This window comes from Pipistrellus kuhlii, unplaced genomic scaffold (assembly GCF_014108245.1).
Source record: "Pipistrellus kuhlii isolate mPipKuh1 unplaced genomic scaffold, mPipKuh1.p scaffold_m20_p_3, whole genome shotgun sequence".
In the NCBI taxonomy this organism is placed as follows: Eukaryota; Metazoa; Chordata; class Mammalia; order Chiroptera; family Vespertilionidae; genus Pipistrellus; species Pipistrellus kuhlii.
The window spans coordinates 49,547,511-49,619,599 of record NW_023425529.1 but is presented as its reverse complement, the minus strand read 5'-3'; the positions used below and the strand labels follow the sequence as shown (position 1 = coordinate 49,619,599).

Below are 72,089 nucleotides of genomic sequence, written 5' to 3'. Positions count from 1 at the left end.
CATCAACAGTTCTCCAAAATCTGACATTTAGATTTAGATTTTTCCTCAATATTCATATGTGTTTTCTCAATGCCTAACAGATCATACTCAACAGAAGCTTGCTGAGTCCATGTAACAGGCATTGTACTAGGTGCTGGAGATAAGGCACTGAACAAGACAGGCACAATTCCTGTTCTCATAAAACTTCCATTTGATAGGGGGAAACAGGGTAAATACATTAATCCAGTTTCCACTAGTGTAAGATAAAACGGGGTAATGGAATAGAAAGCGATGGGGTGAGTACTTAGATTGGGTAAATAGGGAAGACTCCACTGAGGAGGAGAAATTTAAGCCTCATTCAGAAAAGAAGCTGCCATTAAGAGAGCAAGGGAGGAGCACACTATGAGAACTGCATGTACAAAAGGATTGAGAAAGAGCAAGTTTGGTTTGTGAACAGAACAAGCAGGAAGCCAGCCTGGTTAAAATCTAGGGCAAGGAGAGCCAAATGACATTGGATAGGAAGACTGAAGCCAAAATCATGCAAGATCTTGTAAGAAGGAAGTGCAGATTTCATTTAAATGTGGATGAGAAAATGCCTGGGAAAGAAAGTTACCATCTGTTCTGTTGGAGTTGAGGAAGGTGATCCCTCCTTTGATATGAGAGACATTGAAAAGTCCTTGTATACCAGTATATCATTTACTTCAAGCCAAGTGCTGAGATTTCTGATCAGACACAGCTCCAGGGTACCTCCTTAAGATCATGAATCAGAGGCAAGCAAGGCACTCTTTCTGTATTAATTTTTCATCCAAAATACTTTTGCTTTTTCTTTCCTTTTGAAAACATCACAAAATGTCATTGCAGTTAAGGTAGAGCCTACCCAAGGTTCACATACCCAACTGCCTATTCATCATCCCCACCGGAACGTCAGAGTCAACCGCAACACACTCACACCTGTCCGTCTCTGAAACCCAGCTCTTCTAGTGTCCCACCCAAGGAATGGCACCCTCACCTCTCCAGTTTTACAAGCCAGGTATTGAGGAATTATCCAACACCTTGTACTCCCTCAACCCTATATTCAATCTTCACCAGATGCTCCTAAGACTCTCTCAAGTCCATCTGCTTCTCTCCAACTCAACCACCTCTGAGACCTTTGATTCAAACCGCCATTAGACAGCAAACGAGTCTGAACTTCCTTCTCAGTCACCTTTGTTCTCCAAATGATCTTAAACATGCTTAAGTCTCTTTTTTTTCTTTATTAATTAAGATATTACATATGTGTTCTCATACCCTCATATCCCTCCCCCACCTCCCCCCTTTAGGCTTTTTAATGACTTCTAAACATGCTTAGGACAACCACTAAGCAAGTTTACAAGGTTCTGAACTGCCAGGCCTTTGTTGTTCAGAATCATCTGTGTATCTGTGCTCCAGCCAACCTGGCTCTTATTGATTCCTCAAATATGCCATGCTTTCTTTCATCTCTAGGTCTCTGCCCATGTTCATCCAGCCCACCCCTCCTTCACCTGGTTAATGCCTACTCGTTTTTCAGATCTCACCACAAACATCATTTTCTTCAGAAAGCTTTCTTGAGTTTCCTTGTTTATGACTTCATTATATTTAAACCTTTTCTTTATATCATTTATAGAAATTTATAAATGCATGTTAAATTGAATGATCACATTATTGGATTAGTTTTTTCTACCAGTCTATGAGCTCCATGGTTCACCGTTACCTTCAGCAGTTAATACAGAGCTGGCCCCTTTAATCTGCACCACACAGTTTGGCACAGAGATATGTGCCATGTTGAACTGCTTGCTAGTTATCTCATTTGCATTAGTCTTGTACCTCAAGCTGGACAGCTAGCACTTTGGGGCCAGGGATTGTGCTTTATGACTCAATTTGTCAACTGAGTGAATGAGTTGTAACATCCATATTACTCATTCCATTCATTCACAATGCATGGCACAAGCTAGGTGCTATGGTTAATGTAAAGTAGCAAAATGTGATCTTACATTCCAGAAGCTATAGAGATGAAAACAGACATGGAGTAACAGACAAGATATAAGAAGTGCATCAGTAATAGAAATTGCTAGAAAAGGAAGAGATTAACTCCCCAAAGAGAAGGGGGCAAGGTTAAGAAAGGTGATCTAAATTCCCAACTTTTATCTATACATTTCTTCAGTCCTACTCAACACTTCGCCTTTCCAAAATAAAAATCTAATTCTTTGATCTAGTAATCTGTATGTTGAACAAAAGTATAAAAAGGTAAAATGGGGGGAGGGGAAGTATGCATTTTTCTTTTCAAATTTAAGCAATATGTTCATTCTTCTCCTACCCAAAGGTGCTTGGAATGCCATCGGAAGACTTGGGCATAGGACCTCACCCTATGACCTCATTTAACCTTAATTATCTTCTGTAGGCTCTGACTCCAAATGCAGTTACATTGTGACTTGGGCTTCAACATATGAATTTTGGGGTAGGGGCACACAATTCAGTCCATAGCATTATAAGGTCTTGATTAAACCACTTTATTACTCTGGTCTTTATCCAAATTAAGATTTGGCAACTATAACTCAAAAGCCAAATCCAGCTGGCTTTTTATTTTTTGCATATAAAGTTTTATTGGAACACAACCATGCCCAATTATTACACATTGCTTATGGCTGCTTTTGTTCTACAAGGGCGGAGTCATGTGGTTGCAGCAGTGATCTAAGGACCTGCAAAGCCTAAAATATTTACTACCTGTCCCTTTACAGAAAAGTTTGCTGACTGCTTACCTAGAAGATCCCTTAAGATTCTTCTTGTTCTAATATTTTAAGATCCTATTCATGCCTTCAGCCTAAAATATCTTTTAGCTTAAGTCAGCAATTTTCAACCGTTTTCATCTGCTGGCATACATAAACTAATTACTAAAATTCTGTAGCACACCAAAAAATATATTTTTTGCAGATCTAACAAAAAAAAAATTGGTATCATTTTCATTCATTCACACCAGATGGCTACTGTTGTGCTGGCTGTTGCCACTTTTTTATTTGAGAATCTAAGGGGAAAGAGACCAATGTCCCTGAATAAGTAGTCAGATATTGCATGTTTTAAAAATTCTTGAGGCACACTGGTTGAAAATCACTGGGTTAAGTCTTCAAGTTCTGAAAAAGGCATTAGTGACTTAATGATTAGTTTAATAAGTATTAAATGCTTACACTGACAGAGGTGTTTTCATTAATCTCACATTGAAACTAACCTCTGCACTGCTGTTAAGTGAGCTTAACTAGACATGGAGCAAAGTCTTTCCATGTAGTAAATTCATTTTATATCTCCATAGCCAAATACATTCTCATTAATGGTTGTCTTAAGGGCTCTGTTGAGTGCCTAATGCAGCAAGAAAAAACATAGAGAGTTAGAATGTTCCAATCTCATTGGTTCCCCCTCTCTGCACTTGGATAGCCCCTTTAATCTGCCTCACACAGTTTGGCACAGAGATATGTGCCATGTTGAACTGCTTGCTAGTTATATCATTTGCATTCGTTTTGAACCCAAGCTGGACAGTTAGTACCTTGAGGCCAGCGATTGTGCTTTATGAATCAAAAAAGCATAGAACTAAAGAGCTAGAAGAGACATTAGCAGTTATTATTTAACCTTCTCAATTCACAGATGAATAAACTGAGACCTATACCAAACAAATAATTTATCTTACTTCCCTTGACCTGTCATGGTACACAGCAAGTGCTTGTTTCAGGATTTCTGTTTGTCAATTATTAGAAAAGTAAGTAAGGAGGGGGAAATTTTTTTTTCTGAGACCTGACTTGAAAGGCTTTTGGTGGAATGTTCTAGAAAACAATCTAAAATCTATTTGTTCATGCATCTCTAATACAGCATTTCTTAACATGTATTCTGTGGAGCACCAACTCCATGAGATGCTCCAAGTAAACATGGTCCTGGAGTTAAACAAGATTGGAAAAGGCCTCATACTGTGCAGCCCTCTTGGAGAACTGCATATCAGCATAGCAAGGCTCTGAGAAGCTCTGTAGCAAATGCACCTGATGAACACCAAGATGCACAAACATTTGACAACAAAACGTTTTTTCATAGATCATCCATCAGCACTTGAGAAAAAAAGAATAAAACGGTGTTTCTCAGATATCACTTTAGAAAAATGTCTGTCACCAGGCAAATTTCCTACATAAGAATATTTCCCAAAACAACTTTGCACATTTATCCATGTATTTCTGCTAATGTGTGCCACAAATCTGAGAGGAAAAGAGGCTACCTTTCTCTTTGTTAAACCTCCTTATATAAAGTTCCTATCCCTTCCTTTACAGTGAGTTACCTGCCTCCTAATGCACCATGTGCAAACTCTAGACTGCCCAGGAATCCATCCTTACTCAAGAGTGGCAGGTAGAGGGAAATGGAGATGGGTGGTCAGGAAACCAGGACTGCTATGATCAGCAGCAGTTGAAAACAGATGGATTTCCCTAGAGAATTCCTCCTTTCTGATTCTACTGTAACTTACAGAAGATAAAGAGTCATATAAGCAGCTGAAACCGGTTTGGCTCAGTGGTAGAGTGTCGGTCTGCGGACTGAAAGGTCCCAGGTTCGATTCCGGTCAAAGGCATGTACATTGGTTGCGGGCACATCCCCAGTAGGGGGTGTGTAGGAGGCAGCTGGTCGATGTTTCTCTCTCATCGACGTTTCTAGCTCTCTATCTTTCTCCCTTCCTCTCTGTAAAAAATCAATAAAATATATATATATATTTTTTAAAAAGTTATGTAAGCAACTTATTGTGTTATAATCCCTGGCATTTCTTTTAGATATAGTAAATCTTAGACCTAAATTCTAATTGAATGACTAACAAGTATGTGGAGCAATTGGAACACTTACACTGCTACTGGGATATAAAATGTACAAGCCCTTAAGAACACAGTTCAGCAATTTCTTAAAAAGTTAAACATATATGAGCCCTGTGATCCAGCCACTCTACCCCTATATATTTACCCAAGAGAAATGAAAGTATACAAACACTTGTACATGACTGTTCTTAGACTCTCTATTTGTAATAGCCAAAGGCTGAAACTACCCAAATGTCCTGCAGAAGGCTATCGGATAAACAAACTATGGTACATCCATACAGTGGAATACTGTTCAGCAATAAAGGGGAATGAGCTATTTGTAAACTCCATAACATAATTAATCTAAAAATAATTATATTAAATAAAAGAATCCAGAACCTCCCCCCCAAAAAAAATAAACACTGATTTCATTTATGTAAAATTCTAAATAATGCAAACTAATTATCTTGAGAGAAAGCAGATCAGTGATTTCTTGGGGTGGGAGGGCAGGGGGATAGTGGGGAAGAATTACAAAAGATTACAGGAAAATTTTAGGGGAAGTAAATGTGTTCATTATCCTGACTGCAGTGGTGGTTTCCTTGACATAATCATATGTGAAGACATCATACTGTATAGTTTTAAAGCATAAAGTTCATTACATATCAATTATACCTTAAAAAAAAAACTTCGTATAAATAAATAAATAAACAAACAAACTCTTCCATGATGTCCCTCTCTGTTTCCTGAATGCTGCAATCAAGTTCCACTATTTCTAATAAATGTATTTGGTAGAAATACAGCTCAGAAATATTATGGTGTATTTCAAAACTAATACTTATTATACAATGCACTGAGAAACAGAACCTGTGACTACTAACCAATGTCTAATGATCTTTCATTTGGTACAGGACAATTAACTAAATTCTACTAGAGACTTGCTGAGCTTACAACTTAATCTATTACTTTCTGGCACAAAACTGGAATGGTGCCCATATAGCCTAACATCCTATTTTACCTTTCTCTTCCACAAGATTGTTTTAGCTTCTCACAGTTCCTCTGGTTAAGAGAATGTTAATTTACCAAATGGGGAACCACCTCACACCGCAGGAACTCAGAGGCCATCTGAGACCAGATATAACATCACCATCTGTGTCTGAACCAGGCTTGCCAGTCCTGGCAACCCACACCTATTTTATGCATAAGAGGCAAATGGCCATATGGCAGAGAAAGTAGAGAAGTTTGTAGATTATCAGCCTTGAGACTAAAAAGATCCATGATGATAAAACTGCTGACATTTAACCTAAAATCTAAAACTTCATATCTTTTTGCAGGTCGGTGTTTTCCCTCCTTTCTCCCGAAGCATGTTAGGTTAAAGTTTCATTTACACATTTTGCTAGAGTTTGACTACTTAGCACTTCTCAAGAAAATCATTTGTGAAAACAATTGATGTGATTTGTTCAAGTTCAAATATCTACAAAATTCACTGCCTTCTTAATTAAGAAAGCAAATGCTGCAATTTTCAATTTATCAATGAGCTTCCAAATTCCAAAAATTCTACTTGGTCAGTCTCAGTTTGGAATTGAGAATTATTGTCCATGAAAACGATGCTCTTACTTATTGATTCACTCAGCATATTTTTTAAAGGGCTGCCTATACTATTGAAGTTCCTGTACACAAAGAGTTTTTATTTCAGTAGAGAAGTATAGATGTTAAAAAAATAAAGTAATATATATGTAATATAAATTGGTATTTGGTAAGTACCAATTTATATTACATATATAAATGTACTATGAGTATCATTTATTTTTTAATGTATTTTATTGATTTTTTTACAGAGAGGAAGAGAGAGGGATAGAGAGTTAGAAACATCGATCAGCTGCCTCCTGCACACCCACCACTGGGGATGTGCCTGCAACCAAAGTACATGCCCTTGACCGGAATCAAACCCAGGACCCTTCAGTCCGCAGGCCAATGCTCTATCCACTGAGCCAAACTGGTTTTGGCTATGAGTATCATTTAAGCAGTGTTTCTTAAAAGTTGGCCCATGAACCACCCACCTCCTTCCCCTGGCAATCACCACACTGTCCATGTTCATGAGTTCTCTCTCTTTTTGCTCAATCCCTCCTTTTGATTTAATATTATGCTAACTAAATATCTACCTCTTTATTCCAATTTACAAAAGATCCCCTTCATATCTGCGATGAGAGAAGAAACAGAAGCTGTCAGGAACAAAGAAAATCCTGTCTTGCCAGGTAACTATGTTAAGCACAAAGTTTGGCGAAGTCTCTAGAACAGAGTCTAAACATGGTCCCCTAATAAAAGTTGGGTGGATGAATAAAAAATAACACAAACTCCAGAGTAAAACATGGCTGACCTGAACAGCAATGACCATGGCGTTCATGATAGTCTCTCTGAGCCTTTTGTTTTCACTCTGTGTTAGACTGGTTGCATTAAGAGTTCCAGTTTTTCACACCACTCTGAATCCACACATTTTGGTAGTGTCTTCTCACATTGACTTTGGACTTGGCCATGTGATTTGCTTTGGCCAATAGGAAAGCAGAAAATTTGACTAAGCAGAAGCTTGAAAAAACACTTGCACATTAACTGCCACTGACATGAGAACAAGCCTGAGCTAGCCTGCTGGAGGCATGTGAGAAACACATGGAGGACAGGTGAACTGTCTCTGCCAAGCTCATCCTAGACCCACCAGCCACCAGCCTACCCATCGGTTGACCACACAGATGTGTGATGAACCCTCGTCAAAATCAGCGGAACCACGCAGCTGACCCTTTAACTCCTGAGATATAAAAATTAGTTACTGTGCTAAACCACAAGGTTTAGAAAGTATTCAGCAGCAATGGCTAACTGATACACTTCTAAACCCCAAATTTCCATCCGGTTGTGTGAAGCAGAGTCTATATGGCCAGGTGCAGAAGCTCTGCTGGGAGAACACCAGAATAAGTAAAACTTTCTCTCTCCTGTTTGCCCTTCACCTTTAGTTACATAGGGAGGAAGGAAAGGAAAGTTAAAGGCAACATGAGCTGCCAAAGTTAAAGGCAACAATATGCCAAGACTAACTGCATATTGCAAGAGGAACCATTTTCTTTGACTAAACACTTCCAAAGAAGTTTCAGCTCCTGAATGCTTTAAATAACATAAATAATGTATGTGTGTATATACACATATACACATAGAAATGCATTTATATCTATATGACTCTTAATGAATCATTGCAAGGGACATTTTGAATGTTAAAATGGTGTGAATTTCTACACTCTTTCTATCTGGATTTTCAGGCAGCAGATCCATCAATCTCTAAACCCTGACACCAGGCAGTTCATTGTTTTTCAAATTTATGACATTTTTCAGTCCATTGTTTTTAAACTGTCACCCTCAGTGGGTTGCTGGCACAACTCATTGCTACTCTAAGCTCCCACTGAATTCATCGCCCTAAGAGTGATGTGCTAGCAAAATTTTCAGTTGACTGATCTCCAGGATGGTAAATTCTCTCTGTGTGCTTCCTCTGCTGACATCATTAATACTGTCCTCCACCCTTATCCCAAACAGAAATAATTAAGATTGTGATCATCCATCCTAAACACAGATCATGAAAATGACGGAAATTGAAAACAGTGATTCTATCCAAATTCTTGGTAGGATGGAAGACTCTCACCCAGACATCCCGGCAGAAATGTCCCTAACATTGCAGCATCTATCTGGTCTCTTGAGAAACTATTCTGCATCTGATTCTCAGTTTTTAAAGGCTTATTTTCACCTGCTGAATTTTCTCATTTGTTTTCTGAAATGCATGACTCAATGCACTTTATTCTCATCCCAGGGAATGGCCTGATTTTCTCCCTGGCTCTAAAAGTAATTGCACGGGGTTCAGTGAACATGGAAGTCAGGTCCTTCTCTCTGTCCTTGGTTGGGCACTAGCATAGGGTGGAGTATGTGTCTGGATGCGGGGAAACAGAAAACTAGATCCAGCTCATTCTGTCCCTAGCCAGGAATGTGGCGTTGCGCAAGTCACCATCATGTGTGATCCTGAGATTCCTCATCTACTGAATGAGGAGGATTTGGATGTTTCTAAGGCTCTTTTTAGCACTGAAAGCTTATTAAATTATCCATAGATTTTGGTGATATTTTCTTTTACTGTAGAGAGTATAAATGCTCCTATACAGGGTTACATCCTGGTAAACCCATCATAAGTTGAAACTATCATGACTTGAAAATGTATTTAATACTAGACTGTAAAGTGAGTAAAATAAAGGTTGTTTACTCTTGTGATCACATGGCTGAATGAGAGCTGTGACTCGCTGCTACTGCCCAGCATCAGAAGAGATTATCATTCCACATAGCACTAGCCCAGGAAAAAATAAAAATTCGAAACTCCAAGTGCAGTTTCTACTAAATGAGTGTAGCTTTGGCACCAACATAAGATCAAAATATCATACGTTCAACCACCAAAAGTCCAGTACCATCTGTTCATGTCTTTTCAACATGCATGGTGTTTCCAATCAGTATGGTCTCTTATTTAAATTGTACACCTGAAAAAAAGTACACCTGTATACAATTTTTATAAATATATTTTTAGTTTCCCATTCCACCTTGACATTGGAAGGATTTGAAAAGTAATTAGGTCATTTGATCAATGAACAAACATTTATTGAGCACTTATTATGTCCCAGGCCTTAAGCTAGGTGCTTGATAAGATAGAATGAAAGTGATTACAATACTGTATAACTAATTATTTCTTTACAAAATCATTGAGTGGATAGTTGTACACTATAAGGTTCTCCCCCCTCCCAACTGGTGGGCGGAGTTATTACATTACTGGCATCTGTCACAGAGACATTCCCAAGACACTGAGCCACCAATCAGCGCATGCCAAAGTGTCCTGGAGCCCACCCCTTCCTGTTCTGCCCTGGGTCCAACCCTCTCCTGTTCCTCCCCTTAAAAAGACCCCCCAGACCAGCCACGTGCTGCTGATCCTCCATGTCTAGGCGGCAGCCTGGCTGGGTCCATCCCCCCTACAAACTCCTTCAATTCTGATTTCTCTACCTCCATAATGAGTCCCGCTCATTACTGGGGAATAAACTTTACTTACTTTAAAACTCCTTGGTGGTGGTCAGTTTCCTGCGCCTCAAACCTTACATACACATCTCAGCCTCAACCCAAAGTACACATCTAGCCTAAGAAAGTGTTTTATTTAACAGATAACTATATTATACAAGACTCAGTAAGAAGCTAAAATCTTTTGGCAAAAGACTGCATTGATAATACACATCCTCCAGTGTATTCTAAAGAGAGAATGTGAAAGTGATTGAGTTCTGATACCTATTTACATTAACAAAATTGCTGAGCTCAGTGTCTGGTATAGTAGGAAAGAGCTGTAATAATTTTTATGTTCCTATCCCTCCTTTCTCTTTCCACCTCCTTTCCCTAAGATTCATCTGATTCTCTCTCACTCCTCCTATCCACGCTGTACTCAAGGATACTCTAGTGAAGCAGTAGAATCACCAGGCATCTCCATCCTGACTATCAACTCTGTGAAAGAAACTGCCTTCTTTGGTTCTAATCCGACCACTTCCTACCCTCAGCTCAGTACAAGCTTATGCCAAAATGACCTGGAAACAAAGAAGGTGATAGAAAATATGGTATAATCAATAGGTTTCTGTATTTCAGAAACTCACAGAAGTCCTTGTATTAACCAAGAAGCCCAATAATTTACACAGGCAGAAAATTCTACACTGAATATACCAAAATCCATGATGAAAAAAAAATTTTAGAGACAGAAAAACCTTTGAAGAAAATGTACTTAGAATTTACCTTTCCTTTTTTTAAAAAAATAATAAATAAATAAAAGCTTTATTTCAGTATACCAAATGGCTCCAGTTGATGAGAGAAAGCTCTTCTTTTCTTTTCCTATTCATATGTTTTATATTTTTTATTTTATTTTTCAATTACATATTACATTCAATATTATTTTGTATTAGTTTCAGGTGTATAACATAGTGGCTAGGCAATCATGTATTTTACAAAGTGTTCCCCCTATATTTCAAGTACCCACCTGGCCCCATTTATAGTTATTACAACATTATTGACTATATTCCCTATAATGTATATTATAGGCTCTTTACTATATTATAACTAACAATTAGTGCATATATATATATATATATATATATATATATATGCATACATATATATGCATACATAAATATATAGCCAGATTATTATGTGTGTATATATATATGTGTGTGTGTGTGTATTATATACACATAATAATCTGGCTATATATTTATAAATAGATAGATAGATAGATAGATAGATAGTCTTTTATTATATAGGATATACACTAAGTGGCCAGATTATTATGCATTCAGAGATCATAATAATCTGGCCACTCAGTGTATATCCTATAAAATAAAAGCATAATATGCAAGTTGACTAAATGGTGGAATGACCAGCTGCTTTGACATGCACCAAGGGGCAGATGCTCAATGCAGGAGCTGCCCCCTGGTGGTCAGTAAGCCAGAAGCTGAGCTCAAGGCTGGTGAGTGCAGTGACAGTGGCAGGAGCCTCTCCTGCCTCCATTGCAGGTGGCAGTAATGAGTGAGGGATCCCAGACTGGGAGAGCCCTGGACTGCAAGAGGGCACAGGCCAGTCTGAGGGACCCTCCTCCTCAGCCTAGGGGATTGGCGCAAAACTAGCTCTTCGATATCCCCTGAGGTTTCATAGATTGCCAGAGGGCACAGGGGAAATTGACTAGCCAGAGAGGGAGCACAGGAGGGCTCCGGGGCATGTCCCACCCATCTCTCGAAGTCTCTTGAAGTCCTGATTGGCAGACCTCAGCAGCAAACTAACCTACTGGTCAGAGTGTCTGGCCCCCAGGTGGTCAGTGAACATCACAGTGAGGAGCTGAGCAGCCTTAGCATATCATTAGCATATTATGCTTTGATTGATTGAACAGATGACCAGACAACTGGACACTTAGTGTATTAAGCTTTTATTATATAGGATTTTTTTTTAATTATTTCAGGGAGGAAGGGAAAGGGAGAGAGCGGTAGAAACATCAATGATGAGAGAGAATAATTGATTGGGAAAATCTGATACTCAGAGAAACCAAGATGGCGGCATAGGGTAGACACCCGAATGCAGCCTACCACAACAAATTTGAATTTAGAACTGAAAAACAGGGGAGGCATTGCCCTGAAGCGCCAGACGGCTGGCTGAGAGGAGGCTCTGCCATCTGGGAAGGAGAGAGAAGGCACGCTGAACCTCAGGAACTGTGAAGGTACGGAGAACTGTGTGCGCGAAAAGGCGCTGGCTTAATCCCGCTGCGGAGAGGAAGGGCCGGACCGAGAGTGCTGCTGGCTTACTCCCTGCACGCAGAGAGGGCGGGCCGGGCTGAGTTCGCTACTGGCTTACTCCTGGCGTGGAGAGGGCGAACAGCTAACGTGGCTGGCTTTCTTGTCCGAGAGGAAAACAGAATCAGCCTATTGCTCTGATAAACGGCCCCAGACAGGGAGAGGCCAGACTGTCAGGCAGTGGGCAGAGATCTCTTGGAGGTGTGTGAAGCCAGAGGCCATTACTGCGGGACTTGGGGAGGAGCCGAAGGGAAAACAAAGTTTGTCTGCACCAACCCGAGACTCCACCCTACCTGTGGCTAAGCACAGAAGCTCTCCAAGAAGGGACTTGCAGGAATCCAAAGCTTGTCTGCACCTTTACCAAAGAGGTGCATGCGCGCCTGCAACCAATCTTCCAAAACTCTCCAAGAACAGGACTTTTCTAAGGTGAAACTGACAGGGAACCAAAGATTGTCTGCGCCACCCCAAGACCCCGCCCTATTCAAGCAGAGTACGGAAACCCTCCTAGCTGAGACACTGCTGATCCTCACAGGCAATTGGCTTGGAGATCAACGCTTCCCAGTGATACCAACAACAAGCAAGGCTTAACAACAAGACTGCACACACAGCCCACAAAGGGCTACACCAAGACTGTCCACCGCAGGTAACTGGGAAGGCTGTGCTACTGGGCTCTACCAGAACACCTAGCACACAAAGCTATTCCATCAAATCAGGGAAACAACTAAAATGCAGACAAGAAGAAGGACACAAAGAAAGGAGATGGAGGAAAAGAAAAGATGGGACATTGAGTTCAAAACTACAGTTATAAGGTTATTCAACAATATCCTAAAAAAGGCCGATAAAATAAATGAGACCTATGAGGATATGAAAAGGGAGCAACTAGAAATAATAAGGGATCAACAAGAAATGAAGAAAACATTGTCTGAAATAAAAAATATTATACAAAGTCCTAAAAACAGACTGGAAGATCGCAAGAATCAAGACAAAGATTTAGAACACAAAGAGCCAGAGGACACTCCTCTGCAGAAGGGAGAAGATAAGAGAATCCAGAAAGTTGAAGATAGTGTAAGAAACCTCTGGGACAATTTCAAGCGAACCAACATCAGAATTATGGGGATTCCAGAAGAGAGAGAGCAAGATACCGAAAAAATACTAGAAGAAATAGTGACAGAAAACTTCCCCCACCTGGGGAAAGAAATAGACTTACAAGTCCAGGAAGCCCGCAGAACCCCAAACAAAAGGAATCCAAGGAGGACCACACCAAGACATATCATAATTAAAATTCCAAGAGCAAAAGACAAAGAGAGAATATTAAAAGCAGCAAGAGAAAAGCAGGTAGTGACCTATAAAGGAGCACCCATAAGATTGTCAGCTGATTTCTCAACAGAAACCATGCAGGCCAGATGGGAATGGCAAGAAATATTCAAGGTGATGAATAACAAGAACCTACAGCCAAAAATAATCTACCCAGCAAAGCTATCACTCAGAATCAAAGGACAGATAAAGAGCTTCACAAATAAAAAAAAGCTAAAAGAGTTCATCACCACCAAACCAGAATTATATGAATTGCTGAAGGAGGTTATTTAGGAAGAGGAAGAAGATAAAGATAAAAATTATGATCAACAAATACATAGCTATCAACAAGTGAATCTAAAAACCAAGGGAATTTAAAAATCTGATGAACAATATTAACTGGTGAATATAATAGAATCAGAGGTATGGAAGGGGAGTGGACTGACAATTCTCAGGGAAAAGGGGAGTGGGGGTGCAGGAAGAGACTGAACAAAAACTGTGCACCTATGGATGAGGACAATGGGGGATGGGGAAAGGACAGAGGGTGGGGTGGGAACCTGGTGAAGGGGAGCAATTGAGGGGGGGAAGAGGATCACATTTGTAATAATCTGAACAATAAAGATTTATTTAAAAAATTAAAAAAAATTGATTGGCTACTTCCTGCATGCCCACACTGGGATTTGAGCCCACAACCCAGGTATGTGCCCTGACCAGGAATCGAACCGTGACCTCCTGGTTCATAGGTTGATGCTCAACTACTGAGCCATGCCAGTCAGGCTTAATTAGTACATCTTAATCCCTTCACCTTTTTCACCCAATCTTTCTCCCCTCCGGCAAACATCAGTCTATTCTCTGTATCTATGAGTCTACTTCTATTTTGTTTGTTCATTTATTTTGCTTTTTAGATCCATATATAGACATCATATGGTATTTTTCTTTCTCTATCTGACATTTCACTTAACATAGTACCCTCTAGGTCCATCCATGCTATCACATATGATAAGATTTCATTGTTTTTATTGCTGAGTAATATTTTACCACCACTTCTGATGGGCACTTGGTTTGCTTCCATAACTTAGCTATTGTAAATAATACTGCAATGAGCATAAGGGAACATATAGTCTTTCAAGTTAGTGTTTTGAATTTCTTCTGATATATACCCAGAAGTGAAATCATTAGATCATAAGCAGTTCCCAGTTTTACTTTTTTTTGTCCATTTTTAATTTTTTGAGGAACTTCCATATTGCTGAGAAAGCTCTCCTTTACAAAAGAATCTTAACTAATAAATGTAGTAGGAATTTCAGCACTAGAAAATCACCATTTTACAACCCCTAGTCACTAGGGCCTAGTGCACATGTGTCAAACACAAGGCCCGTGGGGCCAAATCCGTCCCACCAGGCCTTGCAATGTGGCCCGCACAGCGCTGTCATCACTGCACTCCGCTGCGTTTCCAACACAATGACAGTTTATGACTGTTCAGTAAACCATTCGGCCCGCGATTTAGGCTGGATTTTAGATTTTGGCCCCTTCTCTGATTGAGTTCGACACCCCTAGCCTAGTGGAATAATTATCCAGGCAACCATTAGGTGTTGTTAAAATCATTAAGTGAAGGGATAATGATAACTAATATTGATAGGCTACCAAGTAGCATCCCATTGATTATTTGCTGAGCTTAACAGAGGAAATGCAACTCTACAACAGTAGGATCAAATGATCATTCTTTGCATCCTTAAAACTAGAAGACAACATTTGCCTCCTGATATGGTGTAATATGAAGTACCCATATACACCTATGAAGTATTCTTGTTGAAAATGTTGAACCTGAACTTAATCTAGTATATAGCTATAACTTTCAGCTTATGATATGGTGTAATATGAAGTACCCATATACACCTATGAAGTATTCTTGTTGAAAATGTTGAACCTGAACTTAATCTAGTATATAGCTATAACTTTCAGCTTATGATAAACTTAATAAAATAAAACTGATTATTGATAGGGGAGAAACCAAGATGGCGGCATAGGGTAGACACCCAAATGCAGCCTACCACAACTAATTTTAATTTAGAACTGGAAAACAGGGGCGGCATTACCCTGAAGCACCGGACGGCTAGCTGAGAGGAGGCTCTGCCATCTGAGAAGGAGAGAGAAGGTGCATCGACCCTCAGAAACTGTGAAGGTACGAAGAACTATGTGCACAAAAAGGCGCTGGCTTACTCCCAGTGTGCAGAGAGGGCAGACCAGGCTGAGTTCGCTACTGGCTTACTCCTGGCACGGGGAGAAGGCAGACAGCTAACACGTGGCTGGCTTTCTTGTTCGAGAGGAAAACAGAATCACCCTATTGCTGTGATAGACAGCCCCAGTCAGGGAGAGGCCAGACTGTCAGGCAGTGGCCATTACTGCAGGACTTGGAGAGGAGCCAACGGGAAAACAAAGCTTGTCTGCACCACCCCGAGACTCCACCCCATCCAAGCTGAGCACAGAAGCTCTCCCAGAGGCTGGCTTTCTCTAAGGAGGGATTGGCCGAAATCCAAAGCTTGTCTGCACCTTTACCAAAGAGGTGCATGTGCCTGCAACCAATCTTGTGAGACTCACCACGAACAGGACTTTTCTAAGGCGAGACTGACAGGGAACCAAAGATTGTTCGTGCCACCCGAGACTCTGCCCCATCCAAGCAGAGTACAGAAGCCCACTTAGCTGAGACACTGCTGATCCTCACAGCCAATTGGCTACTGGGCTCTACCAGAATACCTGGTACTCAAAACTATTTCATCAAATCAGGGAAACAACTAAAATGCAGACACAAGGCAGGACACAAAGGAAGGAGATTGAGGAAAAGACAGACACTGAGTTCAAAACTACAGTTATAAGGCTTTTCAAGAATATCCTAAAAAAGGCCGATAAAATAAATGAGACCTATGAGGATATGAAAAGGGAGCAACTGGAAATAATAAGGGATCAACTAGAAATAAAGAATACATTGTCTGAAATAAAAATAATAATAATAATAATAATAATAATAATAATAATTTTACTATTATAACACATATATACATACATACACTTTTGGTTCTATTTCTCTGGAGAATCCTGACTGATACAGATCTAAAAGATGTTTAGGAGGAGTAGCACATGAAGTATATGTTTGGGAATGAGAGAAGTGGAGGAAAAGAGGTGAAATTGGAGAATTAAAGAGAAATTCATTTACTGAACAACTTATCCCAAAGAAAATGAGAATCCATGATTATTTTTAAGCATAGTCAGATTTGCATTTGAGAAAGAACATGTTGGCTGTTGTGAGGGGTAGATTGGATGGGGCAAGACAGGTCAAGCAGATGGGGTAGGAGGTTGTTACATTATCCCAGCCAATAGTTTATCTCCATAGCACCCACATGGAGGCATTTTGAAGTGCCTCATAGCCTTTATCCCTCTCACCTTGAAGCATAGATATCTGTGCACATTTTCTCTCTTCTTCTAGAACGAGCTCCTTAAGGATGGGAACTAAGTCTCTTTTTTCTTTGCTTCACATAGCCTCATAATATTAGCAAGCACTTAATACTTAAGATGTGCCAATCGCTGAGACCGGTTTGGCTCAATGGATAGAGCGTCGGCTTGGGGACTGAAGGGACCCGGGTTCGATTCCGGTCAAGGGCATGTACCTTGGTTGCGGGCATATCCCCAGTAGGGGGTGTGCAAGAGGCAGCTGATCGATGACTCTCATCGATGTTTCTAGCTTTCTATCTCTCTCCCTTCCTCTCTGTACAAAATCAATAAAAATATTTAAAAAAAAAAAAGATGTGCCAATCACGCTATACATAATGTCTGATCCTCACAATAACAAAAGAAGATAGCTATTATCCCCATTTAGAATGAGGACATATTTAGGATTTTCCCAGGCTCACACAGCTGGTAAATGGTGGAGTTTGGATTCCCACTCAAGTTTGCTCCACCCCAGATGTCATGCTCTTCCCACTGTCCCATGTTCTCCCTGGATGGTGCCTGCCCCGCATAGGTGAGCAATAAACTCATATTCAGTTGAATTGCAAGATGTCTAAGTCCAATCTTATTAAACTATGGATTTTTTTTCTTTTGATGTGTGCTTACCTTTAGACATGTGCCCACCTACAGATGTCGCCCATATTTCAGGGCTGCTGGGGTTCTGTTGTTGTTGTTGTTGTTGTTGTTGTTGTTGTTGTTTTAATTTCTAAAGTACTCCAGAGCAGAGGGTTTTTTTATTCTCACAATGAATGTGAAGGTGCATCTCAGGGATTTTCTATGTAATAGTGTAAGCAGTGAAGTGACTTGACTGACGTGGAGAGAAGTAGAAGAGGAGGATGCTGGAGCCAAAGAGGAGAGCCACAGCCGGCAGGAGCCTCCGCAGCAGGCAGGCTCCGGTGCAATTCGAGGAAACATTAAAGGCTGGCATCCCTCCCCGCTTCATCCATAATGCGACTGAGCCGCAACCCCAGGGGTTTTGAGAAACAAGAATCAGCAGAATTTTGCAACTTTAATAGAATGTATAAGCAACTAGACGTTCAGGGAAGCCTTCACTTCATTACCTCAGCAGTTGCATCCTGACCTTTTGGCTGCTCTTTGTACAAAAACGCTTTTATGTGTTTTCACTTAAGTAGAATTAACATTTTTTCCCCTTCGTGGCATGAACCCATGGTAGAGGAAGGCATTAATAGATGGCAAGCAGTTTTTCAATGTCACATTCCTATAACAGTGTTATGGAACAAAACTAATTGTTGTCTGTATTGGAGGCAATTCTATTCACAGCGAGATAAATTGGATTTCTGAACTGTGATTTCCATTGTGTTACTTCTCTGTATCATGAGAGCTATCCTGATGTGCACAGCGGTCAGACTACTTACTTATACAGTGAGGTCCAGCTTTACGCTGAATCCATCACTCTCCCTTCCCCAGGGAGGACAGAAGCACAACGGAAGCATAATTGTAAACCAGCATCTAATGGAACAGGTCCATGAGGATACACTACTCTAAATATCAGTATGAACATTCGAAGACTAAAGAACGTTATTCATTCCTTAAGAGAATTAGACATCACTATGAATTTTCCAGTTTATCACTGCTGAGTTTGTGTATGTGTGAGTCACTTTCTATCTCTCTCGCTTGTTTTTTTAAATAAAACTTTTTTGATATATGCATACATACAACTATTTCAGGATTAAAACCACCTTCAATAAAACAAGCCTGCCCTTCAATTTGTAAATTTAGATGCCATTGAGCTCAACTTTTAATATGTTGGGCAGTGTGTTGGATGGCATTTTCATACTCTATTTAAAAAGATTTGCTAAGTGCATTAGTAGAGCAAAAATATTATGGAAGGCAAGATGGAAAGTGTGGGTGTTTCTCTATTGTAATTGAAAGGCAAAGTTGAGGCAGTAAAACTTAAGACGACGGACCTGGAGACAGTCCTCCAGGTTCAAATCTTTTTTTTTGTTTGTTTTTTGTTTGTTTGTTTGTTTGTTTTGGGGGGGGTTCAAATCTTGTCTCACCACTGTTGTGATGAATTAATTAACCTGACTCTGCCTCAATTTTCTTATCTGTAAAATGGAGGTCATAATAGCAGTGATCGCCATCGTACAGATATATATTTGTACACAATATGTTTCTAGTAGATTGTCATGGAGGTCAGCATTAACAACACACAAAAGTTCCTGGCACACAATAAACTCCTGTCAGGGCACATATCTAGGTTACAAGTTCGATCCCCAATCCGAGCATGTATGGGAGGCAACTATCACATTGATATCTCTCTCTTTCTCTCCCTTCTTCCCTCTCTAAAAATTATTAAAGAATATATCCTCATGTGAAGACTTTTTGAAAACCATAGTAAGAAATGACTGTACTCTGGCAAGATTTGCAAAAATTTTTAATTATATTATCAAGCACTGGCTGGGAGGTAGAATAACAGAAACAGTTCTATCTGCTGGTAGGAGTGTAAATTGGTAGAGTCACTTTGACATCATCTCTAGGCTGAAGGTGTGTGTTAGCTCAACTCCTAGATAAACTAGAGAACCACCTACCCATGGGAACCAAGTATGAGAGTGTGCAGAGCACTGCTGTTTTCTAAGGGAGAAAAGCAGAACTAACTCAATGGTCATCGATAGAAGACTAGATAAATCAATTATGCTATTTCACATCATGGAATTATTTGCTGCTGTGGATTACAGCTACATGCAACAAAGTGGATGAATCTTAGAAGCAAGTTTTAAATCACACAACTCACCAAAGAATACTTATGATTCCATTACTATAGAGGTCAAAAACATGTAAATAAAATAATATATTGTTTGTGGAGACAGATACATGTAGTAAAGCTATAATGAAAAGCAAGGACACAAGAAATTCATTACACACACGGATTAATTCATATTATTCTGAATGTGAAGAGAAGAGGTTGGGACAGGAAGGATGCACAGGAAACTTTGAAGGTAATGAGGAAGTACAAGTTCTTTAGCGGGGTCATGAATTCCTGGGAATTTATTGTATTGTCATTCTTCAGCACTTAAACACATTTCATATACTAGTATATTCTTCTATAGCTGTAATATTTAATTTAAAAATATTTAAAGAAAAGACAAATAAATGACAGAAGATGATTATCACTTATTTAAAACAAAGAATTAAGAGTATAAAATAAAATTATTCCCTATCAATTACTAAGAGAAAAAAAACACAATAGAAAAATTAGCAAAGGATATGAATATGCAGGTCACACAATAGGAAATACAAATGGCCAATAAATACATGAAAAGCCATTCAACTTCACTAGGCATAATAATGCAAATGAATCAGAAGTGTGTTTCACCCATCACATTGTAACTATTATTTTTAATGTGATGCTATCAGGCTTAGTAATGATATAAAGAATGAACTGACAAAGTCCTTTAGTGAACAATTTGATAATTTCTACCAAAATTTAAGATGTAAATATGCTTTCGCCCAGTAATTCCATATCTGGGGACATATCTGATAGAAATACAAACACATTTGGTCAAGTTTTATGTCAAATGTTTATTGAAGCATTATTTGTAATAATGGTAAATTAGAAACCACTTAAATGCTCATCAATAAATAGTTAAATTGGAACCCAGCTGCATTTTTATCATTTTGAAATGTAGAAATTGTTCCTTAAATGAATAGGGCCTCGTTTTTATCACATAACTAAAGTCTGGATAACACTAGTGCCAGTGTTGGTTCAGCTGTTCCACGTTGTCATTAAGGAACAGGGTCTTCTTACCCTTCTGCTCCTTTATCCAGGATTATTGTTCTCAGCCGTTCGCTCTCCACTGCAGGATAACCCTGCAGCGTGCTAGAATGGGTTGATGTTGGACTTGGACTTGCAACATGCATTATCCAATTGAATGTATGTGGAAGGAACTGTGTGTGCTAGTTCTAGGCCAAGTTCTTAAGAGATATCTCACTCTCATGCACGACTGTGATTCATCATAAGAAGAACTTGGAAGCCACTGACACAGAAGAATGGGGAAATACATAGAATAGACTTGAACCTGAACTCATAGTTTGGAGTTGAGTCCAGCAGAGCCAGAGATGACTTGCACACTTTTGAGCAAGAAAATAAATGTTTATTGTTGTAATGCACTGAGTTTTCAAGGTTTATTAGAAAGAAAAAATGATTAATATATTTTGCATGTTGACTTCCCATCCTTATGCCTGTAGCTTTATGGTCTCAAAGTAGTTACAAGCTCCAAAAATCAGTAATTGTCTTCAAAGGCAAAAAGCTGGGGATGTGAGGGAAGCAACCAAGGTGGAGAAAAACCTCCTTGTGACTCTTTTTTTTTTTTTTTTTTTTACCAAGGAATAAAGATATTTCCCAGAAGCCTTTCTGAGAAACCCAAACCAAGGTTCAACTGCCTGCCATAACAACAGCCAACCTCATGACACAGGTGCTGGTAAAAAAAAAAAAAAAAAAAAAAAGAAAGAAAGAAAGAAAGAAAGAAGTTTATTCGAGTGTCAACCACCTAATAAAATGGGTGACTCTTATCCAAAGCCCATCTCCCCACCTTAGTGCAGGCTGAGGTTTCTATAAAGAAGGAGAGAGCCCAGCCGACATGGCTCAGTGGTTGAGTTTGTTGTTAATCTGAGAAGCTCACTGACATCTATATTGTGTAGAGGAAACGCTTTTAAAATGCATTTAAATTTATAAACTTCCACTCTACTATCTCATCCCTGAGAGGCTGGCATTCCCCTGAGCTCCAGACCTACATCTGTTACCTCCATATTTAAACTCCTCATCCTCCCCCCAGCAAGCCTGACTTCCCTATCTTAACAGGTAAAACACCATGAACCACACTCAAACTGGAAACCTAGGCACCAGCCCTCTCTCCTCTCAGCCTCCCCCTCTACAGTGAGTCACTGTTGGACCAGTCCTATGTACCAAGCAGCTTCCAAATGCAACCCTGTAAGCTCCATGCTCCATGTCACTGCCTTAGTTCAGAATCTATCTTTGCTCCTTCCTCCCTCCAATAGCTCTCTATGTGGGATCTCTGCTCCAGCCTCATCAGCCTCTAGCTGCTCATCTTTCCACTGTTGTCAAATGATCTTCCCAAAATGGTCATTTGATTCTGCTGCATTAACATTCCTCAGGGTTGCTGAAACTGGTTTGGCTCAGTGGATAGAGCGTCAGCCTGCGGACTGAAGGGTCCCAGGTTCGATTCTGGTCAAGGGCATGTACCTTGTAGGAGGTGTGCAGGAGGCAGCTGATTGATGATTCTTTCTTATCAATGTGTCTAGCTCTCTATCCCTCTCTCTTCCTCTCTGTAAAAAATCCATAAAAATCTCTTTAAAAAATAAAAATAAATAAATAAAATCTCTCAGGGCTATCATTCACCAACACAACATTCAAACCCTTTTTAACATGGTGTACAACACGCACAATCATCTGTCCCTACCAGCACTTTCAGTCTCCTTTCCCATCAGCCCCCCACACCATACAAACACTATCCTAGCCACATTAGTCAATTCATGAATGCCCACACACCTTCTCTGGGCCACGTGCTATATATAGTAAGCACTAGAGATACAACAGTGAGCAGGAAGACATGGCTCCAGTCCTCCTTGAACTGAGAGTGGCCTGGCAGGTCATTGCAGATAGCACAGTCTCTTGGGCCTCTGTACCTTGACATGTGCTGCCTCACCCCAGTCCTGGCTTGTCAGAACCACCACCTCACTGGCTCAACCATTGGCTAGCTGGGTGACCCTGAGCAAATCATTTCCCCTCTCTGAGCTTCAGTCCTTCTGACTAGGTAGCCCACAGGCTCTCTATAATTTGTTCCGACTTTTGCAAGTTATAAATCTTAAAAGATAACTTAAAATTTTAAAACTAGACAAGAGTCTTCATACAAGTCTCAGTAAGTAGTGATGCTTAAACTACTATAAGCAGCACTATTAACATGTCCAACCTGCCAAGTTTTCTTCTCCTAGAACAAAAGAAAGGATTTATATTCCAAGAAAAATATGCCCTCCGTTAACTTAAGCTCCGACGCCCTGTGACAAGTGTTGTTTTATTTAACTGAAGTATTCTGTAATTTAGAGAGCACTGAAAATGCTTCTGTCCTTCCTGTAGCTGTGGATGTGCTATCGAATACTTCTCCAAGAAGTCGTGATGTAAGTGTGTTCCCTGAAGCTCAAGGAAAAGAGAGGTGACCTCACCTCTGCAAGGCGGTTTCCTTTGCATCTAACACAAAGGAAGTGAGTGGGCCTTGGGCATGTTTTTCCTGGACACCCAGGATCCAAATGTAAACCGCTGAATTACAAATAAATCTCCTGGAACAGGATCACACGCTGCCAGTGCTGTCTTCAGACCAAAATAAAGCTAGCTTTGATGTATTTTTAACCTAGCTTCATAATTTAACTTTCAGAGAAAAATCTTTATTTTTGAGGTGGAACAGAATTGTGAAACTCACATCTAATTAATCAAATCATAGACAGGATTTTTTTTTTTAATTCTTTCACTGGACTTGTAAAGAAAAAATGTTATCGGAAAACTTTTAAAAATCAATTGCTGTAGTACTGGTGTCCGTTTCCTAGTTTTGATACTGAACTTGGGTTATATAAAGAAGTTACTTTTATAGCTGAGGGAAGCTGGATGAAGGGTACATGTGACTCTCTGTACTATTTTTATAACTTCCTGTGAGTTCATAATTATTTTAAAATAAAACATCAGAGTCCATCTCATAAATTATTGTATCTAGTCAGTGATCCCCAATAGCTGACAAGAAAAAGAGGCAGCTAGATAGGATCCTCCTCCTGCTGGAAGCTCACAGCACCATCCATGAAGGCGGCTCGCCAAGAGGCAAATGTGAGTGTAATCAAACCTCCAGCCACTGACCAGTTTGTAGGCAATACAAAGAGCAGAGGAATGTGTTAAGAGACCTTCCAAGGATGCTATCAGCAAGATTAGGACCATGAAAACTCTACAGAACAAATTGTTTCATTTCTTAAACAAACTGCAAAGAGACACAGAGGAAGAGGGACAGAGACAGAGACAAAGGGATAGAGAAGAATATGTAGATAAAAAGAGAATTAAATACATACAGGTTATTAAAAAAAACGTATACACACTTTAACAGCTGATTTCTATCACATTTTTAAATGAAATATATTTTTAATAAACACTGCCTTAATAAATTATTCAAAGTATGCATACATTGTGGGGGAACACCCTATATACGTACCAACTATAATGCAAGGACCTTGTTTGGATCGTGATTTGAACAAACTGTGAGACTAAAAAGTCCTATAACATTTAAGAGATAATTGGACATTTAACCCTCATTGGCTATGTTACAGTATTAAAGAATTAACTTGATAATAAATAAATAATTTCATCTAAATTATATATGTGGAGGCTGCCATCCCTCCATTCATTGTCGAAATTAGCTGTAATTAGACATAATAATGAACCAAAGCACTGGCCTGCAGGGAATACCTGGACACTGTGAAGGAAAGAAAAAAAGGAAGGTTGAGAATTAGACACTGGTTTAAATCTGACCTCCTTTTCAAGTGGGATTCCACAGCCCTTCAGTTGAAATATTGAACTCTGCTCGGCAGAGGTAAACATTAGGTTGGTTTCTCCAGCCTGGGTGGCTCCGGACCAGGAGCGAAGAAGGCCTGACTAGGAAACACGGCTGCCTTCGCCTGAGATTGTAGAGGAGAACCTTTGATTGCTGCGCTTGTTCTTGAGTGCTTGTCATCTGGACAAATGACCACTTCCACCTACCTTTCCTGCAGTTTTCTCAGCAAACAGAAGAGTGTTTTTCAGAGAAGAGCTGACTAAATTTCAAGTTTAGAAGTCTGGATACTTCAGTGTGTTTTTGTCTTTGCTCTGGAATTTTTCAGCAAAACTTCATTGAGATCTGCCTCTTTCAGGAATATTTGTCTTTATTATATTCAATGTCCTTTGACATTTGAGAGTAGAGTTCCTGGTGTTTTGAACATAATGCTCAGAAAACAGCTGAGGTTTTATAAACACACCAAGCCTCCCCAAGGTTGGGCTGAATTGGGGGGATTGCCTTCTGTTTTAGGGGACTGCTCAGCTGGGAAAAAATAATAACTGAAGATCCCTTGGGACAATAGCGAAAGAGAGAAAAAGAGGTGTCTCCTACGGTTGGTTTTTAAGAAGAGCTATACAGATGTATATAGGATTCACGGGCTTGCATTTAAGCCCAGATATCAGCGTCTGCCTGCCACCCATCGCGCATTGTAAGGTGATTTCCTTCCAGCATGTTTTTCCTTTGATCGGCTCCTGCATGCAGCTCACGCTGCAGCAGCTTCTCTGCACAAGACAGATGGTTGTTCACTCCAGCCACAGCCTGGAATCCTGGGATGGGGACCCCTCCTGCTGCCTCAACACAGCATCCTTTCCCTTTGCTACCCACTCCTTTATCTCCTCACATCATCCCTATGCCTAGTACAGAGAGACTATTAGATTTTGCTCAAAGGATTGTTTTCAGCAAAGCAAACCATCAGCAATTAAGTATTAAATACACTACTCTTAAAAGGCTTTCACACATGGCTGATGTGGCTCAGCAGTTGAGCGTCGACCCAGGAACCAAGAGGTCATTGGTTGATTCCTGATCAGGGCATATGCCCAGGTTGCAGGATCTATCCCCAGTGCGGGGCGGGGACGGGGACGGGGACAGGGATGTCTGGGAGAGGGGCAAGGTGCAGAAAGCAGCCAATCAATGATTTTCTCTTTCATCGATGTTTCTCTCTCTCTATCCCTCCCCCATCCTCTCACTCTAAAATGAATAAAATATTTTTTAAAGGCTTTTAGGCACTCCATTTAAATCCATTTATACAAGAAATATGTACTGATTATCTAAAATAGGCCAAATACTCTGCTAAGCTTTAACCCTGACCAATATAACCTGTGCATGTTATATTGGTCAGGGTTAAACTGCAGACAACAGAAACTGTACCAGCTAGTTTAAGCAGAGAGTGATTTAAAACAGAATTTAGACACTCTATTTAAAAACTCATTTAAAAATGGGAGGAGATGCCTCCCGGCTGAACAAGGCAGCCACAGGAGTGTGCTGCTCAGATCTCTCTTGAGAAAGAAACTGCTCCAAGGAACGTTCGCTGGCTGACAGCCTCCAGCTGCCACGGGCAGTGGCCACCGCAGCATGCACAGGAGGCCACGCACTGCAGGGCCGGAGCACAGCAGGCTTCTAGACCGCGTTCTCCTGCCTGGTGCCAGCCTCCTCTAACAAAGTATTTGCTCAGAGCATCCCATCAGCCTGGCCAAGATCTTCTCAGACCTACACTGCAGTCAGGGGCTCTCTGACCCAGTTCTCCTTCCTTCCCTCTAGTTGTCAGAACTCCATCATGGTCTGAAGCTCTCTCTACCCGCACCTGATGCCTCCCTCTTGGCATTTCAAAAAAAAGAAAAAAAAATCTCTTATATAATACATCTAATCCCATTTTGACATCGGCTTCCTGGATGACCTGAACTGACTCACTCAGTTTTTGCCTCTGAGAACAACTCCCAGAACAATGCGATGAAACTGGCCCACCAAAGGGCGCACGGTTGCCACATTCAGGAAGTTAGGGGGTTGGGTAGCCATCGTCTCAAAGGCTGGGTTCGAGGAACACAGTACCTCTGATCGTATCTGAGCCACCAGGACCTCCTTCAACACCCACTGTTTGGAAGAGACACTGAGGTCTCTGCTACAGCTGCCATGAAGATAAACAACGTCCACAAGACCATGCTTGCCAGGAAAAAATAACAGAAACAACTAGAAGTGTGCCTCTTCCTCAGAGTGTCCATGCTGGGCACCTCAGGACACATGGTAACTTGGTGACCGAGGGTCCATGTTCAATCTCTTTTAAGGTCCATTAGCAAGCCAGAAGGTCATTATCAAGGGAATGGCTTCCTGGAGAGGAGGCAGAGCTTTGCTCAAAAGCCTAAAGCCTTCACTAGTGTTTGTCTATAGGGCCCTGCCACAGACACTGCCAAAGCCACTAGATGAGCTGGATTGTATGTTTATCTTTTTCTTATTGACGTTAGATAGTCTGGGTATTTTCTGGAAATTCAGCCTAGTATGTCAGGTATGTAGAGTTGATATTATATTCTACCAGGTTGTGGATTATATATTCATGTTAATTGTATCCCTTTTGATGAATAGACGTTAAAGTAGTAGAATTTATCAGGCTTTTCCTTTATCTTTGTCTCTTGTTTTAAAAGTATTACCTTTTATTTTTCCTTTTTTTTTCCTCAGTCACTCCACTCCCACCCAATACCCACCTCCTCCAGAGCTGTCATAAATATATTCTCCAATAGGTTCTTCTTGGAGTTGTAAGTTTTCATCTTTAACATTTCAGTCTTTAATCTTTCTAGAGGTGATTTTTGTGTATAGTATGAGCAGTAACCTTTTTTTGCTAAAAATCAGCTGATTTTCCCAGCACTTTTTATTGAATGCCCCATTTTCACCACTGTTATGAAATACACCATTCCTATTACAGATAGTCCTCTGGTTACCTTGGACTCAACGTATGTCGTTTCGTGGTTACATTGCCATCACCCATTTATTTATTTATTTTTAAAGTTCCATCATTTTGACATATGTGATTTATGTTTTTTATTATTTATTTACCACAAGTAAAGGTCAGGAATTGTTATCTTTCTTTTTTAAAAATTTTTTTTACTGTTTTACTTCATTACTGCTGTGCGTGTGCTCCATGTGAGTGAAGTAGGTGCTTATGGAGGTGGGTTCCGACTTACAGTGAAAATCGTGATACACCGTGCTGTGAGAATGGATCTCCAACATGACCCGAGGGCCTACTGTGTGTCTTTTCACATATGGATGGGTCTGTGTCTGGACTCTTCATTCTGTTGCATTGATCTGTTTATCTGCACCAATGTTTAGTGCCGCACTGTCTGAAAACTATACACACTACACAATAAGTTTTACAGGAGGGCCAGTTCCCCAGCATGTTGTTCTTTAGGAATGCATTGGCCATTCTTGGCTCTTTGCTTCTCAATTTTAATTTTATAGTAAGTTTCTCAAGGTTCACAAAAACTTCTTTAAGAATTTTTACTGGAATTTTATTGATCAATTTGGAGAAAAATTACTTCTTAATGCTATTGAGTATTTCTATCCTTGAAAATTATATGACTTTATTCTTTTAAATGTCTTTCAATAAAGTTTTATTATTCTCTCCATGAAGGTTCCACATATCTTTGGTGCAATTTATTCCTAGATACCGTTTATTTTGCTACCTATCCTATATAATTAAACCCCAGTAACCATTATGGCATAACAACCAGAATGACCCAACAACCAGACCACCAGCAGGTAGCTATGACGAGCACTGACCCAGACCTTGTTGTTGGTGCCCTGACAGCCCCGAGTCTTGTTCACCCACACCCCTGACCCTGACAGGAGGGAGGAGGGAGCACCATGTCTCGCATAATCAGCCATTGTCCCTTACGGTTATAAGTGCCTTGTCCCTTATGGTTATAAGTGCCATATTTGTGCCTTGCAGGAGTGCACTGACCACTAGGGGAAGCTCCTGAATTGAGCATCTGCCCCCTGGTGGTCAGTGCACGTCATAATGACCCGTCGTTCTGCCGTTTGGTTGCTTTGCATATTAGGGTTTTATTATATAGGATTCTTTTATTTTTATAGGATTCTTTTAATGTCTTAAGTAGAATGCTTGATTCTACCATTTTTTTTGCTTTTTAAATATATGCATTTATGACTATGTATTTTCCTCAAAGTGTTATTTTGGCTTCATCTTTCAAATTATTTGTTTTATATTATTGTTTAACTAGAAGCCCAATGCATGAAACTCGTGCAAGGGGCTGTGCCCTCACAGCCCTGGCTTCATCTGGAAGGTCGTCCAGATGGTCATTCTGCTGTTCTGTCTTATTAGCATATTAGTTCTTTATTAAGTAGGATATCTTTTATTATCATTTTTTCTTTAAATTTTTAGTAGTGTTTTAAATTTTTTTTAAGATTGTGGATACAGTGCTCTGGGTCTATCCATTGGACCAAAATTGACAATTATATTCTATTCTTTCTGATTTTTAAAATATGCTTAATTTTTAATTACTGAGAAAGATGTTAAAATCTTCCACTTAACTACCAGATATATCCAGTGGCTCCATCTCTTGTCTCTTTGCAACTCTATCAATTTTTGCTTTAAAAATTTTAAAGTATGTTATTAGTATATTACCAGTTTATATTTTTCATATCTCCATTGTGAATTAAATCTTTATTATGTGGCAAAGATAATAAAGATTTGTTATATAAATAATAAAAATAATAAATATTTATTTATTTATCTTTATCTCTAATAATACTTTAAGCCTCTTTCGTGTCACTTATTATTGTTACACCATCTTTTCCTGATCCTGTGCATTTTATTTTGGTTGCCAGTCTATGTGAGGAATTGAAAATGGGTAGTGATGTCCCTACCTCTTTGTTCAAGAAACCCAAGTGACTCCAGCACCTTGTTTTCCCATGCTATCACATGGCAGCTTCTCATGGGTAGATCCGCCATGCATGCAGCCTCCAAATGATTATTTTTGGCCACAACAATAGCGGCATGACCAACTTCCCTCCCCCACCCCACCCAAACTTCCATTCAGTGGCCCTATAGGCAAGTATACATAGATATAGGCATTGCCCCTTTGTCTCTGGTGGCCAAATTTCTTTGTCTGGAAGCTGCACTGATGGAATTATTTCTTCCCTGAGCAATGAAGCCTCAAAAAGGGTCCTATATTAAGTTGTTTATTTATCAATTAAAGTATACTTCAAAATGCCGTAAGCTGAAATAGTATCCTTTTTTCAATTATCAAGCTCGTTATGAACATGAACCTGCTAACCTTACTTGAAAATGGCTGCCATAACTGATTAAATTAAATTGTTAAAAGATAGTTGACTGAAAGTGAAACTGGATATCGGATATAGGAACTTCCTTTTAATCATGCTTCTTTCAAGATGACATGCCATGGGTGTGGGACTTAGCAGAGCTGACACAATAAAGTGGAGACAGAAAGTTTGTTGTGGAACAAAGTCTTAGTTCAGTGAGCTGGCAGCTATGTGACCTTGGGCACATTAATTAATCTCCTTTTTCCTACATTTCTTCATCTATGAAATGGGAATGAAAAGCTCTACCTCAAGCCCTGGCGGGGTAGTTCAGTTGGTCATCCCAATTCGCCAAGGTTGTGGGTTCAATCCCAGGTCAGGGCACATACAAGAATCAGCCAATGAATGCATGAGAAGGTGGAACAACAAATCAATGTTCCTCTTTCTCTCCCACCCTGCCCCTCTCTCTCTAAAATCAATATTTTTAAAAGTCTACTTCAAAATTTGGTGTCAGGACTAAATTAAAGTATGTAAATAAAAATGGGCACTCGATAAATAGACATTCCCTTCACATTTTCTTCCAGTCTAGGAGAAAGAACCTTTGGGGGGGGGGGGGGGCGGCAGTTGTTTGTTGCTAATCCTCACCTGAGGACATTTCTTCCACTGATTTTTAGACAAAATGGAAGAAGGGGGAGGGATGGGGAGAAAGGGAGAAACATCCACATGAGACAGACACATTGACTGACTGTCTCTGGCACACAGGCCAGGGATTGAACCCACAACCCAAGTACATGCCCTTGACAGGGAATTTAACCCGAGACCAATTTGAGCAACACTGGCCAGAGCAGAAAGATCCTTCTTGGAAGCAATGATACAATTGTACTACTGTCTGTGAAATGAAAATCCAGAACCTTTTCTTTTTTTGAGCGATCAACCTTCCAACAATAGACCAACTCCATCTTTATCAGTCTTTAGTGAAATAAGTCCCAGCTATGCCTAAGCAGAACAGTCCAAGTTAAATCCAGGGAAGTCTTACTATGGCCATACAACTGAACTATAAACTGAAACTTGTGATATCAAGTCTAAAGTTAAAAAACATTGCTGGTATTCCTCAGTATTAAAAAATACTCCATGCCTTTTTCAATTGTTAAAGTTAAAAAAAAATTTTTTTTTGCCTAAAACCTTGGAGAATTTTAAAGCTGAATTCAGACGTTAGAGAGCAGCACCTGCTGGCAAACTATGATACTGCAGCCCTCCGGGTCCTTGAAGAAGTGAAATGGCCGGTGCTGGCAGTGACAATCCCATGGCTCAGAAGCAGTCCTACATTCATACAGAGAGAGCAATCCTCTCTACAGTCCCTCCCCCAGTCACCAAGACTTATGCATCTGCCTCCTCAAAAGCTCTTAGAGTCTTCCTCATTTTATTCCCAGGCTCCTAAGTGATTTCCCAGATTCCAGTCCCTTCTTTGTATAGCAGCATGGGAGCCTTTTTACACAGCACCATTATGGTCATTTCGCTCCCTGTCCAGTAGCTTCTCATGAAAGAGGTAAATCTTTTACTATAGAATTGCCAGAGTCTTCTCTTGCTTCACCATAGTTGTCCTTCTTCCCTCCTGGCATCATCTGTCTACACGGCCTCCCTCCACCCTTTGCTCCAGCCACACTGAACCCCAGAAACTCAGAAAGTGACTTTCAAAAAGCAAACACAAAGATGTGCTAGCTCTTAAAATCACAATAAACTGCCAAATGTGAACGCCCTGACCTTGGTGAGTGCTTTGGCTAAAAAGCAACTCTCTGACATCAGCACCCGAAAATAATCATCAAAACCTAGCCATGCATTCAAGGGAGTTATAGCTGGGCCATTTTCCATTCTGCCAAATACGTGTTGCAGCTGTTACTTTACCCCTCATTCAACACTTCCCCAAGTGGATATCGCCACCCACCCTGTCCTGCCCCAAAACCGCTGCCTTCGTGTGAGCAGGCAATGCCAAAGAAGTAAGCCACGAGCTAAATAAATACATCTGTGCTTCCTCTGGAGTCTGCTCATTCGTTCATATAAACATGCTCAGTGGGAGAGAGCAGGTCAGTGGGCTCCAGGACAAAAGGAAATCTGTCAGGCAGATGTAGCTTTTGTGTAGTTGATTATTCCTCAAAGGTTTCAAATAAAACTAACAGAGGCAGGGGGCCAGGGTGGAGGGGTAATTTTCTTTTGCCTGTTCAGTGATTTCTCTACATTTTTACGTGGTGATCGCCCGGTTCAACTTCCACAGGCAATGGGTTCCTCACAAACATTCAGTGACTTGGATATTTTTATAAGTTGCATAGCCCGTATTAAAAATTCTGTACAGAAGTCATTTATTCCTGCTAAAATACACGACTTTCTTCTTCTGTTTTCTACTTTTGTGGCTGGAAGAAAAAAAAAGGTTTTTCTTAATCTCTGTTCCCAGTGTCATATTGGCTCCAAAACAATTATATTTTATGCTACTTCTCCCATTTTCTTCTCAGCCATATGTGATTTGAGGCACAGAATTTGGAAAAATCCATTTACTTGTGGTTTTGTCTTTATTTATTTGAGCATACATTTCTAAATACTATTTTAAATGTAATCACTTTACTTCTTATTTTAATGACCTCACTCATTTGTGGAATATAATGAACAACATAAATTGATGACAGAGAAGTACCGATCAGATTGCCAAAGCTCAGAGGGAAGGTAGGGGAGGGTGAGAAAAGGAGGAGAGATCAGCCAAAGGACTTGTATGCATGAATATAAGCCTAACCAATGGACACAAACACAAGGGGGTGAGGGTATTAGTGGGGAGGGAGGTTGGAGGGTTAATGGAGGGATGAAGACATATATGTAATACCTTAATCAATGAAAAAAAAATTTAATTATGAAACCTACATAATTGTGTGTGTGCTTGTGTGTGTTTTTTTGTCTGTGTTTTTGTTGTTGTTGTTGTTGTTGTTGTTTCATATACACATCTTTATATTTATACTAAAGGCCCAGTGCACAAAATTCCTGCATAGGGTGGGCCTCAGCCTGGCCTGTACCCTCTCCAATCCAGGACTGCTGGGTCCTAACCACTCGCCTGCCTGCCTGGTCACCCCTAACTGCTTGTTCCCCCACTGGCCTGATCGCCCCTAACTGCTCCACTGCCTGCCTGATGGCCCCTAACCACCTCTGCCTCAGCCCCCACCACTGCGGCTTTGTCAGGAAGGATGCCCAAAAGAACGTCCAGAAGACGTCTGGTCTAATAAGCATGTTACCCTTTTATTAGTATAGATAATAGGTACAAGCACAGGTGGGCAGGCGCATGGTGGTCTCCGTGTCCCCGCTTCCACTTCCGCTCACCCACACCCAGAAGCAGCAGTAGTTAGTTAGATGTGGCAGCTTAGGGGGAGGGGGTTTAGGCAGGGCCCTGCTCCTCAAGGATGCTAGCCCTTGAGCCTTAGAAATGTTCCCTGAGGTAAAATGGGTGGGGTTTAAATGAGCTGAAAGGGGCATGGCTGGCCCTGAGTATCCCTCCGTATCCCTTATTCCCACTATCCCTCAGGGGGTCACAGGGCAGCCAGAGCTCTTCGATTCCAGAATCACCAGAGACTGGGATAGCTTGGGGGGAGGAAGGCAGAGCAGCTGAGGGGAATTTGGTGGGGGGGGGGGGGCACCTGAACCCCACAGGTCCTAGGGGGGGTGGAGGAGCTTTGGCCTACCTAAAGCAGGAAGCCTGAGAAAAGTGAGGGAAGGTGGCCAGGCATGCCCTGTGCCCCGATCTGGACTGCCAGGGTCCATACTGGGCAGAGCGTCTATTTTCTAATAGTCCAACGGGGCAGGGCAGACAGGAGGCAGGGCCAAGCCCAGGGACCAGAGGCATCTGTTCAGGTTAGGTGGCCTCCAGCACCCCAGGCTGGAAGGAGGCTATCTTGTGGGATGTGAGCTCATTCAGCCGCTCCTTGGGTAGATCATCCAGCCCCATGTCAAAGGTGAAAGGTTCCTGGCCACTGGTTCATCGGTTGGGTCATAGTACTACTACAGGTAGGGGTGAGCCAGGGCTTCTTCCAATGTGATCTGTTTATTAGGGTTAAAGGTCAACAATTGATCCAGCAGGTCAAGGGCTTCGAAGTCTGACTCGGGGAATAGCTTGACCCAGGTCATTGTGGTCTTGGAAGGCAGAGGATGTAGGTAGTTTGGGGACTTCTTGTTGATGATACAATTCAGGTCCTCTGAGGATGGGGAGCCCAGGTTACTCAGAATGTGATTGAGCTGGTCCAGGTAGTGCTTGTCAGGGAAGATGGGCTGGTTGGAGAGCATTTCAGCCAGAATGCAGCCCATGGACCTGATGTAGATGGACCTTATGTAGCCCTTGGAATTAAGCATGATCTCTGGGCCTCAGTACCAGTGTGTGACCACGTATTCTGTCAGAAAGCCAGTGTGGTCATGCTCAGGATCAGCAATACGGGCCAGACCAAAATCACAGATCTTAAGGTCACAGGTGGTGTTGATGAGTAAGTTGGAGGACTTTAAATCCCGGTGGAGCACAGTGGCTATACTTGAGGCCCCACAGAATCTGGTAGAAGTAACGGATGTGGTCGCTGCTCAGCTGCTGGCTTTTGAGCAACCTGTACAGGTCTGTCTCCATCAGGTCCTGCACAATGTAGACATCCCTCATGGCACCCAGGGTGGGTGACCAAAGATCGTCTTGGATGCCAATGACATTCTCAGGGCAGAAACGCAGCAAGATCTGGATTTCCCGCAGCACTGGCAGGAGGTCTGATGCTCGAAGGGGCTGATTTTCTTGATGGCCACGTGTCTTGCATAAGTAGTCCTAAGCTGAGGTGACAACGCCCTATGCACCCTGGCCAATGTACTGCAGCTGTGAGTAGCAAAGGCCCACATCAAACAGCTGTCCTGGCCCACCCCTCAGCTCCCTGAGGCTCTCCGCACTTGCACCCCTGAGCTGCACTGCTGCCATCTTCACTCCTCCCTCCCACTGCCCCAGAATTGGTTTTATTAACCAACAGAGGCCTGGTGCACAAATTCGTGCACCAATGGGACCTCTTGGCCTGGGCTGTGGGATCAGGCCAAAACCAGCTCTCTGACATCCCTCAAAAGGTTGCAAGAGGGCACAGGGACCCCACTGGTGCACAGTCGGGACCAAGAAGGGATTTGAGAGGTTGGCCAGCTGGGGAGGGATGATGGGAGGGCTCCAGGGCATATCTGGCCCATCCCCCCCAGTCTAGATTGGCAGACTCCAGCAGCAAGCTAACCTTCCTGTGGAACATCTGCCCTGTGGTGGTCAGTGCACATCATAGCAAGCAGTTGAGCAACTTTAGCATATCTTTAGCATAATATGCTTTGATTGGTTGAATGGCCAACCAGACAACTGGACACTTAGCATATTAGGCTTTTATTATATAGGATGTCAACCCTCCTGGCCAGTAGTTGAGTATGAACCTATGAACCAGAAGGTCACAGTTCAATTCTCAGTCAGGCTCAATCCCCAGTGTGGGGTATGCAGGAGGCCCCCAATCAATGATTTCTCATCGTTGATGTTTCTCTCTCCCTCTGCCTTCCTCTCTGAAATCAATAAAAAATATATTTTTAAAATAAATAAAATTAACCAATGTTATCCCCAATAAAGCAAATAAAAAATATAAATAAATATGTTTTGAAATAAAAATGGAAAATTTAAAATCAACATCTTGCTGAATGTCAAGCTAAAGATCCACAAATATCTTGATTCTCTCTCTCTTGTTGTCATCTCTCCTGATGTGAAATTATAGTGTATGATATGGGAATATATCTTCTTTTCAATGTATTAATTAGATGTCTTTATTGAAGACCGAGCAAAACTATAATAGGTCCTTCACAAATAGGCATGTCTTATACCACAAATCAAAATGTACAGTTAAAGAATATGAAAAGGGTAGGGTACAATTTTGGTACAAACGATGATTGACTCAACTATTGTAACGCAATGTCAGGGTAGTAGAAAGAGAAGTTGATTTGAGTCAGAAAACCTGGGGCCACGTTCATGACTCTGTTTACCTGCTGGGTGGTTCTAGGCACGTCTTCTAAACTCTCCAATCAGGTCTCCCTGCTCATGGCACTGAGGATTAATGATCATTGGTGCTGTATGAAAACAATAAATGTCAGTCTTTTGCTTTCTTAAATCAAGTTATCTGGCCATCTTCCTGCCAAGTGCACTGCTGGTGGCCTCCCCAACAATCAGCAGTCTAGTGGAGAAAGATGCAGAGGGACATTTACACAATGGAATACTCCTCAGCCACACAAAAAGAAAGAAGGATCTTTCACCCTATGGCCCAGCATAGATGGACCTAAAGAGTATTATACTAAGTGAAATGAGCCAGTCAGAGAAATGCAAGTGCCCTATGATTTCACTCATATGTGGACTCTAATGAACAAAATAAACTAACAAACAAAATAGAAACAAACTCATGGATACAAAGAACAGACTGACAGCTGTCAGAGGGGGCTGGTGAGAAAGGTGAAGAGATTAAGAAAAAAAACCACAACAACTGCCGAAACCGGTTTGACTCAATGGATAGAGCGTCAGCTTGGGGACTGAAAGGTCCCAGGTTCAATTCCGGTCAAGGGCATGTACCTTGGTTGCAGGCATATCCCCAGTAGGGGGTGTGCAAGAGGCAGCTGATAGATGACTCTCTCTCATCGATGTTTCTAGCTCTCTATCTCTCCCTTCCTCTCTGTACAAAATCAATAAAATATATTTTTTTTAAAAAACCACAACAACAACAAAAATACCAGACACAGACAACAATATAGTGATTACCTAAAGGAAAGGGGGGAAAGGGAGGTAAAAGAAGGTAAAGAGAGGATAAATGGTGATGGAAGGTGACTTCACTTGGGATAGTAAATACATAATACAATATACAGATGATGTATTATAGAACTGTACACCTGTAACCTAAATAATTGTATTAAACAATGTCATCCCAATAAATTCAATAAATAAAAAATAAACCTGTGATTCCTCAGACTTTGACCACAGGAGAATAGGATGTGACTATTATGCTAATGAGCTCATTAATACCACAAATACAATTAACAAATGAAGTTGATTATCACTAGCAAGCATTCAGTACAAAGAGATAAGTTTCTGTGCTCCAACCACGCAAGTAACTATTTTTGCTGTGTTTGTCCAAAAGCAGTCTTTTCATCTCTGCTCATTTATTAGCATCAAATGGATAAATGCCTGGGAATGTGAGCTCAGCTCATTATATATATATATAAAACCTTGATTGTAATTTGACCTCATGCACATTTCAGTTAGAAGAACCCTACAAAATGTCACTTCTATTTATAACACAGCCACATCTGCCAAGTCTACAGAGAAACAACGTCCTAATTGGAAAGAATAAAAGGTTACCTTTCTGCATAAACTGCACCTTCATTTAGTCATTGATTTTATTTTTTTCTAATTATCAATGGCTGTGCATCTCCTGGTAGCGTGGATAGAGTTTTTTATTTCCTAATAACTCCTGAGAAATGGAAACCCTAATGATCAGATCAGTAGGTTGGGAGGCTGTGGCGTTCATGTGTGGTTTATTGGGGCCATCAAAAATTAAGGAACGTTCAAACTTTGACTTCTACAGGACCGGTGCTACAGCCAGGGGCTCCTTCTCTTTCTGTGTCAGAGGAAGTGCATCATCTTTATAGTTCACCCAAAATTAAATATTCATCTTGGCCCCAGCAGCTTGTGTCGCTTCCCAGCCAGAGGCACGTGAAGTCGTGGTTCCCAGCTGTGGGATCTAAACCCTTTGAAGGGAAGGATGCAGCTGATCTCCACTGGGAACTGTCCCAGTCCCCAATCCTCAGCACCAACTCATGCACAGCCTCCTTGCTCTCTCCCCTGCCCATCGCATCCTGCCTCGCATTCAGAGCCATCCCTCATATTGGTCTGCTCAGGCTGCCATAATAAATACTATAGGCTGGGGGTGGGGGGTGGGGAGGCTTGAACAATAGACACTTATTTTCTCATGGTTCGGAGTCGGAAACCGGGGTGCCAGCATGGTGGGTGCTGGCCAGAGCTCACTCTTTAGTTGCAATGGCTGCCTTTTTGCTCCTCTTAAAAGACACCAGATCTGTCAAATAAGGGCTCCTCCTTACAACCTTTTTTAACCTTATCACCTCCTTACAGGCCCTTTGTACAATACAGTCACATGGGGGTTAGAATTTCAGCATATGAGTGGGAGGGTGGTACAGTTCAATTCATGGCTGGCACATTGATTCACCAGAGCACAGTATTCTTTCACATATAGAAAAAAGAAAAGAAAAGTTTGAGGAAGCCGTGTGGGAAGAGTGGCTGGTGGGTAGCAATTCACCAGGCTGTTTCATGTTTGCCTTTTGGTTCCTGAAACAGCTTCTCCAGCTGGCCCCTTGCAGAGGCCAAGATAGAAATTTCTCAGGGAGGCTCTATGGGTTGCTGAAGTATGGAAGGGCCATTTGGCCAAAAGAGGTGGCTATGGTTCTCTACGCAAAGAATGGCTCTGACTGTGGACTGTTACTGCATCAAAAGATCTGAGATGCACTGAAAATGCCTATTAAAAATACCTCCTTCCTGCCCAGCTGGTGTGGCTCCGTGGGTGAGCATTGGCCTATGAACCAGGACGTTATAGTGGTTCAATTCCTGGTATGGGCAAGTGCCCAGGGTTGTGGGCTCAATCTCCAGTTGGGGGCACACAGGAAGCAGCAGATCAATGATTCTCTCTCATCAATTGTATCTCTCTCCCTCTCACTTCTTCTCTGAAATCAATAGACATTTTTTTAAAATACCTCCTTCAAAATAGGCTGATGCTGGATCTAAACCTTATTCCATTGAGCTAAGGAAATGGAATTGTCGGTAAGAGAAAAGTCAATGTAGCTGTCGGTTAAGAGAAAATGGAGGTAGAGGAAGAAATCATTTCTTATTATTTTTTCCTAGATTCTAAGAGCCACTGTGTGTTTGAATCCCCAAGCACCTAGGGTGGTACCTTGCTCAAAAGTGGGTGCTCAGTAAGTATATCATGAGTGACTGAATATTGCCTAAAGGATTTGCATTTCTTCCACTTCCACATGCCAAGTGCTGAGTAGAACTGATTACCTTTACTGTTAGTATTTACAAGTATATTTATCCATTTTGTTTTCACTGCCAAAGCCAAACTGAATATGGATGCCATATAAAGCCAAGCAATAAACCAAACCCAAGCCATCACATATTAATGTTCACTTCTCTCTAGGCTCTCCCCACTTCGTGAATATGTTAAATAGAAAACAAGCTAGTTTCTATTTAGTGTGGATATATATCTGGGAATTATTCTGGGCCACGGTGAAAGCACAATGTGATGTGCTATTCACATTGCAAATAAATATACTCTTTAGCATTGTAATCACGGATTCATTTACTGTATTTTCTGATTGTTCTTATATCAAACAGCTAAATTTTCTGCCTTCTTCAATTTGCAGTATTGGAAGTATTTCTCTTATTGGAGGAGCTGGCACTGAAAGAACGAACAAGTTAACAGGGTCAGAAGAAGGTCTTGCCTGAACCCCAAACTTGGAGTCACCTGATGGAGCGATGGCACCACGGGAAAGGTGCCAGGCTGCAGCCTGAGGGGTAGCGATGCCCAGGGATTTGTACCTCACACAGGCCTGACCGGTGGGCTCCTCTGTAGATGGTGATGTATCTCCTTCTTGACCTAACCCAGACACATCTGTTTGTGAGGAAGGAACAGAATCCCTTTCAAAATAGCTCAAGAAAAGGGGCTCTGTTCGAAGGATACATCTCTTGTGAACTTTGTGGAAAAGCATGGCAAAAATAAAAACAAACCTCAAGGACAAAAACCAGAGCTTGTCTGCGACGCTCTGCAGCACAAGTGCCCTGCCCTTCATACCAGCGTCACAGTTAAGGTGTCTGAGCTCTTAATGCCCTCTGTCTCTGTCCCAGAGCGATCAGCCATATTACATCACCTGAATGTGTTAGAAAGCAGGATCTCAGACCTCACCCCAGCCCTAATCAGAATCTGCATTTTAGCAGAGGTAGGGCAGAGGGAAAGAAGGAAAGAGAGAGGTGGGGAGGGAGGAAGGGAGGGAAGGGATGAAAGGGAGGGAGGGAGGGAAGGGACGAAAGGGAGGGAGGGAGGAAGAGAGGGAGAGAGGGAGGGAATATGAATGAGAATATAATTTAATTGACTGGTTGTTTGGCAGTGGACTGGCCATCCCTGAGGCAAGAGGCCACCCTTGATTGAATTCTGGAGGCGGTGGATGAACCAAAGGCCATGGGCAGCAAGAGAAGTGAGGTATTGCAGACAAATTGGCTCCACTGTGTATTTGAAATGTGTTTCTGGGCTCCGTTGAGCCTGAGTTACATTTTGAGTGTTTAGCTTCTGTAAGAGTCTACACTGTGAGCTAATTGTTATCACCTTTATGCACAGCTCCTGAGAGTAGGCATCCTTGTGTCTCAGGTGACTAAAATACCAAGTGTCATTAGCTGAGTGAATGTGTGGCTATGTATAGGCATTATTGTTACAGCCAATAAAAATAATAACAATAAATCCAGTGCACATATAAACTAAAGAGGAAAGGGAGCTCTGTATCATTCTTCCCAGTTCAGTGATCCAATAGTGAGCTCTCCCAACCTCTTCTCCTCTAAGATCTGAGTCTCTCCAAAGCAGGATCACCCTGGCGCTTCCCTCTGGGCAGTGGTTTCCATGCCTAGAGATACAGAACAGAGCTGTGTGTCGTTTATCTTCAGGGCTGAAACCTAATTTGAGGAGGCCAGGCTGTGGTTATGTACTTAATAATTGTTTTTATAACTGAAGGTACCAGGCATTTTTCTGATTAAATTTTAAAACTGATTAAAAATTAGACCAAAATAATAATCACATTTTTTCCCTGCCTTGTAGAGCTGAAAACTAGCTGGAGAAGCTCCTGAGTCGGGACACATGCCGAGAGAGAGAGGAAGGCTGTGAACACAAGGGTCCTCTCTCTTTCCCTCTCTCCTCGCACCCGAGCATGAATCTATGCTCTACTTTTCAGCACACAGAAATGTCTGGGTCTTACCTACCAGCAGCCGGAAACTCAGAAGCCCCTCCAGAATCACAGACGCAGCATTTCTACTCCAGCCCCCTGTCTGTGTCCTGCCAATCAGCACACATTCAGTGGGTGCCAGCCAGCCTCAGCCCCACCCTGAGTTCCTGGGGCTCCTGCCGGCTCACTCCCCTTCTGTTAAAAGACGCATTGGCAACTCGCCCTCGTTAAGTATGTTCAGGTGCAACCCTGAGGTAAAGAGAGACCTAACAGAGGCTCTCGCTCCCGATGTCAATTTTATAAATATATGAATACAAAGAAACAAAGGGGAAAAGAACTTAAAAGAAAAAAATTGTTAAAACTGGTTCCCAGAACAGCATCTGCAGATAGATGTTTTCTTAAATCATGTTGCTCTAATGCGAGTTTTCAAAATGTCCCAAGAGTTGGGTACCTGATCCAATGGGCCAATCATAAAGTCTCAGCCCTCAGTCACTCAGATTGGTCCAGGAATAGTCACATGACCCGAGTAAAGCCAATCAGAATTTTATACAGGGGTGCTGTTTGGGTTTTTTTTCCAAACTTGAGCTGAGGGCAGAGGACCTTTTTTCTCTGGTCTTGAAGCTATAAATACGTGAGACTCGAGTTGCAGCCACAGTGGCTCCAACCACTTGAAAAGCCGGTTCAAGCAAACAGGCTGATGCTCAAGAAAGCCAGGTTAAGCGATAAGAGCAGGAGTCCTCATAATGTTTAAGTCCCCAGGTCCACCGCTGCCCTTTTCTGCTTCCCTTAGTTCAAATTCAGTTCCTTTCGTTCACCACAAAGAAAATTCTAGCTAAACTGCTAGCCCCTCTACTGCCGCTATAGCTGTCCTCAGCGAACCCCCCTTTATAAATCAGAAATGCCTTCTTAGAAGCAAGCCAATTTGAACGACATGGATTGCACATCTCAAACTCACATTCATCTCTGTGTGTGCAACAAGCCAGAAGAAGTCCTGTCCTCCCTGCACAGAGAACATTCAGTGGGCCCTGCCATACAGAGTACAGAGGACTGAAGGGGACATCAGAGACCAGGTGACCTTGTGACCACTTTGGGGCTCTGTGTCCGTATCTTAAAAAAGGCACACAAACAAAAATTATGTTAGAACTAATAAATAAGACAGCAAAGTAGTGGAATACAAAGTCAATGCCCAAAGTCAGTTTTATTTCTATACACTAACAACAAACAATCTGAAAATAAAGTTACAAAAACAATTTCATTTAAAATAGCATCAAAAATAAAATGCTTAGGCCCTAGCCAGGTAGCTCAGTTGATTAGAGCGATATTCTGATATGCCAAGGTTGCAGATTCAATCCCCAGTCAGGGCACATTCAAGAATCAACTAATGAATGTGTAAATAAGTGAAAAAACAAATCTCTCTCTCTCCAATAAATAAAAATATTAAAAAATAAAATAAAATATTTAGGAATTAACCAGGCAGATAAAAGATTTGCACAATGAATACTACAAAATATTGCTGAAAAAAATTTAAAAAGACATAAATAAATGGAAACACATCCCATGGATGTGAAAACTTCATGGATTGGAAGACAAAATGTCGATACTAGCCAAAGCAACCCACAGATTCAGAGAAACCCCTATCAAAATCACAAAGATAGCTTTTGCAGAAATAAAAAAAGCTCATCCTAAAGTGCATGTGAAATTTCAAGAGAATCAGAATAACCAAATCAGTGTGTGTTGTTGTTGTTGTTTTGGGGGAGAGGTAAGTTGCTTAATAAAGATATTTCTTTATTCATTAGTGGCCTCTACTCATATTTGAACAACATCAAAGGGGAAAAGTACATTTAATGTGCTTGAAAGAGTGTTCTCTTAGGCAAGTAACCAATTCTTCTTTGAAATCTTGTTGACTCTGCTTTTTGTTCAGTAAGCTTTCCATCCCTTTTTATTTAATTAGCAATGGTAATTTCAGCCCACTAACAGATAGAGAGTGCTTATTATATATCAGCACCATTTTTTATTGTTTAAAGTATTACAAATAGTAGTACATATATCTCCTTTTTTCCCCCATTGACCTTCCACCAGCCTCCCCCAACTCCTGTCACATGCCCTCATCCCATCCACCCTCAGTGTCTTGTGTCCATGGCCGGGCTTATATGCTTGCATACAAGTCCTTTGGTTGATCTCTTTCCTCCCTCCCCAACACTCCCCAGCCTTCCCACAGTAATTTGACAATATGTCTGGTGCTTTACTACCTCTGTATCTATCTTTTTGTTCATCAGGTTATAATGTCCTTAATTTTCCATAAATGAGTGAGATCATGTGGTATTTTTCTTTCATTGCCTGGCTTATTTCACTTAATATAATGCTCTCCAGGTCCATCCATGCTGCTGCACATAGTAAGAATTCCTTCTTTTTTATGGCAACTTAGTATTCCATTGTGTAGATGTACCACAGTTTTCTAATCCACTCATCTGCTGATGGGCATTTAGGCTGTTTCCAAATCTTAGCTATGGTGAATTGTGCTGCTATGAACATAGAGATACATATATCCTTTCTGATTGGTGTTTCTAGTTTCTTGGGATATATTCCTAGGAGTGGGATTACTGGGTCAAATGGGAGTTCCATTTTTAGTTTTTTGAGGAAACACCATACTGGTCTCCGCAGTGGCTCCACCAGTCTGCATTCCCACCAGCAGTGCACGAGGGTTCCTTTTTCTCCACATCCTCCCCAGCACTTGTCATTTGTTGATTTGTTGATGATAGCCATTCTGACAGGTGTGAGATGGTACTGCATTGTCGTTTTGATTTGCATCTCTCGGATAATTAGTTACTTTGAGCATGTTTTCATGTGTCTCTTGGCCTTCCTTCTGTCTTCTTTCAAAAAGATTTTATTTAGGTCCATTGCCCATTTTTTTATTGGATCATTTATCTTCCTTTTATTATGTTGTATAAGCTGTCTGTAGATGTTGGAGATTAAACCTTAACAGTGATAACATTTGCAAATATGTTCTCCCATAGGCACCATTCTTAGCAGTTTACCAGTATTACTTCATTCAATCCTCACAACTTTGTGATACAAGTAGACATTATCATACCCATTTCACAGATGAGCAAACTGAGGCAAAAATGGTTAAGTAACTTGCTGATGTCATGCATGAGCTAATAAAAAGAGAGCCAAATTTCAAATCAGTCTGCTTCCAAAGTCTATGTTATGCTATACTTATTTTCTAATTCCCCTTCAGATATTATCAAAAATTTTATATTAGTGAAGTAGGCTCTATAGAAGCATATGTAGCCCATTTGTTACCTACTACAAATATTCTGTAACTATCTACTTTTGATATCAGAAAAGGTCATTATTTTAAACTCAACTTTTTATAAGCTGAAGGGTTTTAAGGAAAATTAGAGATGACCCTCTTTATTTGAATAATGTTTTCCAGCCATTAGAATGAGCAATTTCCATTTGATTGATAAGAGCAGTTCTCTAAAACACCAAAATGATGGTTGATTTTTAGAATACATATTTTAGGCATTTACCACATGTCTATGAAGGCAGAAAATTGTTTATATAATTCCTCTTTCATATCTGCTTCCCTCCCTTTACCAAACACCATTCTTTAATTATTTGTTCCAAAAGCAAATTTAAAATTCTTCATGTTTGCAACACTAAGATTCAGTTCCATAGGAAATCCTGCACAGCATGAAAACTAACTTTTTCCATGGGTTAAACAATTATGATTCAGGTAAGCAGCTTAAACTGAGGTTGACTTTTGACTGCCATGTGGAAATGCAGCCACCAAATGCTTGTTGTGCATTGAGAACTGGGCCAATGACTTAACAAAAGGGCCAATGACTGCTCAGAAGAGAGTGACCAAACAGGACAGTCCTCGTGACAGTGGTCTCCGGTGAGCTTCTCACAATGTAAGATGTTTGTATTATTGTTTCAACTACTCTTACTCCTGCTCCCCTTCACTGGTGTTTCACATATATTGAAAAGGGGAGTGCATTTTCCCCCGTTAAGTCTGGTGATATGTTATAATGGAGGCAGGGGCAATTAGCTGTGATGCAGTTAGCAAAATATAGAGGACTATCTGCCACGTGTGTCCCCTCCTCCTAGACTAAGTTGGCATCTGCACAGTAGCTTGGAAATTATTTCAGGCCTCATCTCCACTCTGTTTTCTTTGGTCCTTGCAATATCAGAGTCCCCTCAGTCTCTGATTTTCCTGTTTAAAATTTAGCTTCTTGTCTTAGACTGTTTGCTTTTGCTTTGCCTCTGATTTGAGTGTTAGGCTTTGTTTTGTTGGGCAGGGGAAGTAGGCTTCCTATTATTTGCCTTTATTAATCTCCACAACTAGGTCAATTCCTCTAACTATATACTCTCATTTACCATACACATCTCCTCTAGAGCCCTTAATGTGTATCACAGTGGTGATTTATGTATTTATTTGTCTGCATTGCCCAGTGAAGTTTAAGTTCACCATTGTATCCCCATCATCCTTTACAGAACCTGATATATGGGTTAATAAATATTTGTTGGATGAATAAGTGTATTGATTATGGTAAGGCTAAATGGCTAAAACAAAGAGACTAAACAATAATTTAAAGATTTTTTTAAAGAGTTTATTTTCCACCTAAAAATTAATGGTGACCTTTCTACGTCAGTGGGTGCTCTGCTCCACATAGTCATTCAGAGACCCTGGATGTTGTTCTCCACTGCATGTCAAGGTTGAGTTGATGGGTTCCAACCAATAGAAAGAAAGAAAAAGGCCTATCTAAGTGTCTAAAGTCCCAGAGCTCTAGTACCACACATCACTTCTCCCATTCCATGTGGAAGAGGAGGTTGATAAACAGAGGATACAATTTTGTTATTATAGAAGGAAAGAACAGACTACATTGGGGAGTTAACAGTACCCACCACATAATGAATGGATGGATGGATGGATGGATGGATGGATAAATAAATAAATAAATAAATAAATAAATTTCTCCCAACTTTCACATAGCAAAACATCATTTGTCCCTCACCTTCTCTGGCTTTCTGCCGAGGTCACCAAAGTCAACAATGGGACGCCCAATGCCCAAAAACCAAGGTCAGATATCTTTTTATTTGATCAAGGCAGCTGGCACCAGTGTTGCTGAACCTGTTGGCTTATGTTCTCACATCCCAAAGGAAGATCAACTGAATCCACTTCTCTTCTTTTAGTTATTCTTGTATTGCCAGTCCCCTCTCTCTGGGATTCAGGCTTGAGTCCACAGTGGCTGAGCTGAAAGGCAGGCAGAATGATTGTACTCACAGTTAACTCAGCCCTCTAACAATGGACCATTACTCAGGCACCAGCTTCCTGAACAGGGAATCTTGTTTGAGTTCTTTCATAGGAGACTCATTGGTCCTTTGTGCAAAGACTCCTGGGAAAATTACCCCACAGACAGACACACGCACCCCATGACTACCCAGGCATGTTTGAACTAAAGGACTTTATAGACACAATTCTTAAATTAAGACCTAAACAATATGGGATAAAGAAAATAAAGCATTTTGAGATAATCAAAGCTCACAGAATTGTCCACAAAAAAGAAAAGGGTGTGTATGCTGTTTCAGTTACTATTGCTGCATAGCAAACACCTAAAACTTAGTGGCATACAACAGGCATTTATTAGGTTCACCACATTATGTCCTGATTCTGTGGGTCAGGAATTTGAACAGAGCACAGCAGGGAGGGCTTGTCTTTGCTCTCTGGTATTTGATTATTATTCAACTAGAAAACATCGAAGATTGAGGGTCACTCAATGACTGAGAGGTGAAATCATCTGGCAGGACTGATACTGACATGTGATTAATGTTAATGATCGATGCCAGTGTTCAGCTGAGATCTCAGCTTGGCTGTTGGCTGAAATACCTATTCATGGCCTCTTCATATGGTCTCTTCATGTGGGCTAATTGGGTTTCCTCATAGCATGATGGCTGGGTAAACAAGAGCAAACATCCCAATACAGTAGAGCAGAAATGTACACCATTTTTATGAACTAACTTTGATAGCCACATAGCATCACTGCCATCATACTCTATTGGTTGAGAGAGTTATAAAGGTTTACTCAGGTGTGAGAAGAGGAGACACAGATCTCACCATTTGATGAGAGAACATCATAGTAGGAGCATATGGGATGGGAGATAGCATTGCTATCATCTTTGGAAAACACAATCTGCAACATGTGTCTAGTTCCCTCAATAAAAAGTAGATTTTTAAAATAAGTAAAACCCATTAGCAATATTTTTGACACAGTAAGGATCTCAGAGTTTTGCTTTAACGACTTGAAAAGCAGGGTCATATGGTTAATGTAGAAAAAAGCATTTTCTTCTATTAAAATAAAATCAAAGCTAATAGTGCTCAATGGATTTGAAGATCAAATGGCCAGAAAGACAGACTGTCAATGTGTTTATGTCACATGTATACAGTCAAAATGGAAGAGTGTGATAATGGATGACTTAGGAATTACTTCTAAACCATGAAAGGGCACAACAAACCATAAGGAAAAGGAACTATTCCTCTTGCAGCTTATATTTCTTTTACTACCTTAATCACTGTGCCTGAGTATCGGATGTCCTCAGACCTCTGCAGCCTGTGAGGTCACAGTAACACAATGCCTACGTCTTGCTGTCTTCTAGCCTCCGTTTACAGTCACGAGGTTTTGCAGTCCCTGCTACCTCCCCATCCTCAAAGTCTCACCCACGCTGAGTATCTCCAATTACAATATTAAGCTGACAAATAACTGCTGTTCATGCCCTTCTGCTCCAAATGTCCACTGTCTATTGGGGGGAGGTGTCCAGACCCCACCACACCTGCAGTGTCCACCGTAAGGACATGGGACTCAAAGGACCACATTCTCACCTGACACTTTGGTGCCACCCTGGTCCTTCAGGTGCCAAGCTGTATCCTGGGGAAATGGCTTGCTCGCCATGCTGACACCCAGACACCCAGGCAGGTGCTGTTGGTTTGCAAAGGCTTACAGCATCCCTCAACAACAAAGTGACCCTTTCTCTCTACTGACTCCTGCCACTGCTGCCTGAAACGCCTTATACTATCAGAGTCAAGCAAACAGAAACAGATGGGAATGTCCATGTAGATACCAAACCTAAACCACAAATCCTCAGGGTGCCAGAGCATGGCTGGGTTCTATGCAGGAGTATGAGGGATGAACGAGGGAGAGAGAGAGAGAGAGAGAGAGAGAGAGAGAGAGAGAGAGAGAGAGAGAGAGAGAGAGAAGTATAAACAGTTGGTGAATCTAGAAGGCAAAGATTATACATCTTTTTGTTCTATTATTTCAATTTTTTCTATAGTTTAAAATATTTCTAAATAAAACACTGAGGAAACATTTAAAACAAAAGATCTATAGAAAACAAAAATACAATTGCTTTCATGGGTTACATCCTAAATCTGGTTCGGTATATAGGCTTAGTCACTAAAATGAGAAATAGTGACAACCCATATCCCAATTATCCCATCCTCTTGTTTCTAGTCAGAAATCTCTGACTAGAGAGAGATTTCTGACTAGAAACAAGAGGATGGGATAATTGGATATGGGTTATGAGGGAGGGAGGAGTCAAGGGTGACTGTGATATTCAAGTTAGGATAGATGATTCAAGAAGAAAACAGATGAATTCTGTTTGGACACATAGAGTTCAGGTTCTAGACATCCAGAATGATGGTCAGAAGACATCCAGCAGACTGGACCATGAGCAAGAGGTCGATGCGAATGTTATAAAGACAGGAGTCAATAGAAACTGGAGTAGATCCTCCCCTGAGGACACGCAGGGAAATTAAGAAGGAAAGTGAGAGGAGGGGAAGACGAGGATGGGCTGTGGAGAGGAATCGCTTCCCAAAATGAGGCCCCCTGTGTTAATCCCACACTCCACAGTGTCTCGATACAATTCATTCCTGGGCAATTTCCATTCCATTAACACTCCTGCTTTCTTCAGGTTGTTTTTTATTATTTCAGTTTTATTATGCTGATACAAATGCCAAGCACTTCTAATAAATGGCCTTTTTCATCTGTTATATCACCCAAATGAATTCAAGCGCTTATAATTAGCGAGGTTTACATAACAGGTATACCTAATTTCTTCATAATAAAGTCAGACCATCATCATTGATTTTCCTTAATGGAAGCATTTTGCTTTTGGAATAAACAGCAGGCGTTAGCCAAAGATATCCAAATAGCAATAATATTCAACTCTGATCATAACCTGTTTGCTACTCTCTTGAAACTAATCATAATTCTAGAACAAAATAAAAACATGAGGAGATTAATAAAAACCATTTTATCAGACAGGGCTCATTCTTCTTCAGGGCTACATTTATCACACAAGGGAAAATTACTTTATTACATGGGTAGCAACACATTTATGACAGGCACTTGAAAAATAAGTCTGATGCTCGTTTTGAAATTTCACTTCTTAATGGTCATATGCCATTCGGTCATCAAAAATGCTTTAAAATAAAACTACCACATGCTTTTAAGTGTTTTCTTCTTAAATAAAAGGACTTGACAAGTGCATATATTACAGTTTAGACTGTTGATATATGGTTCATCTTAAATTGTAAATGAAATCCAATACTGTGGCCATCCCAGATCAAAAAAAATAGGTAAAAGAAGAGGGTCCTTAATTATTTGGTAATCTTATATACCAAGAAGGGGAAGTGGAAATGTCACTTCCGCACTTAGAAGATCAATGAGTGAATCACTGGCCTTGTCACCCCTGTATCACCGGCTTACCCCACCAGCCAGTTCAGCCCTCCAGGGCTCTGCAAATTATCTGCCCCACCCAACTTCTGGGAAGGCCTGGATGTCCATTCTCCCGTTTCATGATGGAAAGTTGTAACCTGGAAGCAGCTGCCCAGCCAGGGAAACCCAGTTCCCACTCCATCACTCGTTCTCATTGTGCAATGGGCCGGGAGGAACATGTGTCACTCTGGAGCCAGGCCTTTGAGAGCAGGCAGCTCTCCCTGCTCTCTTTTCCCCTCCTGCCAGCTCACAGGCCCACAGGGAGCCTGAATCTCCACATGGAAGGCTCCTGAGCTCCTGGGTAGAGAACCATCATTGACCACTACACTGTTATGGAGGCAAAAGAGAAATTCCTATTGTACTGAGCCATTAGACATTTTGGGTGTAGATGTTGCAGGAAGTTATCCTCTCTCAGAAACCAGAGGATGAGTCATGTGTGCTCATAAACAAGCCAAATAGAGATCCTGTGGACCACGGCTCTATTTTCTCCTTCTGCTCTATTCCTAGTGTCAACCAGGAACCACCACTACCTCTGCCGGGCTTCACCACTCACCCTACCTCAGTCAGGCACATCGGCCACCGGTGCTGGGATCACCAGGCACTGCGGCCACAGCTGCTTGGTACAGCTGCCTCCACCGCCATCCTCTGTATACTCTGTGAACTGCGTGTGCTCAGAGCTGGCACTCCTGCCTTGCCCGGCCCCTGCCGCAGCTGGAGCCCTCAAATTACTCACTCCTCCAAGCTTTGTGGTAAAGGCAGAGTGCCTCTCTCCATTTTGATGTTAATCTCATTTTGGCTTCAAGCAACTCACAGAAAGAAAAAGCCCAGTGAATGGTGGCTTTAAGCAAAAAAAGCATTTACCTAATTCACAGGACAAGCAGTCTGGAGGTAGAGAGCTCCAGGTTTGGTGCAGCAGATCCACACCACCATCGAATATCTAATTCTTTCTGTGTGTCTTTGCCTTTCTCATCTGTCAGCTTCTTCTTTTCTTGTTTTCTTTTTCTTTTCTTTTTTCTTTTTTTTTTTATTGATTTTAGAGAAGGGAGAGAGAGAAAGAGATAGAAACATCAACATCAGTGGTGGGAGAGAGCCATTGATAGGCTGCCTCCTGCACGTCCCCTCCTGGGTGTGCAACCCAGGCATGTGCCCTTGACCAGAATCAAACCTGGGACCCTTCAGTCTGCAGAATGACACTCTTCCAGTGAGCCAAACAGGCGAGGGCCAGCTCCTTGTTCTTAGGCATATCACCCTTAGATCACAGAATAACTGCCACAGATCCAAGCAGCCCCTCTTCAGAAAACATCAGTTGAATAAAATTAAAAAAAATAGAGATTTTCCCAGAAGCCCACCTGCAGATCCTCCATACACAGCATTGAGCAGAACTCTGCATACATGGTCATCCTGCCTCCGGAGAGCACTGGGGAGGGGGAACTGTGCCCAGAGGAATGAGATTGGCTATTGGGGGTGAGGAGGCAGTAAACAGTAGCTTCCTTCCACTCACAGGCAACGTACTCAAAGGCTCCTCTGCCTCCTATGACCCAGCCATGAGTCCAGGAGGAACTGGCCAGGTACAACACTAAATGGCAGACATCTGCCCTTTATACCAATACATATGCATGCGCGCACACTTGCTGTAACTCTGGTTTTGATCATGGGTCACCCTGTATCGAGCCTCTCTCTGTCTCTCTCATATATGAGAGCTCACCTAGTCATCATCAAACGGCTTCCCTGCAGGGGAGCTCGAACTGAGTTCAGTACTGTACGTGTTCAGTACTGTGCGTCCCATTTCCGTCATTGCTTGGGCTCAAGCCACAAACTGCCACCCCAATCCTACCACGTCCCTTTGCATTGTCAGAGCTGGTCTGACCAGACTGCAAATGCACAAGCACGTCATTTTTTATCCATACCCAACACTGGCCAGAATGTATTAGAAAAAGGTATTATTCTAGAACTATCTATTTCGCAAAGAAAATATTGCTGGTGTTCAAGTCACGTAAGCTATAAGCACTAATAAGGACAACAGATAGTTTATTCAATATTAACTGCATTTAATTGTGTGAAAAAGCAAAGGCTGCCACAGGGAGCACACTGCTTGTCGGGAGGGGATGTGCTAATAATTCGGAGAGAAAAATTCTAATTCACCTACAACTTCAAAGGGTAACGTTTCCCAGGGAACATGAAATTAATCATGGGGAAGGAAAATGCAACAGAATTAAATGCGTTTTTTAGGCTCTTAATGTTTGCCTTCTTCCTTGTTAAGTGAATTCCCAAAATGATGGGCTCCGGTTGGTGAAAAACTCTAGAACAATCTGAGATGAGACTTTCTGATTATCTGCTCAGGGCCCTTCACAGACCTATGTGACCTGACAGGCTGTGCAGCTGACACTAGGCTTCTGAAAAAGCGAATTTATTAAAACACATTCTCTATCAAGGCAGGAACAGGTAAGATGTCTTTAGGGCTTCTGTTTAGGTCGGTGATTTCTAATCTACATAAATTTCCCTGGAACTGACTGTAAACTAGTTAAATGGTTGGCTGGTGACAAAAAGATGAGGAAAATAATGAATGCATATCAAGCAGCACAAAAGATTTGGAGGGATTTGTATCTGCTCTGTAATTACGTTGGCGCGTGGGAAATTAAAATTCTTGTCTGGGCCTCCTCATTCTCTTCCTCCCGCCCCCCAGGACTCCTCATCTTGTCCTCAATAAAAGAGCGTTAGGAGCAAATGGAAATGGTAGTTTAAGGTCAAAGGAAACAAAGAGAAGGGAAGAGGAGAGAAGGGAATGAAAAGAAAAGACGGACGGCCCCTGGAGGCCTCTGCATGTTCCCCAGTGAGGCAAAGGGCTCTCACCTAAGCCGGAAAGGCTACTTTCACCAAAGCATCTGGTTGACTCAAGGAAGAAAATAGTTCCAATGAATTTTTTTACCTCAGACTTTTATCAGCACAGCTTGCACATTGGAGTGATTATCTGTTTGTTATTCCTCTAGACCAGGGGTGGACAACTACAGCAGGACCAGAGCCAGCCCACCACCTGTTGTTGTGCGACCATTAAAATAGTTTTTTCAGCCCTAGCTGGTTTGGCTCAGTGGATAGAGCATCGGCCTGCGGACTGAAGGGTCCTATGTTCGCTTCTGGCCAAGGGCATATGCCTGGGTTGTGGGCTCAATCCTCAGTAGGGGGCGTGCAGGAGGCAGCTGATCAATGATTCTCTCTCATCATTGATGTTTCTCTCTCTCTCCCGCTCACTTCCTCTCTAAATCAATAAAAATATATTTTAAAAAATAGTTTTTACATTTTTTAATGGTTACATAAATACTTTCGATTTTTCCTCTTGGCCCACTAAGTCTAAAATATTAACTCTCTGGCCCTTAAAAAGTTTTTCAATCCTTGCTCTAGATGAGACCTCAAGGGAGCAGTACTGCCCATTACATCTTGTCTCTTGGGTCCAGAAAGTTCTAAGAGAGCATCTCAGTCTGGGGGAAGACATTTTTCTCATTTACAAATGAAGAAGCTAAGGTCTAGTGATGCTAATTGGCTGGCCCAGGGCCCAACAGCCTATTTGTGGCAGAGCTAAAACTAGAAACCCCACTGCAATACCACCTGGATCTAGTGATACCAACATAAAGCATTATGTCACCTTTCGAAGTCTCTCTTTCATTCAAACTCATCAACCTCCGTGCTTCAATACGTACAAAGACAGCTATTCAGAGCATACCTCAATAAAGAGAAACAAATGCATTTAGTGGGAAACTCCAAAAAAATTCATCTTATTCCTAAATTGAGGAACAGTTTGAAACTCAATCCCTGGGTAAGTGACAAATCTGACATTGTCCTAAATAATTAATCTCTGACTATATGGGCCTGATGCAGAGACACTGAAAAATACATTTACTGTGAGTTTCAAATGTAATTTGTAATATACTGAGTGGTAACTGATAGAAACACACTGACAAAATAAAAATAAATTTATTTTAATATATATATATATATATATATATATATATATATATATATATATATACACACACACACTCAGAATTACAACAGAGAGAAAATAATGTGCTCGGTTCACTTTATATCCATGTTGAATGTCTCTAGTGATGAGAGTTTCTGACTCTTTCCTGGGAAGGCTACTCCCTAAACTAATACTTTTCATTGTCATTCATGTTTTCCAAGGCAATATTTCAAGGTCTAATGGGTTTATTCACCACTCAACAGGGATGCCGAATTGAAACCTGTCTGATAATACTCAAACTGTATTATAATTCTTGCTATGTTTTCAAAACTTGAGGATATAAAATCCTGATGTATGTATTTTAATAAATATTGAAGCTTCCTTTGGAATGTAGAAGGACAGAGTCAATGAGCTGGGTATGACTGAGTACTTTGGCCTGCCATCTGAGCAGCTATAATTACCCTAATGCTATGCAAAGGTGACTTGTGGCTTTATGTCATTTAGACAATGCTAGAGAAAAACCTCTCCCTCCTCTCTCCTGAGCGCTCTTTTGAAAGTCTTGCTGCTCTAGTTAGTTCAGTGCTATTTATTTTTTCACTTGTGTTCATTACTTTAGTCCTCAGGAGTATTGTTCAGTGTTTAGCAACAATAAATTTTATTTCCCATGTGTCGGTCTGGTTACAAATCCCTCTAAATCTTTTCTGCGGCCTCATATACATTCATTATTTTTCCTCATCCTGTTGTCACCAGCCAACCATTTAACTAGTTTACAGTCCGTTCCAAAGTAATTTATGTAGATTAGGAGTCAAGAGCAGTCCAGAGTCCTGCAGGCATCTCACCTGGCCCTCTCTGCAGTGAACTGGGTTCTTTATCAAATCAACCCTCCATGCACCCACTTAAGAGCTGCGGTGCTGGCTTGCTTCAGCCTCCAGCTTCAGAATGCACACTCTCTAATCATAGCCAATCAGCCAGCCATTATTTCGTTCCACCCATGTAATGCTCTCCTAAGGAGTTGCTCTGGGTTAAAAAATAAGTAAAAGCAAAATAAATGACATCAGATGGGGGGAAAGGGCAATAGTAAACAAGTAATTTTTCAGAACTGATTTAAACTTGGCTAAGGAGTTCAAAAAGTCTCCTTGTTTTCAAAGTGAGTGTCATATATAAAAGGGAGAGGGAACAAAGTGATCCTCAACTCAAAGTCTCAGTTTTCATTTATAAACGGGTGGACCAAAGATAAACTACAGTAAAATACATTTGTACTTTAAGGTTGTATTGGAAATTTTGTAAGCTTCACTCCAATACAACAAATACCCTTTGTCCATTTAGGCTAAATGAAAAAGGAGCAAGGTCATTTTCACTAAGGTCACACCAACCAACAAATATTTAGTGAGTGCCACTGTTTACTCCGTGTTGTGTTGAGACCTATAGAGAATGTCATAATTGGTTCCAAGGAAGTGATGACTGTAGACCCCTCAATACAAAATGTCACGATAGAAGGAAAGGCCAAATACAGAAGGCTGGAAATCATGGAGGGAAAGAGAGGCATATCTATTCCCCCCTTTTTCTCTGTCCTTTTCTCTATTTCTCCTCCCACCTCCATCATCAGGTTAGCAAATCTTAAACTTGATTTATCAGAACATGGGTGCCACTAGTGATTTTAGAACGGATAAAATGAGGTAGTAGAAACCAGAGGAACCAACTTTTTTTGTTTTGTTTTACAAACAAGGCTTCAGAGAGACTATTTACAAAGCTCTGTCTGAATTTTCTAAGGCTCTGATGAACTAATTCACACACACACACACACACACACACACACACACATTCCTGCCTTCAGGTAAGATTATAACTAGATCACATTCAGCAAGTTCAGGCTTTATTTTGCCTTTTTTTAATAACATTATTAAGAAAACAACCTCTGAGAAGAACAAAATTTTTAAATTATGTCTTTTTGGGAATTTGTTCATGGGAGATTGCATCAAAACAAAAGATATATGGCTTCCCAAACCAAAGAAGCTAGACAAAACAACCAAAACCTTCAAGTGCAAACAAAAATTCACCAAAACAGAAGTAATGGTGTTGCAGATCAATATACAAACAACATACTGAATATTATTACTGAAGCAATTAGGATATTCTGGAATTTTATTTCATTTGACCATCTAGTCATTAGTTAACATGCAATTTTTTTTAATCCATTATTATTTGGCCATGTCTTCCATTTACAAAAAAAAAAAAAAAAAAAGTTATGGATCATGATTTCCACTGTGGATTAATAATTAACCTGTTCCTACTGGGGCTGATTTTCCTTACCTCTTTTCATACTGTTAGCTTCTTTCAAAATTATTTTAATCTTTTGGGTGATTCTAAAGGAACAATAGTCCAATCTTCATTAACAAACACATTACAATCCTCAAACCTGGTTTTCCTGCACTTCGTGAGGGACAGCTCAGCGGCAGAGGGGAGGATGTGCACAATTTTCTTCAGGGTCTCTGCTTTGATGGTGACTGGAAGCAGGCAAGCTCCCTTGGCTAGTTTGCATGTTAAAGGTACTTCTGGCAGGTGTCTGGTTGAAGATCTAAATGCTCCTCTCTCCTGTGAGCAAGGGCAAACTCCCTTCAGTGACATGAATTGACAACAGAAGCATATTCAACAAACTTCAATAACCTTTTGGACCTCCTTTTTTTAAGCCATAAAACCTTTATTAGAGAAAGTTTAGACCTAATGTTTTCTAATGTGTCACTCTGCCCTACTTCCCCCAATTGACAACAATGGAAAACCTTCTAACATGTTACTATTGATACTTCTTAATTCTAGCCAACAGGCGGATATCTCCAAGTCTGGCTTTTTAAATTATCTTTAAATCCTTTCCAATTCCTGATTTTGCTTGTGCATCACTCACTTATTTTCTATACAGAACAGAAGTGCTTGAGTTATGCATAAAACCTTTTAAAAGGCATTTTCAGACAAAACATTTTGCATTATTAAGCATTGTAAAATTATTATTACACATCACTTTTATTGTGTAGCTCATTTTAAATGGACCAGAATATTTTAATCATCAAAGAAGAGCCATTGTTTATGGCTTAAAATTGAAAATATATCTGCACATTTTTCCATAAAATATAAATACATGATTTTCCATTTCTTTTAATGATGTTTTGGAAATATGTTACAATAGTAAATGAAATAAATCTCAGTCAAGGATAAAAGTAATGTAAAAAGTGTTATTTATAGCAATATTTTTTTTAATTTTATAGACATCCCTATTTTGAAATATTAATCATTTTACATAGATAACCCCTGTGCTACCATGCCATTTATCTAAACTGTAGTATATTACAACTCTGGGTGAAGAATTGCAAATTATATCAAAGAAACAAATGGTCAAAACAACATAAATTACCCACAATGCATTTGCAGAGAAAAATTGCAACTGTTAAGAATTAAGGAATAATAAATAAAAAAAATCCAGTATGGCCCACAGCATGGATGTATGTAGGATCTGAAACGGAAAATATTTGCAACTGTATTATTGCAAATTATTTCTTAATTAAACTAGTGATGTGAAAAAGTAAGTTATTGGATTGATGATCTTAATAATTAGCTCCTGGTGAGCATATTAATATTAAACATGCATGGTCCTGTATGTAAAACACATTTCTTTAGTGGTATCATTTTGCTCAGTTGTAACTTCACAGTAAAACTGAGCCAGTCTTTAGAATGTGTACTAAAATTTTGGATGAGAACGCATTTCTAAAGGCAAAATTGGTTTGTGGTTTCTCCTGTAAGAAAGAGAATTACTGTGCACAGTATAAGAAGTCTAATTTTACGTTTTGCAAGGTTGGGAAGTAGCTAGAGTTTTCAGCGGCTCAACCACACCTGTCATGAATAACAACAATACAATGAATTTGCAAAGCTATTTTCTCAGTGGAATTCCAAGAACTGCATAATCTTATTTAGACTCATAACATCTCTCCCAGGAGCCACCGCGTAGGAAATGTCTCCCATTTTAAACAATGGGAAGGAGGAGGCAGATAGTGTTCAGACAATACATTGCACCAAACAGATTAGAAAGTACTTCCCTCGTAATAGCAGAACTCTCCACAATCCCCTTAGAGAGATTCCAAGCACACTGGGACAGGTGCCTCATTTCCTCAGTAGCATCATCAGGCCACCATTGTCAGACAAGCCTCAGTACTGGAAGAGCCAAACCTATGCATTTTCAACACCTTCCCCCAGCCCCTTTCCGCAGCTGGCCCACTAGCAACCACCACCACCACCACCCAAGCTACTCTGTCTCAAGACTTTGGCTACTGGATCTTCTCTGCTTATTCCCAAGAATATCTTAACCATAGGACTCTCCTCAGCTTTGACTTCACTGGTCATCCTTGAACCCAGCCGACAGTCAACATTTCCATGCATTATTCCATAGGACAGACCCTAACCAGCCCAGAGATGGGCAGTCCAGCTCTAGGAAGCAGCCTCACAGTGCATATCAGAGTTCCAGCTTTGACGCATTCAGCAGGCTGGATGCCCATGACCCCAGCTCCCATTCTAGTAAGCAGCTCCTGTAGCAGTGAACTCCAGCGTCCTTCTGTGTGACACTGACGGCCTGAACATGGGGCTAAGGAGAACAGAGTCACAGACCAAGGCCCCGGGAAGCCTGCCATTCTGTGGTCACAAGTGTACTGCCTGGTGACTTCCAGCATCGCTGCAAAAATCTAAAGCTCTTCACAGGGGACAGAATGGAAAAGTGAAGGTGATGAGAGGCTGGACAAATAATTCCAAAACGCATGTTCTGCAAGCAATGGAAAGCAGCAAAATCTTCCCAGGAGCTGTGCATTGCATAATCATGGTCTCCTTGCTCAAAATCCAGCACCGTGCCAAAATTGTTCCTGCAATAATCTACTAAAAAACAAAAAACAAAAAACAAAAAACAAAAAAAACAAAAAAACTAGCACCATGTGGGGCTTTCTGCTGAAAAGCAGACAAGTTTCCTGAGACCCTCTGAGTTATATAAGTGGATAACTTGCAAACAAGGCTACTTTCAGACAGGCAAGATACTACCTCTTGGATGGTAAAGTCTAGCCTCCAGAAGCCACCTTGACTATTTGATATGACTTTTTAAAAAATACACCCCATAAACTCTGGCATTTCCTCTTCGTGTTGGCCATTTCCTGGCTGGACTCCAACTTGCTTCCATAACCTCTCACCACTATCCCACCACCTAGCTCTGCCTGCTCTTCAGTGCTAGTTGCCAGTGAGCCCTGCCCAGGTAGACCCATGTAGCTCCTCATTCATTAGCACATACCCAAGTAAGTGTCCTACTTCCCTCCTCAGCAGTCTATCCCAACTCAATGTTTGGCTTAAGTGATTTTCAATCACTACCATCCATTCACACTCACTCCCAACCTCTCCAACCAAAAAAAAAAAAAAAAAGATAGAGAGAACATATATCCCCTTATTTTTTCTTTCTCACATAACCCTAATTCCATTCAGTATGGAAGTGGGCTGAAATGAAAATGTCCTTCCCTGAGAACCAATTCTGGCCAAGAGATGCAGAAGGAAATCTTTGGAGAAAAGCATCCCTTTTCAAACAAAAAGTTAGACTCAGAAGCAAACAACCTGGGCCCTTCTTCCAGGATGGAATGTGCATATGGAGCTAGAGACAGAAAAGCTGATCACCATCATTGGGCAACAAACCTGAAGACAAGAGCCCCATGCTGAGCATGGCAGGGTGGAGGGACAGAAGGAGCTGGAACTCTGATGCACTGCGGGGATGCTTCCCAGTCCTGGACTGACCACCTTTGGACTTCTCATTATGAGAAAAATAAATAAACCCCTGTTTGGTTAAGGCACTGTGGTCAGGTTCTTCTATTTTTCTATTACTTGTAGCCAAATGCATTCCTACCAGACACATTGCTCTCCTTTTACCCCATTGAATTTCGACTAGACTGTTGTTTGCACATCCTAATGGTCAAAGCTCAGGGTCTTACTTTCACACTTTTTGGCTTTTTAATTTTTAGCTAGAAACAGGTGCTAATATTTGACCTGCAAAACCAAATCCCTTCATCTTTTGGGGAAAGCATAATAATGATTAAATAAAATAATATTTAAGCATGAATACTTCAATAATATACCTAGCTTAAACCAAGGAAACATGATGTAACAAAAAAAGAGAATTATTTTATCTCAGAAAATCTAGGTTTGAGACCTCTCTTCACTACTCACTAGTTGTTTAGCCATGAGCAAGTCACGTAAACCTCTCCAAACTTCAGTTTCCTATCCATTAAATATTGATAAAAATAATGTCCACTCACAGGGTTGTTGTTAACATCCCATGAAACAGTATGAATAATAATGGGTATTGTTATTGGTCATAATAATTATCAAGGACTTATATCTCCATTGAGTTAAAAAGTGCACTTTTAACTAATCTTTTTGCTTAATATGTTTCCTTTTTTTGCTAATAGCCTCCTAAGCATTTCCAGGCAAAAGATAAGGTAAAGTTCTAGAAGCCACTTATTTCGTGCAGGCTCAATTCTAATCAGAGGTAGGCCTGGCGAGACACTAAAAAAATTCCACTTGTCCTGGGCTGGATGTTATAATAACACAAGTTCATACCTAGTGAAGCAAAAAAGACCACCGTTCCGCATATGACCTACAAAACCCAGCACCCAAAACCAACTAATGCCGGAAAACTGAAAATTTTTCTAAGTGAGCATATTTTAAATATTCATTAAGGGAAATGCCTTTCACTTTGCATACTGTGGCTTTATCTATTCTTCTCCATGCCCTCACAGGGATGGTCTTCTAGGTGATGTGGGTGTGTCCCATAATTTTTCAGAAACTGTTTTTAAATAATGTGTAAAATTTGTGTTTGTTTTGCTCCGTTCATTTTTCCACTTACAAATATTTAGGAGCTAAGAATTAGAAAGAATTTGAGATATATCTTATAAACTTACAGAAAAAAGTTCCTGAGACCAAAGCACTATCCTGAGGATGCTGAAAAGCAGTGCATGTTTCTAACCACCTCCCCACAGTGACCACAGCTTTCCTGAGGCTGTCACTGTCATTTCCATAATGCTTAGCTCCTGTGCTTTTAAAGTGTGTGTATCGTTTGCAAAATGCAACACCACAGTAATGAGAGCTACAAACATTTCCTTGTAGAGTTTAGGCTTTTGTCCCTTCTGTCAAGGTTAGTAAGTGTCAGTGTCTTCAATTCTGCCTGCATTTCATGTGGATCTGGATAGTAACTTCTGTACCAATTTCTATGAATACTCATTGCAACCTTACTGATTACCAAGCCCGACAATATTAAACTTGAGAACATGAAAGTCAGCTGAAAGCAGACTAGAGAAGTATGATCAGGGAAATGGCTGGATGGTCCCGAGCCTGTGAGAGAAGGTGATTGTGGCCCTTCTCATATCCCTGAGCCTGAATCCAGCCCACTTCCTACTCCCCAGTCTAACCCTAGGGCACCCAGCCCTGAGCCAAAGGCCAATCTTGTCACATTTTTCTGTTAGCTCTCAGTAGTCATAGTGCTGTGTACGGGAAAGTAGTTCATTTGGAGTTAGACAGAAAGATTATTTACCAACTTGAACACCTACTTACCTGCTCCAAAATGTTGTTTCTTCAGCTTTAAAATGTAAAAATAGCAACAACATATGGGCACCTTGTTACGTTTCTGGGGTAGGGAATAGAGGAGTTATTATGGTATGACTTCTCCCAAAAGCAATTTATCAAGAGCCCTAAAAATATCTAGATTATTTGACAAGATAATTTTGCTTTGGGAAATCTATACTGAAGAAATAATCTTTATTGTTGAAAGTATTACATACATGCATATAAGTTTCCTGGTTAATCTCTCCCCACCCTACCCCCTGCATTCCCTCTGAGATTCATCAATCTGTCTCATGCTTCTCTGTCTCTGGATCTATTTTGTTCATCAGGATATGTTGTTCATTAGATTCCACAGATGAGTGAGATCATGTGATACGTGTTTTTCTCTGACTGGCTTATTTCACTTAGCATAATACTCTCCACATTCCTCCATGCTGTCTCAAAGGGCAAGAGATCCTTCTTTTTTATAGCTGCACTAGAGGCCCGATGCACATAATTCTTGCAAGAGTAGGCCTTCCTTCTCCTGGTTGCCGGCACAGGCACACTCAGGGCCCAGGCTTCCCTCCAGCCACCAACAGGCACTCAGGACTGGGCTTCCCTCGCAGCCCCAGCTTTGTCCAGAAGGATGGAAGGACATCCAGAAGGGTGTCCAATCTAATTAGCATATTACACTTTTATTATCTATTGTAATAAAAGGATAATATGTTAATTAGACCAGACGTCCTTCCAGACAAAGCCACAGTGGTGGGGACAAAGGCAGTTAGGAGTGACCAGGCCTGCAGGGGAGGGCAGTTAGGGGCAATCAGGCCAGCAGGGGAGGGCAGTTAGGGGTGATCAGGCCAGCAAGGGAGCAGTTAGGGACATCAGGCCAGTATGCAGAGTGGTTAGGGATGACCAGGCAGGCAGGTGAGCGGTTAGGAGCCAGCAGTCCAGGATTGCAAGAAGGATGTCTGAATGCTAATTTAAACAGGCAATTGGCCATTCCCAAGAGATCCCAGATTGGAGAGAGTGTAGGTCAGGTTGAGGGATCCCCACCCATCCATGAATTATGTTCATTTGGCCTCTAGTTATAGATAGTATTCCATTCATATGTAGAATCTAATGAACATAATAAACTGACCATGAAAATAAATCCAGAGACATTGAAGCATGCAACAGACTGACGTATTTCAGAGGGAAAGGGGGAAGGGCAGGGGAAGAGATTAACCAAAGAATGCATATGCATATTGCATAATCTTTGGACAGATAATAGTGCAGGAAAAACTTGGGGCTGGAGCAGGAGCAGGGTTGAGGTGGTGGTCAATGGGGGAAAAATAGAGGACATCTGTAATACTTTCAACAATAAAGATAAATTAATTTATTTTTTTTTAAAGAAAGTTTCCTGCCTTAGCGGGTGTGGCTCAGTTGGTGGGGCTGCACCAAAAGGTTGCTGTTCAATTCCTGGACAGGGCACATGCCTGGCTTGTAGGCTAGATCCCTAGTAGGGGGTGTGCAGGAGGCAGCCAATCGATGTTTCACTCTCACATCAATGTTTCTCTCTTTCTCTCCCTTTCTCTCTCTCTAAAATATCAATAAAATAAAATGTTTCCCTTTCACTAATTCTTTATTGTTATATTTGACTAGTCGGGTATGTGTTCCTCAGCCCAGCCTGCACCCTCTCCAATCTGGGACATCCCTCTCACAATCCAGGATTGCTGGCTCCCAACCACTCACCTGTCTGCCTGATCACCTCCTAACCACTCCCCTGCCAGCCTGATCGACACCTAACTGTTCCCCTGCTGGCCCAATTGCCCATAAATGCCCTCTCCTGCCAACCTGATCACCCTTAACTGACCTCCCCTATCAGCCTGGTCACCTCCAACTGCCCTCCCCTGCAGGCCCAGTCCTCCCAACTGCCCTCCCCTGCAGGCCTTGTCACCCCCAACTGCCCTCCCTTGTAAGCCTGATCCCCCCCAACTTCCCTCCCCTGCTGGTCTGATCATCCACAACTGCCCTCCCCTGCTGGCCATTTTGTGTCCACATGGGATGGCCATCTTTGACCACATGGGGGCAGCCATTTTGTGTGTTGGAATGATGGTCAATTTGCAAATTATCTCTTTATTAGATAGGATATACAATACCATGTAAGCACAAGGTGTACAATATATTGACTTGATACATTTTCTCTTTCACTTTTCATTTTAATTTGTTAAATTTCAAAACTTTGTGATGAAGCTCTGAACCAGTAATACAAAAATAGCAAAGAGGCAATGGAACATTAGCAGTTTGTCCAATCTGAAAATCTATGAGACTATATACAAATTCTTGATATAATGGCAGACTCTCTACAACTAATACAATTAATCATGTTTTTGTTAAAATAAGATGCTTAAATTCATGTTTTGATAAATTTAAAAAGTTACTCTCCTCCTTTCTTCAGTTTTCTCTGTATTTTCTCCCCATTCTCTGAATTAAACACAATTGCTACAATTCTGTTGCTTTCTTAAATTGTATTTAAAAATTGGCAAATATACATGTCTCCAAAAGAGGATGACATGCTACAATTTGCCAACCATTTCACATACAAAGAAACAGCCTGGAGTTTCCTTTTCACTCTTAAAGGAGTGAAATACCAACTTTGTAAATGAAAGCTGTAGAATAAGTCTTGAAATTTATAAACAATGGCACCCTAAACAACTCACCAGGGAAAATGTTGTAACTCACAGCTGTTACACTCTACATGTAATTCAAAAGGTTCTCAAAGATGTGTCTTAGCAGGACCTACATCTCCTATTGATACTCATTTTGCCAATCTTTCATTTAAGGTTTTGGTTTCGTAAAATTGATTTAGAGTAAATCTGTGACAGACTGACAAAGAATATGGTGTCCCTTTCCACTGAGATCTAACATAAGATAGTTCAAGATATGGAGGTGAGGTGACAGGAGACTATATATTTTCACTGGCAGTAAACTTCCTCTTTAGGAGAAATTTGTCTTTTCTCTGATGGGCTCTTTGGTTATGAAAGGGAAAGCACACAATAGCATGATTGAGGGCAAGACAATGAAAGAACTAAATTGTACATTTTTTATGAAAGGAATTTTGAGTTGCCAGGAGCAAGGCAGGAAATGCAAATTAGAGAGATAAAGAGATGAGAGAACTAGGAGGAAGAGAAAATTGGCAGTTGGAAGGCCAGGGAGCGACTCTTTTCAATAAGGGGCAACTAACATTCAATTTTAAGCAATCAGCTGTAAGTATTTTGTTTCAATGCAACTGCCATTTTACCATAACATCTTTATGAAATTCCCTGCTTTTATAAGTAGTTTTGAAGTAAATGAAGGAAAAAATACGATGTTCCACATTTTAATTTACTCAGGGCATAGGCAAAAGAAAAGACATAGAGTCAAGATGACAGTGAATTTAAAAATTATGAAAAGCAGAAAATTTCTGAAAAGCAGGAAAATTCTGAAAACCAATAAATGACTAAGAGGCCAAGTGGAAAAACCCTGAGATGATGAAGAGATGCTGTGTCACTTAGGCTTTTTCAAACAAGCAGAACCACTCTGCGGAATTTACTACAGAGATAACACCTTACACAACTGTGGGAGCTGTTGAGAAATTCTATGGAAGGCTGTTGCCTCCTTGTCTGTTGTTGGCCTGAAGTCTCTGCAGAGCCTCAGTACTAGTAGATGGGAAGAAATATTAGACATGGAAAGGGGAGATCAAGGACAACTGGAGCTCATATATATTGTATATCTTACCCCTCTCTCCTCTCTCTCTCTCTCTCTCTCTCTCTCTCTCTCTCTCTCTCTCTCTCTCTCTCTCTCTCTCTTTCTCTCTCTCTCTCTCTCTCTCTCTCTCATATCCTCCAACATCGACAACACAGGTGATCTACAGAAGGAGTTGGCACTCCTTACCTCAGAGCTGCACATACAGCTGGCTTAGGATTCAGACAAGCTGAATGAGGTGTTCCATCAGGAGCCAGAGCAGTTGTGACCTTGGCTGCTGCCTTAAACCAACAAGATACATCAGCAGATCAGTGTCACCATGCATGAACTCCAAGAGTGACTGGTACTCCATCTGAACTTCAACAAATAGTGGCTCACTATGAATAATAATGAAAGGAATCATCCCATTTTCACATGGTTTTCCTGGACCCAGAGGTCCTAGTGATATAAGAACTGGCACTATAGGGGGGTCCAGGCAAGATGGCAAGTATATAAATGCAGTACTCACTGCCTCCCACAACCACATTAAAATTACAACTAAAATACAGAACAGCATCATTCAGAAACACTTGAAATCTAACTGAACAAAGTTCTACAATTAGGGAATTAAAGAAAAAGCTCATGACATTTACAGTAGCTTTTCCATACAACTGGTCTCTCTTGCCTTATGCTTAGAACTTTCCTAAAATCTCTAAAAGAAGCAGCCTGATACTTCTCAATAAGTGGCCCCTGGCTCAAGTCTAGCAGCAGCCCACCTTGGTTCAGAACTTGGCTTCTCCTGGAAACCTACAAGCCCAACATAAGTAGCAGCCACCTGAAGATTGCTCATTAGCTCATGCCAGGTGGACAAAGACAGGGCACAGACAGTGGCTGACTTTATAGCTCCCTGGGGGCCCCAGAGCCAATGTACCCAGAGGTCAGCTTCAAACCATGCAGTATTACAACCATACCACCTCCACAAGTGACACACTAAAGGGGTGGACTCGGTGAGCACAAAAATCCTACTGAAGCAAGTCTCGCTCCATAGGGTCACCTCCTATACAGCAGCTCTTTTACTGTATAGTCAACCCTTGCAACCCTTGCACTGGATGCCAACATCAATCAAGGCTCAACTACAATAGGACAGCTCACATGGGGACACACCTGGAGTGCCCAGCTCAGGTGACTAGGGAGGGTGGGCCCTCCAGGACACCTCCTACAGAAGGCCATTCTAACAAGTCCAGGAGCCATAGCAGATCTACCTAATACATAAAAGCAAACACAGGGAAGCAGCCAAAATGCAGAGACAGAGAAACATGTTGCAAATGAAAGAATGGAAGTACTCTCCAGAAAAAGAACTAAATGAAATGGAAGCAAGAAACTACTAGATTCAGAGTTCGAAACAATGGTTATAAGGATGCTTATGGAACTTACATAGAGCTTCAAGGAACTTAGTGAGAACATCAATATCATAAAAAAAAAAAAGGACCAGTCAGAAATAAAGGATACACTAACTGAAATAAAGAATAATTTACAGGGACTCAACAGTAGAGTAGAAGATTCTGAGAATCAAAGCAAGAATTTGGAGTATGAGGAAGCAAAAAAAAAAAAAACCCAATCATAAAAACAAAAAGAATCCAAAAATATGAACATAGAATAAGGAGCCTCTGGGACAACTTCAAACATATGAACATTCACATTATGTGGGTTTCAGAAGGAGAAGAGAGGGAGCAAGAAATTGAAAGCCTATTTGAAAAAGTAAGACTTCCCTCACCTGGTGAAAGAAATGGACATACAAGTCCAGGAAGCACAGAAAGTCCCAAACAAGAGGAACCCAAAGATGCCTACACCAAGATGCATCATAATTAAAATGCCAAAGGTTAAAGACAAAGAGAAAATCTTAAAAGCAGCAAGAGAAAAGCAGTTAGTTATTTATAAGGAAGTAGCCATACAACTGTCAGGTGATTTTTCAACAGAAACTTTGCATGTCAGAAGGGAGTGACAAGAAATATTCAGTGATGAAAAGTAAGGACCTACAACCAAAATTACTCTACCCAGCAAAGCTATCATTTAGAATTGAATGTTAGATAAAGAGGTTCCCAGACAAGAAAAAGCTAGGTAGTTCATCACCACCAAACCAATACTACATAAAATGTTAAAGGGTCTTCTTTAAGAAGAAGGGGAAAAAAGATTTTTTTAAAAATATGACAGTAAATACATAACTATCAACAATTAAATCTAAAAATTAAAATAAATGAATAAGCAAAACAGAAACATTCTCATAAATACAGAGAACATTTGACAGTTTCCAGATGGGATGGGGTTGGAGGAAAAATGAAAAAAATGAAGAGATTTAGAAATACAATAGTGTAGTCATGGGGGTCTAAAATACAGCATAGAAAATATAGTCAATAATATTCTATTAATAATAACTATTTTTGGTGTCAAATGGGTATGAGATTTTTCAGGACAATTGACTTAATAAGTTTATAATGACTAATTATTGGGGCGTGCACCTGAAACTAATATTGTATGTCAACTGTAAATGAAAAAAAAGGATTTTTTAGACATTTCAGCCCTTTAAAAAGATAGCACCATACATTGGTCAGTGATTTAAAGCACACACCACACCCTGAAGGGCTTTATCTTAACCCTTCAAGGTGTTTCTACCAAGCCTGCATGGAAACTAATTCTTTTAAAGGTTATTCCAGCATTCCAGCTACTTGATGAGAAAATGGTGAGATCAGTGAATTCCATTAGCATAAGTCCATTGCTGGACTTTAGTTGCTTTTAAATGAGTTCCTTGATCAGGAGCAATGCTGTGGGAATATCTTGAATTACATTGTGTAACTCTACAGATGTTGGTTTTGGCAAAAACACTGAGAGGAAGTGCCTCTCCCAAGATGCATGTGGTCCAACGCAATCAACCTGCCTCCAGGGGACTGATCTTCCTGGGAAATGGTGCCAAATTAGGGCACAGAATTGGTCTCTGCTTGTTGGAAGGTTGGGTACTCACAGATCAGCCTCAGTGAGGGGAAGATTATGTTGCTGAGTCTATGTGTAACCTTCATCCCTGACACACCATGGCCACTTTGTTCATGAGCCCATTGGGCAAAGATGGGGTGACTAGGGAAAGAGCCTATTAACATCCACACAGTATCTTGTCCATCTTATTATTAAGATCTTCCTCTACTGAGATTGCTCTTTAATGAGCAGCCACATGAGACAAACATCTTCATGCTCTGTGCCCATTCGAAAAAATCTATTCACATACCTCTGCTACCAATTTTCAAGTTGTGCTTCTTCTTGAGTGCACACAAGCATTCAATTCATAGTTTTAACCATCTAGTCAAGCACTAGTCACTGTCTATGAATCAGTGGAGAGCCATATCTTCGGCCATCTCTTCTTCTAGGAAAAAGTAAATAACTAGGTGCACTTTTTGAAGTACTTCCAACCCTAGGATTTCCCTTCTTTGTTATAGTACTTCAGAGCTATCTCAGGGTGGGCCAACAATACTAATTATATGCTTTGGAGATGTGCCACTGTACCATGCATATCTATAAACCAGGTCTGAATATTTTTCTTCTTCAGTCAACATAAACCATAGAGAATTCCACATGAGATCATATGTGTGGGTTGAGAAAGAGGAGGCAAGATAGCAAGAGTAAGGGCCCTATCTATCAACAATTAAAATCAAAAAACAAAATAAGTGAATAAGCAGAACAGAAATCAACTCATAGATATAGATAACATTTTGATAGTTGCCAGATTGGAGTGGGATTAAGCACTAGGTAAAAAGGGGAAGGGATTAAGAAGTACAAATTGTTTGTTACAGAATAGTCATGGTATGACTAGGGAATATAGTCAATAATATTCTAATAGCTATGTACAGTGTCACATGAGTATGAGATTCATCAAGATGATCATTTAGTATGTTATGTAATGTCTAATCACCGGGGGGGTACACCTAAAACTAATATAATAATGTATGTAAACTGTAATTGAAAAACAAAAATAATTTTTAAATAGAAAAAAAAAGTAAGGGCCATTAACATCTGGGCCACTTGCTCATTCAATTTACTTGAGCCTTCAGGCCCTGTTGAAGCTGTACTCCATGCCCAACTTTATGGTTTGGTGAGCCAGCTAACACCCACTTTATAATAGGTACCTCATGTTCATAGGATGGCCCATGGTTGAGTGTTGGATGTCTACTAAAGCCCATAAGACAACCATAAGCTGTCTCTCAAAGAACAGCCATCTACAAAGGATGGCAGGGCATTGCTCCAAATTCTAACAGCAGTAGGCAATGTAATTCAGAGAAGGGTCTGCAGATTCTATACACATCTCAACCTGTACAGCCACTGCAAGCACCATCAGATCCACTAGGTCACATGGCTAAGCACTTTACACAGCAGCCTGGATCTGTTGCAGAGCCTTCTCTTCTTCTGGGTTGATATTTTGACCCCTTTCTGCAATCAGTCGAGAATAGACACATGATATGATAGTCACTTGTATTTTTTAACTGATTTTCGAGAGGGAGAGAAAGAGAAGAAAAAAACATCGATGTGGGGAAAACATGGATCCATTGCCTCCTGTACATGCTCCGACTGGGTTTTGAACCCAAAACCTAAATATATGCCCTGACTGGGAATCGAATCTGCGACTTTGCAGAGCCCATGATGATACTCCAACCAACTGAGACACACCAGCGAGGGTTCTTGTATTTTTTTTCTCCACTTATTGAGAACTTAAGTGAGGGAAAGGGGATATTCACTGTGTGCTCCTCAGGTACTCTAGCACATGGGATATGGGGACTCTGGCTAATCTTATTGAAATGTTTAAGGAAAGGGTAGCCCAATAAGGCTGGAGCTCTTCAGGACCCCCAGTGGCCAGCATGTATATGCAAGATACAGATCCTAAAAATGGAGGAAAGGGACAGTGATAAGACCACTTCTCCGACACCAAAACCATTGGTTGTGATGTGAAGATTTCAGTTGATCGTCTCGTTAATTTTTTCCACTGCACTGAGCATCCAGTTTGACTGATGGGTCAGGGTTTTGGCCCCATAGCCTATAAAGAGCCATCTATGCTCCCATGAAAAGGAGGATCTTTGGTGAACCGGAGACTCCTTTAGACTATGTGAACCTTGTAGTTCTCAACTCTTTGCTGCTTAACATGTTTACTTTGTATTCTTGCCAGGCAGACTGAACAAAATGCTAATTTAACCCAGTTTAAAAAACAAAGAGGACGGAGATCTCACTTTAAATGGGATCATTTTTATTCTTGTCATGTCTGCCTCGGACATGGACTTTTAATATTTAAATATTATTTCCTGTGAGAGCTGAACTTTCAGGATTTTGTGGCTATGAAAGGATTCAAATTTCAGATTCTACCTTGTGTGAAAATATCATTTCAAAGTGTGTGTCCCAGGAGAATAATAATAGACCTGAGTCCTGGCATATTTTTTAAATGAACTTTGTTCAGAGGGCTCTTTAAATGTAGCTTATTCTCTTTCCTTCCTAGACACCGGGAGGTAAGCAATGACGCTTTTCATTTTCCCCAAAATTCAGTCCGACGCTATTACCATATTACTTATTATAAGCAGAATAAGTAATTGCAAAATGATAAAAGAATGTCACGTCTGCATTTAACACATTAAATATTTTTATAATATGCTAACGTTGCCCTTTCATTCTAATTAAAAATGTCACATTAATTGTCTGTAATTATAATTTAACTATTAAAAACATGTCTGTTGCTTTCCTTTGTTGTTAGTGTAATCCTGCCCACAATCTACCAAATACTAGGGTTGCAGTGATTAATAGTAATAAATCCTGAGAAGTCACATTTTATCCATAAGCAGTCTGAACAAAGTGGGCCGTTTAAATACCAGCTTAAATGCTACGTTGCTCTGTCATGCTTTGTAAAGTTGAGTACATCCTGTCACTTTGCATCCCACAATTTCACATAGTGAGAGAAGTGCAGTGTGCCTGCTACTGTCCGTGGCCTGGCAAGGTTTACTTCTTGCTCGTGAGAAATTGACAAGGAGAATCTGCTCCTCATAGTCACTCAAGAGTCCAGGCTGGCATAAGCTCCATCTCAACACAAGCTTTCACCGCGCAAGAGAGTTCCTTTAGGAAGCATGACAAGTCATGTTTTTAACATTTCTGCTTGGAAGGGACAACACCCTCCATTTCTGCTCACATTCCATTTGCCAAAGCAAGCTGCACAGCCATGCCTGCGTTCAATAGGGTAGGGGCGTCTAATTCTCCCTCCAGAAGGTCCGCTGCATGCTTGTGAGCAGCAGTAATACATCTACTACTCTGTGACTCAAATGCATGAAGCAGGGATATGTATTCTAGAACTGTTCTCATCTCCTTCTGGAGCCCTACTCATAGTGATGGTGAAAGATTCCTGTTCAGGATTTCCCTGAAGTGCTCTGATTACTTCTGACCCCCATCCCCTAAAGACTCTCAGTGAGAATGGGAGAAGGTGGACCAACCCCCACAGGCTAAGTCCTTTGCCCTTCTCCTCTCCCATACCCACTCCGCCTGAGCTCTAAGCTCGGCCCTCCAAATTTTGGAGTTTTGTTTTTTAAAAGAAAGCTTTGGAATCTAGAAAGGTGTGGTGTTGTGGTTTTGTTTGTGTATTGTTGTTGTTGTTTTTTTCAATAGAGCCTGGCTTGCAATAACTCCTTCACTTTAGACTTACAAATCTAGTATAAATGGTATAAATTGGATGATGACAAATCAGCAATGTGGAAATATGTCATTCCCTTTATTTTCATATCTGCACACACTTTTCTTTGATGAGCTTCCACTCCGCTTGACTGCAAAGAAACTAAATTTAGTCCAATCCACTTGGCCCAGCCCAGCAATGTCTTTTTATTCACTTCAGGAATTAGTCTCAGTTAGTATCACTCAAGTCTCTTTCCCAGCTTCCTTCTCCTCCTTCCCTTTGACTCTACACCCTGGAGAAAGGGAAGAATTGAGTGTCTCACTCACTTCTGAGGCAGGTTCTGGGCCCCGCAGAAAAAGTCAAGCATCCTTGCCAGGCCATGTGGTGGGGACCCAAATACTCTTCATCCCTCTCAGCTGCACTGTTCCTTGGTTCCTTCATACCCAATGGTAGGAGAGCACACCTGTCAGCCTAGTCTTCAGAGGAGCTCCTGGCA

The 72,089-nt window shown here is 40.9% G+C and overlaps 1 pseudogene; it reads right to left on the bottom strand.

The window, feature by feature from the left end:
* Positions 1–33,561: 33,561 nt before the first annotated feature.
* On the bottom strand, positions 33,562–34,725 carry LOC118729505 (annotated as a pseudogene).
* Positions 34,726–72,089: the final 37,364 nt, after the last annotated feature.